General features: G+C 32.1%; 1 protein-coding gene across 4 annotated transcripts; it reads left to right on the plus strand.

The window, feature by feature from the left end:
• Window positions 1-2,061: 2,061 nt before the first annotated feature.
• LOC134262414 (oncoprotein-induced transcript 3 protein-like) lies at window positions 2,062-25,215 on the plus strand. 4 transcript variants are annotated; one of them, XM_062744806.1, is made up of 11 exons: window positions 2,062-2,130; window positions 3,601-3,676; window positions 7,260-7,322; window positions 9,253-9,374; window positions 9,499-9,575; window positions 12,301-12,330; window positions 12,502-12,693; window positions 22,858-23,022; window positions 23,117-23,227; window positions 24,745-24,847; window positions 24,948-25,215. In XM_062744806.1, exons 5-11 carry the CDS (start codon window positions 9,515-9,517, stop codon window positions 25,057-25,059), a joined length of 774 nt encoding a protein of 257 aa, XP_062600790.1. In that variant the 5' UTR covers window positions 2,062-2,130; window positions 3,601-3,676; window positions 7,260-7,322; window positions 9,253-9,374; window positions 9,499-9,514; the 3' UTR covers window positions 25,060-25,215. The 4 variants fall into 4 exon arrangements, with proteins under 4 accessions (XP_062600790.1, XP_062600793.1, XP_062600792.1 ...); XM_062744809.1 differs by having other exon boundaries at window positions 3,601-3,671; XM_062744808.1 differs by lacking the exon at window positions 7,260-7,322.
• Window positions 25,216-72,089: the final 46,874 nt, after the last annotated feature.

Genomic DNA, 72,089 nt, shown 5'->3' on the forward strand with positions numbered 1-72,089 from the left:
CACCCCAGCAACAGCACATGATCTCAAAATGGTCCACAAATTAAGACCAGACTCATTACACAGATATTTTAATTGCACTAGTAATAAGAAATGTTATATTTGTTCAGCAAAAATGAAATCGTTTAGCATATATGTTGTGACAATGTAAAATTTTATTATTTTTTTCCCTTTTATAACAACTTAAACGGTGATATTCTTAAAGGATTTTGAGCATAAATAAGACTTTATGTTTTTTCTGAATGTTGGATTCATAAAGATGTATAAGTTACAAATTCACACTAAATAATACCCCGCCTACCAAATGACTATAATCATGACAGAGTGCATGTTTTGTTCTTGGAATCGCTCATCATCAGAAGTTACATGTATACTCTCAGTAGGTCATATCATTTTCAAATACATTTGGTTAACGTTACCCATTTTTTAAACGTGATTTCACTTTCATGACTTAAAACTCATAAAATGCAAATTCTTATGAAAACAGTAGCACAATTTAGAAACTACTTGACATGTAAAAATAAATATTCACTTTCAAAACATTTCAATTTAAGTTTCCTTTCAGGATATTGAACTACACTAAATTTAACGCAGTTTGGGGTATACACTGTAGTACATTATATCAATTAATATTAAAATCCTGTGATCATAATATTTAGTTATACTTTACAAAAATAAAGGTATAGTTCAATTGGGTATGAATTTAAATTAATAACGGTTTTGCAAAAACGTATGACGTCATAGGAGGATGGAAATACCTTAAATCGTTGTATATGATAAGAAAATTGGAAGAGAGAAAAAAATAGCTTGATTAATTTATGCATTTCATATAAAACTGTTACATGCACGTCAAACGTACGAGTTTTTGTGAATAAGTAACCAAAATCATAAGGAAAAGTCTGACGCGAATAATATTAATCGTGAGATTTTTTGTGAATATATGTCTGTTGTAGATACTTAATAATAACTGGTCTCCCTAACACGTGTTTTAATAAGTAAAATAACACTTTGCATTTATGAAACCTTTCATCTATAAATATGAAAATGAGATTACGTTCAAAGCAAATTTCGAATCATAAATAAAAAAAAATTAAAATTAAAATAAAATAACAAGAAAACAAATTGATTTTTTCGAAAAAAAAAAAAAAAAAGGTAAATTTCCTTCCTTTCACTCATCCGAGCGCCAATCAACCGGTTTATTTGTCATGCATAATTAACATGCGAATTTATCAGCTATATGCTGGAGGTCATCCATAGAAAAATTATCAATTAAAATCTGCAAAATACAATGTAAAATATTGAGCATACATATCATGAATATACATCGTTTTATTAGTAAATCAAAATAAACGTGTTTGAAACTGGCTCGTTGATGACCACTTCACGTCTGACCAAAATCTTATATACTTTTACCTTACAACTACATTCTATTTTATTTTGCGAGTACAGAAATAGTGCAAACAATGCAACTTGTAGATTTTGATGTATATTACAAAAGTGAAGCGTTAAATTCATACCAAAAATATAGTGCGTTTACAATAAAATAGCATTGTAACCACGTTAACACCAGTAAAGTGATAAAAATCACAGATAATATGTTTCAAATTCTAGGGAACATAATTTCCAATAATTTTGATTAAAGTTTCAAATATTTATGTATATTTTCTGTTAAAATTCCAACGACCTATATTAAATGTCGGAAGAGCTAATATTGATATTTGTTGATTGTTCCTCTCTGTAGAGAATGGATACACTTTTTCTTAAATGAATATAACAATTATTGATATCACATGTACACGTAGGAATAGGAGGAATGGTAACTTTTAAAAAAATGGAAATGGCTGGAAGAAACCATTACTAAGTAGAGCTATTCAATTATTTCAGTAGCTTACAACTACGTTTATTTAAACATGGAAGGTGACAATGAATATTAATTGTGCGTAATTCAGACAGTACTTTTCTTTTTTAGGTATAGATTGTAAAGGGGAAAATCTTTCTTTTTTTAAAAAATGCCGACTTTCCGGGAATAAAAAAATACGTTATATTCCTTTTCGTCTATAGACATTCTCATTAATATTCATGACGTACCCAAGAGTTGCGACTTGTTCATGTGGATACATTTGTGAAGCCACGGTAAGTCGTTTTGAAATAATAGCTAACTTTTTGTGTGCTTTTTTAACATTGAAATATAAATGGAGGCATAAATATGTAATTAATAAAAGCAGATGAGGGATAAGAATAATCTAAAACTATATCTTTTAGTAAATGAGACCGAAGTACAACTTCAACTTGATTTGCTTGTAAACAAGACTTGAAAACGAAAGTAGCATATCATATGCGTCTGTGACAAGTCGCCATAAAATAATCGTATCTCCACTTAGCATCAATTTGATTTCAGACTTTTAATGATTAGTCTGTCGTTCATCGTCTTCGAGAATAAATACAAAATAATTTACCCTAGATTATGAAAAAAATTGAAAGTCCTTGGGCTTGCATTTTTAAACGAAATGTTTAATTCTAATTGAAAATGAACAGGTAACCTTGCTTCTAAAATATATTTATGGAAGCCTGACATGGCGGTACTCTGTTTGACATAAATGAGAACAAAAGTTTGAATGTTAATGGTCATTCATTTACAAGCAACCAAAATATATCAAGGGAGAGTATAATTGACTTTACCAAACTTAATACAATTATTCACACAAGACTAAAATATAAGTTCAGGGTTCTTATACTAGTTAGTTCCCTATGTATTTAAGTGACATAAACATATATCGTGTGTATTACCTTGTCACACTCTATTAAATTCAAATTTCAAGGACATTGTGCATGTCTAAAACCGTTACATAATTACATTGTAAGATTTTGTGTAACCTGCTGCGTGCATTTAACAGACAATGTTTTGTTATTTTAAATAAAATAAAATATTTTAAATTTTCTAAAATAAATTGAACGAAAGAGGTAAACATATTAGTAACATACGTTTTTTTAATCAATGCTATAGAGCAGACGAAATTTATTTGAATTGCAGCAATATAATCAATATATCCAGAATATTTACATCCAGGGTGTTTAAATTCAATACATCCGGCTTTTTTTCTTTGCATTGTATTTCATGCATTAACAATCCTATTTCCTATGCCTGTTTTCTGATGCACTGCATTAAAATTGAAGATTGCATAATAGTTCGTTTTAACTGTTAAATCAATATTTCTTTTTAAATCCAAGTCATCAATTTGCATTACTTGATGTAGGTTTATTTCATATTGTTTCTTCTTTGAAACACCCTCTGGATAAAATTATGCAAGTCTTTCATTATTCCAACTTATCATTACTTGACGTAAATTTTTCTTTTCGCGATGTCAACTTCTTTTTACAAGAAAAACGAATATCAACATTGTTTAGGCGAAATAAATAATTTCTTCCATTGTTTTAACAATGCTATCTTTGGGTAAAATTAGAATACTTTAACATTGTGCCAAACTTTATTAGCTGAACTAAGTGGTTATTTAAATTCATTTCATATTTCTTTTTTGCGTCAAAACTACTTTACGTAAAAATATGTTTTTTTGTGTATATTCTATATTTAAATCATTGCTTCAGGTCGGTGTGTTTACCTTTGTATATTAACGTGATGTGAATATATCCTTCTTCTACGCCAAAGGAATAACGATGTAAGGTAAATATTCATAACTTTATAATGTTTGAAATATTAATATTGTTTGAAAAGATCTTTTTACTATATCAACACTTCTTGAAATGATTAGATTCCAGTCAATGATAAGAATATATAGATGTGAAGTCTTATTACGTTAGTGCCAAATGTGAATAACATAAATTTAAAATATTTTTACATCTGATTGATTGAGAAACTTCATATAGAAACGTCACTGCATGCTGCTCATAAACAGAAGTAACAGTAATTTCTTAATTTTGGTGTTTTCTTTTCATACTTTTTTAATATTGTTATCCGATTACTGAGATATTATTTCGATTTTGGATATATACACATATACTTTTTATGTTAATATTTTTCAGCCCACAACGATTGAATGACACAATGACATAATTCCACCAAACTTATTTTAATTCTACGCTGGTCAAGGCTATTTCCATTGTGTGATATTATTTATTCCTGTTTGCAACAATTACACGGAAATAAAACATTATTTATTCATACCATCTTTTTTGTAATTAAAAACTTTCGGGAAAATAAAAAAGGGTTTTATGTAATAATAAGTAAAATTGTCAAGGGAACATGAAGTTTAGTCGTATAAAAATTGAATTTATATTGTAGATGTTGCATGGATAAAAAATACATATATACGAGGTTGAACCAAAAGTAATGTCACAACTTTGATAAAATTGCTATAAATCGACGTAAAGAATATAATAACACATCATGGGAGGTTTATTTATTTCAAATCAGACCTGAAAAACTCAAAGGAATATTATGTATACTTTACCAAATATCGGATTTGAAACAATGTGCGTTTATGGTAGTCACCGCACCTAAATATAACGTCACATGACGGATATGCATTGTCATACTTTTGAGCATTTCCCATTCGTTTCATTAAAAATATTCGTGATTCGCAAACATTTTCACCAATACAACTTTCTTTAAGAATCCTTGGTACCATTATACACTCACTCTTTTTTTTATAATTAAGCCCTCTATCCAAATTTTTTTAACAGCTGCAGCTCAAAACAAACTTAAAAATTCACATGTCACTATTATAACCAGTTAGAGTTTGGTCATAAGTTGTAAATTAATTCCTGAACTATATCCGTTTTAGAGGGTAAACGGGGAAGAAGGAATGTTGGCGAGTCTAACAAAGTAGTGGCGCTGTTGGGCCGTAATGAAACGTAAAAGGTATACGTTCCGTATTCCTTATGGTCTTCCAATATAAAGTCCAAGAATTGGTAAATCAGGTTTCCGAATTTATTAAAGACAAACATGAATTTTAACAATATCTTACGAGACTTAATCGAGTTGGATGTGGCCGGTAGAGCGTCGGGGCTCCAAACTGAAGAGATTAAAATGGACATAGATATTTGTAAGATTAAGAGTAAACAATACTAGTAATTGACTTTTCACACTAGCTGAGTTAATTGATGGACAGGTGTGTTTCTTTGATAGAATGAACATGAAAGAGGTTATAATTGGAATGTCTTACTCCTATTTCAAAGGGATTGAGATAAATAAGACACACTTTACTACAAATAAGCACTATTAAAAACAGATAAAGAATTTCACAGATAAACGTCCGAAATTAGTATAGAATATATAAAAAGTTATTTTAATTCAAAAATGTTAATTTTGCTCGGTAATACTATAAACACCTGTCTTTTTTGACAACGTCAGACACCGTTGAACGTTTCCGTCCGATCTCCTATCTTTCGGTCTTCTTGTCCTCTGCTGATCATTCAGTGACCAATCAGCCGCCCAAAATTGCTGAAATCATCTATTAAGATGTCTCTTATTTACATTCTTTATTCTATAAGTCTGATTAATTAACGTAACTGTCGCTTGTGATGATTCCCATATTTTGAAGCAAAAATGAATTCGTAGAGCCGGTTTTTCCCATTTCGACAATCCCTTTGTTCAATTCAACGGAGTAAACGACAATGTTTATGATCACAAATACCAATACCTTCGTTTAATTTTCAATTGACAAGAATTGTGTCTTTTAAAAAATTGGGAGATTAGGTGCTTTTTTTAGAATCTGTTTAATGTGTTTGGGTTTTTTTCATTCTAAGAAAAAATACACTTTAAAACGTGACATCCCTTTTTGACGCGGCGACACCCCCTATGCTTTATGCTTTAAACATCAATAAAATAAATTCAAATGACCATTATTAAATCAAAATTTCAATGTTTATTAGATTTATATTCGTGCATCTTTTGGTATATTTATGTGATGAAACTTTTTACCCACACACAGAGACGTAAGCGTAGTTATTGGCATTGGTCTTATAATAAACTTGTAATACATTATTTGATTCATTACTACCTTATGTTTATCCATAATTAGGTCTACAGCATATGCGCACCTGCACAAATGACCTTGAAGTAAACGCAAAATGAAATGCATTCTTTTTTGAACTGGAAATCAAGGAAAAATGATGCCAATAGGCCGGCTTTCATCAGTAAAATTCGTCCACTGACTTGTTTACATCTCTCATACTAAAGAGCTCAGAATATTTAGATTTAAAATGAGAATTAGTTTATAATTCATACATTTTTCATAGCCATGAATATAATACCAATTTTTAGTTCACCTGTGTCAAATACTTATGCGAGCTTCTCTGATCGAAATGTGTCATATTTTCTTCGTAGTCAAAGTTTTTTTAGTAAACTTATTTTATTTTCAACTTCTCAGCTAGAACTAATTATAATGCACAATATGGAGATAACCAATAGTATTCAAGATTTAAAAAAAATCCATTTATAAATAAATAATATTAATTTTGGAGCAGAGCAGGCATGGTCCTCTTACCCATTAGATTTGGAACAAAATGCCATACATGGAAGAGTAAGCATCCCTTGCGGACCCTTCACACCCGCCTTGCTCCTTGTCATGTTCGGGAATTAACGGGAAAATCTGTCGACAATTCATTGTGTAAATAAAGGCCTAACAATTTGTATGAAAACGTGTCATCATATATCTTAAAGGTAGATTGTTTTTGATTGAATATCATTGTATCCACCATAGAACATACGAAATGATGACTTGAAACGAGATTACTGACCTTGTTGCAGCAACTGGTTTGTCAGTTATTTACTTTTTTAAAGAAATTGTTTATACTTTTTACATGCTCTTGAGTATATCGACTTACATGTAACTGAGAGATTTATTTTCAAGCCCACTGACATATGTCGCATCGAAATAAGAATGGAAATAACCATTATTAATGAACAATACATCATCGTTATATCTTACTTGTAATGTCCAGTTGAAGGCCAAAGCAAGTGTTTTCTTCTTTTCACGTATAAGATTTTGAAAAAAATTCTGCTTCATATGAATAAAACATAGGTCTTCTCATAACGGGGTGCAATTAGTACCCATGGGTAATCCAATAGACTGTTGGAAAATCTGGTCTTCCAAAAATAATATAGATATTGTAAATCAAAAAATCAAGCATCCTTTTATTATCACTTTTTGTAAAAATTGTCACACGGGATTCTTTCGGTGATGGCTTTCTTTTAAAAGAATAGAATTATTAAGAATATGAAAAAATTTCAATTCATCTTTCAGAACGCCTCTCCAAAACCTCTTGACCAGAGAAATGTGGAAGCTTCAACATATACTGTTTTTCAGGTTCGTTCAAATCATGACCTCAGGACAAGACCACTATATGCGATCTATGATTTATATAGGAAATTTTCTCGAGATTCTCCCTTTCAGAAAAAAAAACGCTGTTAAGACATTATTTAAGAGAAATTTATATGGAAACATTCGCATGTAGTGTAGATGCAAAATTGTTCAATTCATGACCCAATGGGTGAGGACGGGTCCCAATGGAAGATTAAATTTTTGTTTATGTGTAGGAGAACTTTTTCTTCAAAAGTAGAAAACCAATAGTAGGATATATTATATACGGGGTAGTCGAAGTTAATTAGTTGTACCAACCACATTTTCTTTACATTTAAACCCGGATACTTAGCGTCTTAAGATATCTTAAATGTTTTTCTCAGCCCCGTCAAATTAGAAATAACAGGTTTTGATTGTATAGAAAAAGCTTTTCAAAAACTAACCAGAAGAACTGCAGAGCTGTGATTAGTCACCACAGGTAGAGAAAATTCAAATTAAGATAAAATTACTTTGAGGCATGTTGAGGACACAAAGGGCTTTAAACAAAAATATATCTTTTCGGCTTCTAACCAATAATTAATGAATAGAATTTTAAAAAAGAATTAAGACGAACTTAATATTATCAATTATGCTTCGAGAAAGACCGATGCCTAAAACATAGCTGAATTGTTAAAAGGAATCAGGAGAATGTTTTACTTCCAAAGTTTTGGTTACATTGCATATATTTACTGATTGATTGGATAAAAATAAAAAAAAAATATCTGAAAGTCTTTGTCAGAGTATATGAGTAATATAAGTTGATATAGATATTAAGAGATTGATATTTGAATGTAAATAGACGGCAAGAGTAGATGAATGATGCGACACCTAAGTCTTTACATTTTGAGACTTTTTGAGTAGATTGTAAGCACTATGTCGTATGTTAAATTGTTTAAGTAAATACATGTGATCCCTTTTCGATGTTCGTATCGGGGAATTTCTACATCGCTGCTATCATTTCAAATTTAAAAGGACGATATTAAATTAGCTTAAGATTATTGATAATACATCAGTTTGTAAGATATAATGCATAAGTAATATGATCATCTTGATCTTATGGAGGCCTAAATCATGGTATTTTTTTTCCTATTCGGCATTGGTATTAAATATTTAATTTTTATACCAAATACATGTATACTGACAGTTCTGTATAACTGTTTACTCGTTTAATGAATATATGTTTGGTTCCAAAACAATCATTTTTTTGTCATTCAAATATGTTTTTAATTTTGTCTTAATTTTCTTCAGAAAAAAAACTAAATTCTTAAGATTTTTTTTCAAATAAAATTTCTTATAAATAGTCTTCATTTAAGTTGGAAAACATTAGCAGGAAGAATTGCCAAATCCAATGGCATCTCTTCATAACATTGTTTACAAATTTAGCAAGATTGGAAATGGTCTACAAGTTCTGGATGAGCAGTTGAAAATTGTGAAAAGTTTAATACAAACACCATGAATGCGACAGAAGAAATAAACTTGTTCTTACATTGCATTAAATGCGTGTGTACATTACATGTAGCACATAAAATAAAAAACAAGCACATATTTAAATAAATCATACAGCTTTTTAATATTATTTTAGGAAAATCTCATGTTAGTTTCAATGCACTTTATTTAGATTCAATAATCAATATGCGATAAAGCAGTCACACAATAGTGTGTTTTGTTTTGAAACTTTAAAATGTCTGAATGAACGTATAAAGAATAACTTTATTCTTTGCTGTTTGGCATTTGATAGGGTTTTTAAAGGTAAAAATATAAACTAAATATGATAACTGCTTAAATTTTCTCTATACATTTTGCTTTACTGCTTTATATTCGTACAATTAAATTTCATTTGTTAACAAATAGATATGCACAACTGTGCTTAGTGTGATTTGCTATCTATTCTGTTTAGGGACTGCCTGTCTTTTGTGTAGGAAAACTGAGGTGAACATTTATTAGGAAAAAAATATACTGAAATAAACATTCATTAGTAAAGAGTGACATCAGAAAGGAAAATATAATGGCCAGAAATTGGTGAGTTAATAAATATTTTACTGCTATCACGATTTTTGATGTTCTGATATATATTAAAAAAAAATACATTGCCGTCTTTTTTCTATATATATAGTTTACATTGCCATCTTTTTTTTCTTTAAAGAGAGAAGACTGGAGACATGAATCAACAAAATATCTTAATTTGGATTATTTGTTGCCACATTGTTCACAGTATAGCTGGTATGTGGTGTATTGATTTTTTTTACGCATTTGGTTTCGGAATTCTTTATACGCAGTAGTTTTGTAACGTTCTTTCTCGCTTGATGTAAATAGCTTTAATTTGGAAATGTTTATACCATGCACTGTTAGTTACGAAGAGATTGGTGTTTGTTATTTCTGGTTTTTCCAAAGTAACCCAAGCATTTACCTTAAAAGTAGTATGAGTGTGAGTAACGGAAAATAAATGCTTTTAGTATCAGTGGATACACATATGTACAAAGAACTCTTGATTATAAAATAAATATAAAGAGTGTCCTCTAGTGATTGTCAAACTAAGGGAGGTAACTCGGTGTATTTTTTCTTTAAAAATCTAGTCCTTATATTGATTTACATAAACAAGACAAAGATGGCCAAAAATTATTAAAACGATTTTTTTTTTATTATTATTATTTTTATTTTTTAAACACAAATCATTTTAAATCTTTGTTACAGAATTGTGTATTTTTACATATACATGTAAGAGAGAGAGAGAGAGAAAGTTACAAAAAAAGTTGATTCCACCTGTTCTACTGAGTGTCAAAGTTTTCTTTTTCACCATTTTTAAATGATATATATTTTTATGTTTGGTACAATTGATCTAATTGTGATTTCGCCGAGGGGACATTCAGAAGTTCTTCGGTACATCTAGAAGTATAAATATAATATTTTAGCCATAAAATCATGATATTTGCCATTTTATTAATTTTTCCTTCAATGCTTAAAATAAAAAAAATTCTATAATACATAGTGTAAAAGACATTTGCTTTCATTAAAAGACACCACAAATCACTCTCATTTTATATCATGCTAATTTAATAAGCATTTGTATCTAAGGCTTGATTCAAGAAAATCTTATTTGTCTAAAACTGTTTTTTTTTCCTTTTATAGGGTACAAATGTCGATATTTATAAGGCTTTAATAAGACCTTTTCTAAGACTTCAAAAAACCTTGAATCTTATAAAGATGAATAAAATGAAAATTTTTGCATGGAAAAATTTTATTTTCAGGCTTCATTTTGATGCATTTTAAATTAAATATTAATTTTTAGAGTTATTCTTCCTGGCTGAGGATCGAATATCCTTAACAAAGTCTTTGTTACATACTACATTGTTCATTTCCTATTGGATAGGACACTTATATCGCCTTTCCCATAGCAAAACATGAACACCATCATTTTTTGATAATATTATATTGATATTGATATTTCTATATTATTGAAGGATACTGTAAAATCACATATTTTCGAGGGGTCAAATTTTCATGATTTTAAGAAAATATATTTGTTCATGGGGATTTGATTTCGTGGTTGAAGAATTTACCAATAGTAATATATGTGAAAAATTGCATTTCGTGGTGGACATAAATTCGTGGGTCTCTCCGAAAAAAGTCAGAAATATTTGTATAAATGTTGTTATTTTTAAACCTTTTCTTTTTTGCGTAGATGCTCAAGTAGCAGATTGAAATATTGAATTTGAATGTTTATGTCCAGTATCGATATAAAAACTATCAATGTATTTAAGTTTCTGCATGCCATTTTCAATCAACTGGAAGATGTTTTGTAGAGTATAAATGCTCTGAAAAAAATGAGAGAAATCCTTTCCTAATAAGGAAGATATGAAGCTTTGAAGTTAGCGTTTAGGAAAAAGTAGAATAATAGGAATTATCTTGTTCAACAAAATTAATAGACACTGAAGACCTTTATAGACTTTAAAAAAGGAATTTAATTTAGCCAACTTGGTCCGAAGGAACAAATTTAACCAAACTTATTTTTTACCGCAAGTCATTCCTTGAAAAAGGGAAAAAATGTCTCTTTAAAAAAAGGGGACATGCTCTCTTGAAAGGAGAGATGAAAGGCAAAGTCAAAAATTGGTGCGGAGTGGTCTAGCTTGAATGACCATGAAAAATCCATTGTACCAAACAACATAGAAGACATGCATGCAGTCTATGATAAACAAAGCCAAATGAACATACTGACTACCTTTTTTACAAGTTTGTCAATGCATTTATTTTTTTTCCATAAGGTAACAGATTCAAATAGCCTTATGCTTTATTATTAGATATTTTGGGCAGGGATTAAAGTGCCCCAGAAGTTAAATTGCTTTATGACATCAATAGTTACACAAAAGTGCATATTGTACATGTTTAATATTACTGACATTTTAAAAGTTTGACCTTCCTATGAATGTAAGTTATTGTGTAATATATACAACTACTTGAAATCAAATTTGAATTATCATATTATATCATGTTTAGTTTCGAAGAGGGATGGAATGGATGCATACTTATGAAAAAATGCAAAGTTTCGTGTTTCTATTTTTTAAAACCTCCAAAAGTAATGGTAATGCATTACTTTATTAAAGTAATGGTAATGTAATTCATTACTTTAAGAAAATGGAGTAAAAGAAATGGTTATTCTATGCCTAAGTTGTTAAAGTAATGGTAAAGTACATGTACATGTAATGCATTACTTTACCATGTAACTCGCCCCAAGCCTGATCTGACTTATACAAGATTATTAAATGTGTTACTGAATATAGGTTTTTAGGTATTTACTCTGAAATATACAGACATCATTCTTACAAGAAATATCTTTTTTCATAGAATTGATGCTTTCCTAAATATTAGAATTTTGCTTTATTTTATCATGATATGAAACGACCGAGTATTATTTCCATTGTTCTGTATTTTTTTATCCTTTCTATTATAGGAGACCTCTTCTGGTGCGATCGCGCTTCAGGTAAAATTCATTCTTACACATGTTTTTATTTTCCTTCACGTGTATTCGAAATAAAAGAATCCTTTACATTACATCCTTCACATCAATGTGCACTCATTTTCGACATTGAACGCATTCACAGGAAAGAAACATTTTATTGAAAATAAAATTGTATCGACGTTATATCCTTAGATCCATGTTTGGAAGCAAGTTCAACGTCAATGTATCAGGAATATTTGCGTTCTGAAAATTGTCCCCCTAAAAGTGAGCATTACTTATGTGATAGATACCTACAAATCCAATGGTATAAAACAGAAGAAGATTTACTTAGTCATTGTCCATCACTACATTCATGTGGAGCTGAATTTCCATTGTGGATGAATGGTATGTATTATTTGAAGCTTTTTATCTCGAATCTTTTTACATCGATGTATACAAAAACAATTTATTTATTAAAAAGATGTCTTTTACTCGTATTTTCTCATAAAAACATTATGTCTTTCTTTTTGTCCTCATTTATTTTTACTGAAGCCAAAAGCTGTTTTGCTTTAATTAATCGGTACAGGGTGTCAGATGAGAGAAAAACGTGAAAATTACAACCCGTGAAATTAATCCCCTATACAGTATGTGAGTTTTTTAGGGTGTGCAAAAATTCGCTTTTTTTTTCTCAAAGGTATGTAAATATCTTTTTTTGGTGGACACACAATCCCATGTCATTACAAAAGAAGAAAAAAATATCTTTAAGAGGAGTTTTCAGTATTTTTAGCTCACCTGAGCCGAAGGCTCAAGTGAGCTTTTCTGATCAAAATTTGTCCGTCGTCTGTCGTTGTCGTTGTCGTTGTTGGCGTCGTTGTCGTTGTCGTAATCTTTTCACATTTTCATCTTCTCAAGAACCACTGGGCCAATTTCAACCAAACTTGGCACAAAGTATCCCTGGGTAAAGGGGATTCAAGATTGTTCAAATGAAGGGCCACGCCCTCTTCCAAGGGGAGATAATTATGAATTAGTGAAAATTTATAGCATTTTAAAAAAATCTTCTTCTCAAGAACCACTGGGCCAGGAAAGATGAAACTTATGTGAAATCATCCTCAGGTAATGTAGATTCAAATTTGTTCAAATCATGACCCCCGGGGCTAGGGTGGGGCCAAAATGGCCGACCAAAGTTTTACATAGGAATATATAGGAAAAATCTTTAAAAATCTTCTTAAGAACAACTGGGCAAGGAAAGATGAAACTCATGTGGAATCATCCTCAGGTAGTGTAGATTCAAGTTTGTTCAAATCATGACCCCCGGGGCTAGGGTGGGGCCAAAATGGCCGACCAAAGTTTTACATAGGAATATATAGAAAAAATCTTTAGAAATCTTCTTCTCAAGAACCACTGGGCCAGGAAAGATGAAACTCATGTGGAATCATCCTCAGGTAGTGTAGATTCAAGTTTTTTTTTCGATCATGACCCACGGGGATAGGGTGGGGCCAAAATGGCCAACCAAAGTTTTACATAGGAATATATAGGAAAAATCTTTTAAAAATCTTCTTCTCAAGAACCACTGGAATTGGAAAAATGAAACTCATGTGGAATCATCCTCAGGTAGTGAGGATTCAAATTTGTTCAAATCAAGACCCCCAGGGCTAGGGTGGGGCCAAAATGGCCAACCAAAGTTTTACATAGGAATATATAGAAAAAACTTTTAAAATCTTCTTCTCAAGAACCTTTGGGTCAGGAAAGACGAAACTTATGTGGAATCATCCTCAGTTAGTGAAGATTCAAGCTTGTTCAAATCATGACCTCTGGGGCTATTTTTGGGCCCAAAATGGCTGACCAAATTTGTACATAAGGATATATAGGGAAACCTTTTAAAATCTTCTTTTCAAGTACTTCAAAGCCATGATTAGTGATATTTTTCTATTTATATGTAATCATCCTCCCCGGTTAACTTTCAGTTTTGATCTGATATGTGCTTTTTCCTAGTAGATGTGCTCAGGTGAGCGATGTGGCCCTTGGGCCTCTTGTTAATCTAAGTTCTATATCGATTTACACAAGAGTTTGATTAAAACTAATACCAGATAAACGATACATTTTTAAACAACATACAAATTAATGTTAACTTCTTTTATTCTTTCAGGGTCCGCCGTCATAAAACTTTGAGAATTCTCTAAGAAACTCTCAACTCAAGTCTTGAGAATTACTCAGCTGAGAACTTAAGAATAAAACAGAGTTTAAGGAATTTATTTTTCTCAACTTTTTTATGAGTCAGTGAATTTTGGATTTGGGAAAATTCTCAGACTTGAGAGCATTCTCAGACTTAAGTAGGTTTTATAACGGCGGACCCAGAGCTTAAACACATGGGTCCTTAATAAGCGATTAAAAAATTAGCAGACTTCTTCAAAACCTCTTAAACAAACCAAACTAGAGGTACTGTGAGCGATGAGCTCACTAAATGATACCCCCGCCTCCATATAGTTATAATGGCAAAGTCCATGTTTTGCTGTGGCCGTAAAACCCAAAATATGTGTCGGATCTAAACGTAGAATAGAAGGTGCACAATGGCAATATGTAATAAATATTCTGTGAAAGTTTCATCAAAGTTCATTCAGTGGTATGAGAGGAGTTGCGGATAAGAGATGGGTACCCCAAAGCGTAACAGACGGACGAACGGACGTACAGACGGACGGAATTAACGATTACTATATACCCCCCGCTTTTCAAGCGAGGGGTATAAAAAAGCACTCCGTGAAAAATTCCCGCTATACGGTATAGGTGTAAAAATATTTGTTTTCCATCGCGCAAGTATGTTTAGCCTACATCCAGATAGTCTACATGTCTGTGAAATATGCCGTCATAGTAAGCTATATGACATCGACTTTAGGGATCAATTTTCAATAACATCAAAATTTAAAGATTTATTTATGGCCCTAAAATAAATGGGAAAATGCAGTCTCGGTGGTTTTCTTTTAAGCAATTTTAAGCAATGATGAAAACAAACATGAAATGAAGCTAATTCACATCCATCAATAAAATGGCTAAACTCTAACATTATTCAAGCTAACCAAAGGTTGGTGATACCCAATAAACTAATAATTCAGTGTAATTCTTCATGATTCCCTAAAGAATGATGAAAAAATTGACATATAGATAATGTCTATACTGTGAAAAACAAAGTGTTCCTTCTATGAAAGATTTTTTTTATGCAGCAGGGATAATTGTTCAGCATTTGGTTGGATTTGTCAATACATCCCTTTATGTTGTGATCCTGAACAAGCACTAGCACCTTAGTCTTGTAGCCTGACTGTTTGTGTACAGTTTCTTGACAATTTTCAATAATACAGCTTTTATAGATACAAGATGGGGATATAATGGCTAGTCATTGCATTGTTATCTCTCCATTGTACGTACAATTTACACATAGGAAATGTCCTTGTGATGACACCTTTTCAAGCATTTCAATGTCTTTCAAGCAACAAGGTACAGCTTTTTTGTCAACAGTAGGCATAAGACAAATTTCCTCTGAAAGAGATCTTTTATTAAATCGTTAGTGGTACATAAAATGAGTTTATATACATGGTATAAATTTTGTACTCTTGAATGAGGAGTTTCTTACTCTATTCAATCACCACACATTATGTCGACCGTTGGTTCTGTTATTAAGTTCTGTTTTCTCCTTGCAAAGGTAAATTAATTCATAAGCAAAAATGGAATCGGCAAGTTGCTACGAAGATGCATTGGTTTGTCACACATAAGAAACTTTATTTGCAGCAATATTTTTATACAAGGTACATGATGACCAATATCTCCATTGTTTGGACATTCAATACGACATGTAGATCGGAATGCCCACGATTCTGAAATTGAAAATAAAGCAAACCATCCTACTAGATTTACAAATCAGCACAAACATAGACTATTAAAGATACAATTTGGCTCAACTCATTTAAATTGAATACACTTTCGATTCAGTGCCGGTGTAACGTTGAATATTGACCCGAGTTGAAAATTGACCCGGGGGTCATTTTTCAACGTTGAATATTGAACCGGGGTCATTTTTCAACGTTGAATATTGAGACTAAAAGTCGTTGAATTTATACCCGGGGTCATTTTTCAACAGCTTGATAATTTTTTTTCTTACACCTGATGACGTCAACAAGTTGAAAATTGACCCTGTTGAATATTGACCCCACCTCAAAGTTTGAACATTTTTTTAAGCTGGGAAGTTGTTTAACGGGATTTATTAGTATCACTTTATCAATACATTGTAATTCGTTTTCAATTTTTTCCCTTTTAAAGAATAATAGAAATAAACATACAGTATCACCCCGTGTATATATGTACATTTTGATCAGTGTACGGTTTCAGTTATCTTTGCAGGGGCGTAGCAACGGGGGGGGGGGCAGGGGGCTCCCCCCCTTTTTTTCTCAACCTTACCTTTACTATAGCAAATGTTAACTGTAAACCTGGTTGGACCCCCAGTTCCAGTGATGTGTCGATAATGAAGTATTAGAATTGGTACTGAAAGTAGTTGACACTGAAAAAAAGATAGCCTCTACCCCCCCCCCCACCCACCCCCCCCCCTTCCACCCACGAAATATAGGATTTTCGACTTTGGGCAACTTTCAACTCCCCTCCCCCTTTTTTTGCTTGTCAACTTTTCAGGTAAGTTAAAAAAAGTTTTCTCCGGCTGCCCCCCCCCCCCCCCCACTTTCAAAAATGACGCTACGCCACTGCTTCAAGAATGACATCTTTATTTTTGAAAATACTTTCCAAAATCCATGGCATCTATAAAAAATACTACAAAACAACGAATAGGTACGATGGCGTCTGCGTGCCATTTTAACAATGTAGAATTTTTTTTTTAAATCGTTTGAACTATATAAGAAAACGTTTGTGCAATTTAATAAATCGTTTGTACAATTTGTTTGTTAAATCATACGATTTATCAAAATAGTTTGTACGTTTTTTTATAAATCGTTTGAACAATTTAAAAAACCGTTTTTACGATTTAAGAAAACGTTTGTACGATTTATCAAAATAGTTTGTACAATTTAATAAATTGTACAAACTATTTAATAAATTGTACAAAGATTTAATAAACAAATTGTACAAACGATTTATCAAATTGTACAAACGATTTATCAAATTGTACAAACGATTTATTAAATCATACAAATGACTTATAAAATTGTACAAACGAATTATTAAATTGTACAAACGATTTATTAAATTATACAAACGACTGATTAAATTGTACATACAATTTATTAAATTGTACAAACGATTTATTAAATTGTACAAACAATTATTTAAATCGTACAAACCTTTTTTTTAAAATCGTTCAAACGATTTTTTTTTTAAATCTACATTTTTAAAATGGCACGAATACGCCGTCGTACGTTCCTATTCGATGTCATTAATATTTAAAACAATCGGTTGCTAGTCGCTAATTTTGTCATTCCTATTCGATAATTTTTAGCTTTTTTTAATCGATGATTAATTGGTTTATATGCAATAAAGTTGTTGTTCGAAAACATACTACCATCATTTCTATTCGAAAAAAAAAAATAGAATTCGTTACACTTCTCACCTTATAACATAATTTTATCTCTATGATCTCCTATGCGATGTTTTTTAATTCTTTTTCAATAATTGCCATGATTGCATTCTGGGAAATATGACAAATTAAACTAGAATTAGTTGTAAACTCAATTAATTAGGAATGTAAATTTTAACATTATTATCGAATATAAATCATTTTATCACATAGATTGACAAAACAAAATTTCAAAATATTGGAAATAAGGCAGAAGTTTTCTCTCTTCAAGACTTAGAGACTAGAGATCAGCATAAATTAAGCTGTTGCTATTTAATATTGAATAAATGTGTTTCGTTTTATACATTGATGGAGTAAATATAGAGGATTTAGTTATTCAGAATACAAATTTATTTAATTGATTATGTCTTGTATCAATTTTTGATAAAGATATCCAATATGTCTTAATATAAAGTACATGTTGATTCTAATTAAGACTTAAAGTCATTGATACATCTCACCAATTACGGAACATTAAAAGATATTAATACAAAATGTAGTAATTTTTTCAGAAATCAAGTCATTCTCTGTATTATCTTAATCATGTGATCAAGTTTGAGCCAATCAGAGAGCTTAGAATTAAAGGTGATATCACCTTTCCGTGCTAAATAGATGCTATCACCTATTTGAATAAGTGGTATCACCTATTCGAAAAGGTGATATTACCTATTTGAGTTTCTTACAACAGTCATTAATGAATGCTCCCTATAATATATATTATACTACACTGGAACCAAGAAAATTCGGACTACCCAGTTTCATACATTTTCTTCGATTTTTTTGTTGTATACATGATATATAAGTGAAATAAATTAATTTGTAAGCAAAAAAAAAACAAGATGTGTTTGTAAAACACTTATGCCCCCGTATGGCAACATAGCAAAGATTAGGCATTTCTTAAATTCTAATTTAATTAATTGGTACCAAACTTTGGGTATTCGCACTAGAAAAACAATTGTGAAATTTGAAAGTAAGCTAATGTTAAAAATACTTATGTAGAGCATGAAAGTCCTATCCCTAACCGTTCAGAAGTTATGGTCAGCGTTCAATTTTTTAAAAAGTAGGTCAAACTCCAAGATCAAGGTCAGAGTTATTGTTATCAAATGAAAGATCTTGTCATAAGGATAAAAAATGTAAAGTATGAAAGCACTAGCCCTAACTCTCTAAAATTTATGGTCAAGGTTTGCTTTTTTAAAGTAGGTCAATCTCAAAGGTCAAGGTCAAAGGGTCAAAGTTCTTGGTATCCAATGAAGGATCTTTTCACAAGGATTACATATATGAAGTTTGAAAGCCCTATCCCTTATTTACCGTTCAAAAGTTATGGCCAAGGTTAAAGTTTTTTCAAAAGGTCAAAGGGTCAAAGTTATTGTTATCAAATGAAAGATCTTGTCATAAGGATCAAATATGTAAAGTATGAAAACACTAGCCCTAAATCTTTAAAATTTTAGGATTACTTTATTTAAGTAGGTCAATCTCAAAGGTCAAGGTCAAAGGGTCAAAGTTCTTGGTATCCAATGAAGAATCTTCTCACAAGGATTACATATATGAAGTATGAAAGCCCTATGCCTTACCGGTCAAAATTTATGGCCAAGGTTAAAGTTTTTTCTCAAGTACTGAAATCTACAAGGTCAAGGTCAAAGGGTCAAGGTTGTTGGTATCCAGTGAAAGGTCTTTTAACAAACATTACATATTTGAAGTATAAATGTCCTGGTGTCTACTGTTCAAAAGATATGGCCAAAGTAATATTTCAAAATTTTCAAGTAAAAGTGGGTCAAACTCCAAGGTCAAGGTCAAAAGGTCAAAATTTGTGGTACCCAAAGAAAGGTCTTTTCACAAGGAATACACATATGAAATATGAAAGTCAAAGCTCTACTAAATCAAAAGTTATGGGCAAGGTTAAAGTTTTTGCGGACAAACAGACAAACAGAGAGACAGACAGACACGACAAAAACTATATACCCCCGAAACTTCGTTTACGGGGGCATAAAAACTACAGCTGTTCGACGGGAAAAGGTGATATCACCCAATTGAATAAGTGATATCACCTTTTCGAATTGGTGATATCACAAATTCAAATCAAATAAGTGATATCATCTATTGAAACAGGTGATATCACTTATTCAAATAGGGGATACTACTTCTTGCAGTAAATACCAAAACGGGGCCTCATACCTATGAATTTATTCACAGTAGTTAAAACCCAATCATAAATATGTGTTTTTATGCTGTTGAATTTTGAACCGGTTTCATGATCAAAATTCCACGACCCGGCTCAGTTTTCAACGGATTAGGGTCTAAATTCAACACCTTCGGTATCAATATTCAACGTTGAAAAATGACCCCCGGGTCAATTTTCAACCCGGGTCAAAATTCAACGTTACACCGCCTTATTCTTTTATATTGACCACTTTACATATTCATGTAAAACTGACCTTCCTTTGTGGCCTAACACTTTCCTGAGTGGCCATTATTTAAAAGCAATTTGAATTTAGTACTGGCTTGGGATACATGTATATTAATATAATTTATCATTTTGAGGAGGATTGTAAATGACATTTTTTTCTGCAGGTCAGAATCAAGTTTGTTCATATATTTTATTTGACCAATGGGGAATGGTCCGAATGGATGGGGTTCACAATCGGTAATCAAAGTTTCACATAGAAATATATGAGAAGAATCTCAAGATATTTTCTCCCCAAAACAATAAAGCAATGATTAGTCAAACATATTTTTATATTGAGGTATACTCATATTCAAATTCGTTCAAATAATGCCCCCCCCCCCCCCCCGCCCCCGGGTCGTGGTATAAAAGAGGTCCACAATAGACGATCAAAGTTTTAATTATGAATAATATATGAAAGCAAAAGCAATAAGAACATGATTATGTATAATGATATGGAAGCATCATCAGATAATGTAGATTCAAGCTTATTACTTTCAAATTATTTATGGCCCACAGCGAAAGGCGAGTCACAATAGAAGATGAAATTTTTACTTCTCAGTTACACTGTATGTTGCTTACATGCATTTTTGAAATTCTTTTTACTAGTAAATCTATCCTGGGTCACTTGTACAACGTAATGTCAAGGCTAGTAACGTCATTTGTGACAAGAGATTTTTTTTGTCTTTACTCGGAAGTATTGCTATCATATGTTGTTATTTAATGTTATTTTTAAAATTAATGATGTAAAAATTGATTTCTACAGTTTCTAGGTACAGATTCTAGATTCTGAATTTACAGATACTACAGTTTTCATTGCGGAAAAACACAATATCTTTATCATTTGTTAATTCATACTGAAACCTTGCATATACCTCAGGTTTTGTACATCAAGATTCTGTTGCTGAAACCTATGGTACACCATTAGTATTTCAACCTTATACGCAGATTGAAACCTTCCGTATACGTGAAGATAAGTTTGTTTCAGTTGTTGAAATAATTTGGATACATGCACACCTTCGGTTTCTGCACTGCAGAAACTTGATGAAACTTGAAGTTTCAGTACTGAAACTTTCCGACAACTTTTAGTAAGCTTAAGTTTCCACAGGGTTTCAGTAGTGTTTCAGCCATATGGAAACGGTATTTATCATCATGTTTTGTATAGGCAACATCAATTGGTTTAAATGATTTTTGTCACTTGTTAAAATTTTGATGAGATCACAATTGACTTCCCATAAGGTACACTGTGTAAGTGACCTCAGGCCTTTCTTAACATAGCCAAATTATAAGTACATAGGAAAAAATCTCTAAAAATCTTTCAAAGCTATATGTAGTTACAAATAACAGCCTTTCAAAAAGCTTGCCTGACTAATATCATCAATATCCATAGAGTCTATAAGCTTGATAAGTTATAAACAGTTGTATTTTTTTGTAGAAAGAAGGCCCATGGAGAGGAGGGGGGGGGGGGCATCGGATGCATAGTTTGCCAGTTCATCCTCTTAAAACGTTTTTTTGGTTTCGGTTTTATTACTTTAAATGCTGTAACTTTTAACTCCCTTCACAATATCACCGATATCTTTTTTTTTCCAAAGCTCGATCAAGATTCCGACAAAAAAGAACAGATTTAATATAACTCATGCAATTTTCATTTCCATTCAATAGAATAGTCCAGGAAAAGGGCGCCAAATTCACACGTGACATTTTGGCGCAAAATGATTGTGTCACCCCTTACCTAGAAGACAAATGGACTAATCCAGTAGAATATAAATGCAGAGAAAAGGTCAATACTTATTTCATGTCCGTATAGGAACTCGCATGAAATAAGTAGCTGCAAGCAAAAAAATTAAGGAAAAAAATGCATAAATATATTGTATCAGTAATATGGTTACTTTTCTGCTAACTATTGTTGTTGAAACGCAGGTAATAAAATCCGATGATAATCAGCATGCAAAATATTTTGATGGCTAACTGTGACCTCTTAGCTTTGCACCTAGGAAATATCGATCCTAAGTAGTTCCTGACGCCGTGACGTCAGGCAATAATAATTCATTAAAGCCTCTTCAGTTTGAGTCCATTCAAATTTGTACAAATTATACAAACTCCCCCCACCCACCCGGGGGAACCTCATCTCGGTGCCTTTCTGATTTCTGCTTTCCTCGAATGTTAAAGTCCTCGGATAAGTGATGGTCTCTTTTTTTAATTTATGACTGTTTTCTTTTTATTTATGACTGTTTTCTTTGTTTTTAAACATAAAAACTAAAAAACTCTATCGAAGAAAAAAATTATTCCTACAACCTGCATTTAAGGAGATTTAGTCATCGTTAAGTTAATGATATAAAAAAATTATTTATCAAGGGGATTGTTTTATTTATTTCATATATACATGTAATTTAAAGTATGATTATACAACGTAATTATACAATACTTACTAAAATAATATTTCGAAAGGTAAACCTCATGTTTTTTTATCAATAACGTCTAATTTCGTAAAGAAGTGCTTGTGATTAGATGTAAATGTTTACAGAGTCCCTACCAAGCGTCAGTGATGGAATTGTGGATCGAACAGTTTGTAAGCGAGGATTTGGAGATTGTTGTGTGAAAACATACGGCATAAAGATTAAGAACTGCACATCGTTTATGGCATATTGTCTTATACCTCCTGGTGGATGTACAGAGAGATACTGCTTTGGTAATCTACGATAGACTTCAAACTTGATTTTGAAAATAGCATACAAATGCAAACAAACGCATTTTCAGGAAAATGCATTGCTTTATTTTGAAAGGCGAAAACGGAACTTGTGAAGCTCCTCCTGAATCAATTACTACATCTATGGTGGGAACCATTACAGGTTTGACAAATCAAACAACAAGACATTACAGAAAAGAAGATGATAGTATGTATCTAAAAGCTTTCATTCTATAGTTTAACACCGGTAACGATAGTTAAATGGTAAGGCATTCGCATCCTGATGGAGGGGGCAGGGGGGGGGGGGCAGGCTTCGATTTTTGTTCGCCACGCCGCTTATAACCTTAAATGTAGACATAGTTATATAGTGATATTCCTTTGTCAAGTTCCCGGCATAAGAAATGAAAGTCAAACGTCTTTTCAATGATATTTTAAAAAGCGGTGTCCCGTCATATAAACAGTGACAAAGGATCAGTCTTTAAAGCGCCCTCTCTCCTATATCGCAAATTTCCTGTTTAAAAAATGAACCAAGTGGATAACAAAGGTAGCAACTATTCTTTCCTCAAATGTTCAAGACTTTAAAGCGAAAGTTGCAGATCTTTCTGATGAGACCTTAAAATCTGAGGTCCTTTGTAACGGTAGGTGTAGGTTATAAACGTTTCAATGCTCAGTGGCCATGGGTGCTAAAAATAAGTCCAATTGAAGTCATTCACCGGTAGATAGTGACGTCCATTTTTGAGTAAAGATTTCTTTAATAGTACGAGAATCATCATACAATCAATCAGTAAATCATAAATATTCTTGTAAACCTTTCAATGCCTTTCTATTTTGAATGTTAAGGTGACGTTATTTGATTACATTTTGTCCTGTTTATGTCTGTCAGTCCAATCGTCCATCTATTGAATTTTTTTTCATATTTTCGACTTCTTTGCAAGAACCACTGGATAAATGTCAACCAAACTTGTCACGAAGTACCTTTTTTCAAAATAGAGTCAAACCATTTTTAAAGAATAAACAAGAGTATTTAAAATTTTCTGACATCTTGTAAGGAACCATTGAGTCAGAATGATTAAACTCATCGAAAAGCTTAAATACATTGTGTAATTTTTAAATTATTCATTGACATTCATGGGTTGGATTGGATTAGATCTCTACATGAGACCAGTATTCTATATAGGAATTTAAAAAAAATTCTAGAATTTCATCTCTAATTACAGCTAATCATTGGGAAGCTTAGAAGCACGTTTGCGCATGTAAGGGACGTCGTGAATAGGTTTAGTAGGGGATAAGAGTTTCAAAAGGGGAGATTTTTTTAAGAATGACAAAATCATACTGATTTTAAATAACATGTAAGAAGCCATACATACATAACTGGTGTTGAATGATGTTTATTGTCATGAGAACCGGATTTTTGTAAGAATTCGTGCTAACATCAAGGATCCCAATTTTTCTTAATGCTTGCAGGAAAAAAAATGTCTCCCAAACAACATGCTGAATATATGTTGATTAGTTTCATAAATTTTGGTCCGCAATATGGAGTAATCTTATAATTTGGAATTAAAGATGCAAATTTAAAAATGAAATTCTGTTGATGAATAACAAATAGTCAAAAAGAATTTAAGAACAGTTGCGACAATGGGACTCGACTTTTTATTATAAATTTTAAAGACAGTTTTGATCTTTCATTTTCACAACCTTTGTATAATTTAATATATTGATCTTTAGATGAAAATGATCCAGAAGTTTTTATATGGATTGGCACCTTTTCTGGATTACTGGGTTCAGGTTCTGTAACAATAATTGTAGTCGTCATCAGGAAAAATAAAAAGTAAGTTTTAAATTCAAGGGAATGGTTATAAACATATATAATTTTTTAAGATCGTAGTATTTTGTTAAATTTAACTTAATTTTTTAATATTTTCTTTCAGGGACAACAAAGTGATAGATAAAGGAATAAAAAAGTCGACAATTGTAAATATTCATATTCCTGATACAAACTTTGACTCCAAAGAGGCAAAAATGGAGAAAACGCAAAGTTAAACTATAGAGTAACGCAGTTTTCCATTTTAACTGTTTTCTTGTTTTTTCATGAATAGTTGCTTGTGCTTGTATAATATGAATTTTAAACCATTTCATTTTTTTTATAAATACATCATTTTAAGTAGACAAAATCTTAAATTATAGTGATGCGACCTTATAATAAGATAATGACATAAAACATTATATTGTGCATATTTTTTTTGTTAACCTTTCGCATGTTAACCTAAGTTAAATGATTTTGAAAATTTAATGACAATCAGAATTTATGTTGGAATATGACACATTGCTAGTAGCTTAAGCAGAATGAATACATATTCATTTTATATTCTTCAGCTCAAACAATTTTCAATTTAAGAGAGCTTTTTATCCTTCTGATTCCGATCTTTTAGGGAACTTATTCTGAAAATACTAACGATATTTTAGGAAAATGTCTTTTAGGAGCAATAATCGTTTAAATAATGGGGATACCAGTATGATAAGTTAAGACAGGCAAAACTTTTCTGAACACAAAATGCAGAAATCTAACAAACAGCCAAGATATACTGAAAATAACAGAACTAAAAAAATCAGTGAAAAGAATATATATAAATGTACTATATGAAAGGCTCAAATGTCATTTTCCCATTTTCGAAGAATAAAAAAAAAATGATGAAGAGGAGCGAATTTGTTACACTACTGTCATGTTTTGTATGGATTGAATTTAATTCAGAGCAAAATTCCTTTAAAGGAAATTAAAGCCGCTTATCTTTTTCATGTAAAGACTTTTTCTTTCCATATAAACAGTATTCATTTCGCTTTTGAGTGGTTTAAACGGACCACAAAATCGCTTTTTGGTGATATTCTAAGCATTTGAAAGTCGTTCCTGTTTTTAGCTCTACTGGTCAGAGACCAGAAGAGCTTATGCGATGGTAATGCGTCCGTCGTCCGTCCGTCTGTCTGTCTGTCTGTCCGTCTGTCTGTCTGTAAACAATTTTTCAAAATGCTACTCCTCCTACAGTTTTGGTCTGATTTCAATATAACGTGGCACATATGTAGACTACACTAAGATACATAATTCTGTGTATCGGTTTTTGATTTTGATGAACGGTGTTGCCGTGGTTACTAAAAATAGAAATTTCTGTGAAATTCTTTCAAAATGCTACTCCTCCTACAGTTTTAGTCTGATTTCAATATAACTTGGCACACAAGTAGACTACACTAAGATACATAATTCTGTGTATCGGTTTTTGATTTCACTGAACGGTGTTGCCGTGGTTACCAGAAATAGAAATTTCTGTGAAATTCTTTCAAAATGCTACTCCTCCTACAGTTTTGGTCTGATTTCAATATAACTTGTCACACAAGTAGACTACACTAAGATACATAATTCTGTGTATCGGTTTTTGATTTTGATGAACGGTGTTGCCGTGGTTACTAAAAATAGAAATTTCTGTGAAATTCTTTCAAAATGCTACTCCTCCTACAGTTTTGGTCTGATTTCAATATAACTTGGCACACAAGTAGACTACACTAAGATACATAATTCTGTATACCGGTTTCTGATTTTGATGAACGGTGTTGCCGTGGTTACTAAAAATAGAAATTTCTGTGAAATTCTTTCAAAATGCTACTCCTCCTACAGTTTTGGTCTGATTTCAATATAACTTGTCACACAAGTAGACTACACTAAGATACATAATTCTGTGTATCGGTTTTTGATTTCGATAAACGGTGTTGCCTTGGTTACTAAAAATAGAAATTTCTGTTAAATACTCTCAAAATGCTACTCCAAATAACAGTTTTAGTCTGGTTATATATAATGTGGCATGCAAGTAGACTACACTAAGAACATAAAGAGACTTAATCAAGGATCATTATTCTATTTATTGCTGTTGAAAAGTTTCAATTTCTAACTGCTTAAGTACTGTAGAAGTGGAATACATTACGGTGTTTTTAATTTCACTATGTTCACGATTTAAGAATTTTCCGCGAACTTTAAACCATCGTGATTATTATTTCACTTCATTTCTAGCTAAAAACAGGCATAGCACCTGAATATTTATAAAAGGTTCACCGTGAAATTAAAACCACCGTGAAAGGTAACTTTCTAACAAACCGTGAAATTTTAGACACGTGAAATTAAAGACGTCTACAGTACTTTTCTCTTCCTTTGCTATAAGTACAAACCAGTAGAGCTTCAGTCTCGACAGAGACTTCTGGTTTTACTTAGCCGTCGCTAAGGTCTTGTGGTATTTCATTCAATTCGTGATTGGGAGATACTGGATTTGATTCTCTTTCCCGCCGCTAGGTAGTGATTGTTCATTTGTCAAGCATCCTCCACTAGAAATGAAAGAAACGTCATTTTGACGAGAAGTTGGGAAACTAAAGTTCCGTGTGAAGTCTATTAATGGTCTAAATCTTAAGTCTATTGGCGGTATATTTTGTTGTCTCTATATGAGTGAAACATTCTCGAATGGGGCGTAAAACTATATACAAACAATATACATGTACAAAGAGATCAGTTAATATAAACTCTATCTTTAGAATCTTTTTGGTGTCATCAGGAATTTGAAAAACATCCATCTCTCATGTTCCCTTTTTGAAATCCCTTATGAAGAGAATCATTTGGAGAATGTTCTTACATGATTCTAGCAAACCCAAAGGCCCAAGTGAGCTTTTCTGATCAAAGTTTGTCCGTTGTCCGTCGTCTGTCGTCGTTGTTGTTGTTGTTGTCCTTGTTATTGGCGTCGTTGTAAACTTTTCACATTTTCATCTTCTCTACCACCACTGGGCCGATTTCAACCAATCTTGCAACAAAATATCCTTGGGTGAAGGGGATTCAAGTTTGTTCAAATGAAAGGCCACGCCCTCTTCCAAGGGAAGATAATTATTAATAAGTGAAAAAATAATGGCATCTTTAAAAATCTCCTCGAGAACTACTGGGCCAGGAAAGATTTAACGCATGGGGAGGCAATCTCAGGTAGTGTAGATTCAAATTTGTTCAAATCACGATCCACTGAGGTTGGGCGGGGCCATAATGGCTGATCAAAGTTTACATAAGAATATTTAGGAGAAATCTTTTAAAAATTTCTTCTCCGGAACAATGGGGCCAGGAATAATAATCCTCATGTGGAAGTATCCCCAAGTAGTGTAGATTCAAGTTTCTTCAAATCCTGACACCTGGGGATAGAATGGGGCCACAATGGCTGATCAAAGTTTCACACAGGAATATAAACGAATTTTTTTAATGTTCTTCTCCAGAACTATTTGGCCAGGAAAGATGAAACTCACTGGAAGGCATTCTCAGGTAGTGTAGACTCAAATTTGTTCAAATATTAATCCGCTGGTGAAGGGCGGGCCACAATGGCTGATCAAATTTTACATAGGAATAAGTCGGAAAAATCTTTTTAAAATCTTCTTCTCAAGATCAGATTGGTGATGAAGTCATGAAGTCATCATTGGTGAAATTTATAAATGGAAACATCCTAAGTTATAGTTAATTCAATTTTTTTTCATACAATAACCCCTGGGAATAGGGTAGAGCCATAATTGGCATTCAAAGCTTTACATAGTAAAATACTGAAACATAAAAAAAAAATCTTCTTCCCAAGAACAGCAAAGCCATGACATGATTGGTGATATTAAATGGAAGCATCCTCAGGTAGTTTAGTTTCAAGATTGTTTAAATCAGAATTCTATGGGAGAAAGGTGGGGACACAATGTGGGATCAAATTCCACATAGAAAATGTAAATATTTTCAAAAAAAAATTTTGAGAACACAAAATCTTCGAAAAGTATTTTTTATATGGAACTAATGGAAGCATCCTCTGTTGGTTTCGATTCAGGCTTATTAAAATTATGACCCCCAGGGTTACGTTGTGGCGACAATGAGGGATCAAAGTTTTGCATTTTAATATATAGGAAAAAATCTTTGTTTTTTGGAACAGAAAATATTTTTTTAGTCAAATTGATATGTACGAATCTGCAAGTAGTGAAGATTTAAACTTATTCATATCATGTCCAGGAGGAGGGAGGTATTGAGGGGTCACATGGGGAGATTAAGTAATATATGTTGGTAAGAGAAATCTTTAAAAAAATCTTCTTTTCAAGCATGGCAAAGGTATACATGTATAATTTATAGATATTGTGACATTCTCAAGTAATAGACAATTTTATCCCTTCCCCTCCCCTAACATGTAAACTTTTCAATTATGAACTGATTTTTGTTTTTTTAAGTAGCCCATGTGCTCAGATAAACGATGTGGCCCTTGAGATACTCCTTGAGTGTTAGAAAAAAGTATTATATTTAAGGAATTTTTCTCTCTCAAAGTCACATTTTCTTTAGATTGTTTACATATGACACATTTAAAAAACCGGTTGATTCCTAAAACAGTTTATTATATCGGGTATTTGAGGAGCTTTTCTCTTACAAGTACTTGTATTTCTGCTGATCACAATTCTCCATTGAGTTTTAAAACTTGTGTATTTAAGGAATAATCTTTCACATAATGAATAACTGTTGATTCATTATAGAGCCTAACACAACAGAAATTTGAGGAAAGGTCCCCCTTTAATTATCATTAAATTATCATTTGTCTTATGATATAATTTTATTCTCTATAAAACATGTTTTATACAATTATGGAACGTCGCTCTCATTGATAAAAAATGCAGTACATATTCGTATTTATGTAAACACTGTATAACAATTTAAATAAAAAGTGATTTTGTCAATTCAGTTAGTGTTAATTTTATTTAATTATCATTTATTTATATATTATTTAGTCGTTCTTAATACAAGTATGTTCACTGCACAGTGTATACATGTACTGACACAGAGGGACATTGATGACTAACGATGCAATTGAAATGATTCTCGGAGAACCATTTGCAGAGATACGGAAAGAGTCTTCCGATTTATCTTCAATTACATAAAATAAAATTCCTCTTGACACTTTAAGCTGACATGGCACATTGGTCTTTAAAATCATTTAAGGTTCAACTTGATGTTAAAAGTTTTACAAGAAATGTACGATTTTATTTGTACTTGATTATACATCGTATGTTTGAACTTTTCAATTTCGTAACAAATTCCTTAGTCTGCACCTGATACTGAGCACGGGATGGCGATACTTATGAGTTGGTTTTTATTTCTCGCATTTCTACTATTAACTTTCTACTTTACTTTATTATGTGCCAGCATATATGTTAATCAAAAGCGTTCCAAAATTCGTAGTTTTTTTTATAATTTTCAGATGAAAGAAGTTTCTAAAGATTTTTTAATATATTTCGGTTTGAAATGCTCTTTCAAAATATGAGTCATGATATTGATTAGAAAAATTTAGAAAAAAAATTGAGCTCCAGTTGTAAGCTCCTATCAAAGATTTCTTTGATGTCATGTAATGTTTGTAAATGGTAGCTTTCGCCGGGCAATAGGTCCGACATGTAAAAAAGAAAACCTAGACACTTGGACAGAATGGAAGAAAGAAATCAGATATATATCCAATCGCACTTTGAGGGGCAATATCAAAACCATCTGTCGTTTTGAATAATTCAGAAGTGAATAAAGATGATTGCACGATTAATATGTACTGGTACCAGCTAACAAAGGAGTTAACGGAATTGTCTTTGTTTGTAAAGCTCATTATTTTAATAAGCTTCAGATCTGTAGCTCGCTGGTTTCAGACAACCAGAGAGCTAGTATCACCCATTGAAAAAATGTGTATATTTACAAAAAGTGCGCTGTTTCACGATTTATTTCTCCATATGTTTATGTTGCCATCTCAAAAGTTCACTAACCGTGTGTTCCTAGCATATTTTACTAGCAGCTTTTACTACTTCCATAGCAAAACATTCCCATAAACATTGTTTATAGACTTTTTTGGCCTGAAATTAAGACCGTTGAAAATTTTGCCTACCTATTCTGACATATTAGGTGGCGGGATAATTCGGTCCAATGCGCTTCGTGAATGACTTGTACATGCATTTTCGTGTGGAAGTAGAAAAAGAATATGTAAGAAACATGCGGTTAGTAAGAAACGCATATTGTTTTACTCGTCAAAGAAATTTTTAAAATGTACATAAAACAACATTTTTTTTATATCATTGAATACCTGTGACCTAGTATTTAAAGGGCAACATGGGTTTTTTTTAATCCAAGTGTTGAATTATCTCCCTTGATTAAACATGCTTATGAAAGAAGTTTTTTTCTTGATTTCTTCTAAATCGGATGTCTATTTTCGTTGATATTTTGGATTCAGAGTAACTTTTAACACTTCTATTAAACCCATATTTAAGATTTGATTTCAATGTTGATACTGCAATGCCAAGCCGAAACAAAGATGAACACAACCAGGCTAACGATGATGCTAAACCGAGCTATGCAACAGGAAGTTGCAACTGTATTTGGAATAAATCAATGGGCTTTGCAACCGTTAAACTAACGTCTGAAGACCACTATCTGGCCATCCGCAGTAACCACCCACTAGCATTGAGACGTCGCACAGTACATATTGTTGTGACCCTTGAATTTGAGGGCGATGAAAATGACATCAACTTGACTTTTCAATTAGCAACATTGATTTTTATCATAACACACTCAAAAATCGCTTAAATAAAATAAGTTTTAAACTGAAAACATAGATTTTTATATTATATACGTTTCTTTTTTTTGTTGAGTATAGTTTGAAATTTACGTTAAGATAAATCGAGAAACAGCGCACTTTTTGCACAATAAAAACTGTATACACTATTTTCAATGGGTGGTTCTGTATTTTGTAGGTCGTCCATCTCAATTTTGGACCAGCAACCTACAGACCTGCAGTTCTATTCTAATTGTTTTTTTTTTAGAGGAACTTGATTTTATTCTGCAAGTGGTCATCCATTTTAGATCCTAGTTCCGTTTCTAAGAAGCGAATTCTTCAAAGACTATAAAATATCATAAAATACCGCTACAGATACAAATAGATATCAGTGTAAAATATTTTTGACATTCCAAACATCATATTGAATTTGAATTACTTTACCTTTTTACCAAATCTCATTCTTTAGTACTTGTTCATCGTATCGCAAGCAGACAATACCTGAGACAATTAAGGGTCGCTGAAAAGACGAATAATGACCCTCATAAAAAAATGAATGAAAATCATAATTCAACTGTAGAAAAAGTTTCATCCCCCCAAAAAATTACCCTACCTTAAGAAAAATAACTTCCGTAGAATAATGACCCCTTATGGGTAAAAGTTGAAGTTCTTAGTGGGCTAAAAAAATCAATCATTCATTCAAGTGACCTAGTGGCTTAAATGCTCACCTGAGCTAAATTGAGAATAAATTTATGATATGTTGATCTCATAACATAATGTCAATGTGATAAGTCAGAATCTAAAGGAGTGAAAGATTTATCGAGCCCAAAAGCCAGGTGAACATTGTTTTTTTTAATGATGGAGAATCATACTGACGAAAAGCAGCAATAATTGTTTTATTATATGATTCAGCGACTAAACTGATACACACTGATTAGCACACGTATCAAGTTTCTTGTTTACAATTGATTGCTCACGTCCTAGCCAAACACAGTGAGAGAATTGGATTTAACATTAGCATAACAGGTACTAATTTTCCATTTAAAAGGTATTAAGGTGCAATTTAGGTAATAAATACTGTAGATTCCTAATTAAACGCGAGGAATTAATTTCCGCGAAATTCGTCAAAAGCATCACTCACTAAAAATATTTCTCGCTTTTATTTGTATAATGCTGAAATCTTTGTTGAATCTATTGATGCACCGTCCATTCGTGAAATATAATTCTCGCGATTAGACGTTTAACAGCCAGTTGGCGATAAAAAGCTCTCGCAAAAAATTACGAATTACAGTATCAACCATAGCATTTAAAGGGGAAATGTGGAATAAAAGATGCAAAAAGACAAGTCACTTTAGAAACATTTTTGATGAACCCCTCAAAATGTTTATTAATGTAAGGGGGATTTCCTTTACTCCACTGTATCAAAAAGTTGGGATAGAGCATCAAGACTTGCAATGAACATTTTCAAGCAAAAAGATAAAAGAATATGTTAATGAAAATGGAATTGGGAAGACACCCCATCCCATCCCTGATTCTACGCTCCTGAATTTTTTTTGCATTTTGTCTTCTAAAGTAGGACCGGTCACGGTAGCCTAGTGGTAGAGCGTTCGCTTCGTGATCGGGAGGCCCGGGTTCGATTCTCGATCGCGGCGCCGTGTCATACCTAAGACGTTAACATAGGTAGTGACTGTTTCTTCGCCAAGCGCTCGGCACTAGAAGTGAAAGTCACGGGTCTTTCTGATATGACATTAAAAAAGTAGGTTCCGTGTCACGGTAGGCGTTGGCACGATATAGAACCCTCACTGCTCAATAACTATGAGTGCCGAATATAGGTCTAAATTTGAAGCCCTTCATCGACAAACGGTGGCGTCTCCATATGAGTGTAAAATTCTCGAGTGGGACGTTAAACAATATACAATCAATCAAATCTATCTAAAGTAGGAGAGTTCTTTTTTTGTATTAAAACAGGTGTGGTTACAAGACTTTCAATGAACATTTAAAACTAGAAATTGCTAAAATTTTACATTCAGAGAAAGTGGGGAGGGGGCAATCTCTCCCCTTTCTCTCATTCTTTGTATATGAATATTATGTTTTCACTTGAGTGGAATTTGGATTCAGGTGGAAAAAAAACTTTTCAAAATCGTTTTTAATCTATTTTTAGTTCAATGTAGGAAAAAAAATCCTTATTTTTACCTTGAAGGTCAATAAAATGGCCTGTCTTAAAGGATAAATCGAACCAACCTTCAACAATATTAACAGTAGGGAATTATTACTAACTTACAAATAGCGCAAATTGAATTATATCATTAATGGACATGCACATTGAATATTTTCACTATTTTCTTAAATTGACAAACAATATGACATTTTCAGTGCACATTAATATGTTCCAATTCTCGTGATTAAGCAGCTCTCAAAATTCACATCTTTCATTTATATGCATATTACTTAATTTTTTTTTATTTGATTACTATGATAATTAAGATTTAACTCCTTGTCTTTCATAGCTTGCATGCACATATATTTTCTTAATTTAGCCACTAGTGAAATTCAGATCCTTGACTTTTATTATCTTTCATATGCAAAATAAACGTGGTATATTAACTGTTTACAAGATCTTTCTGAACTTGGATTAACTCAATTTCTCAGTCCCATGATTCAAATTCATAAACATGCATTTCACATTGATTTTATCAATGGCACCCGACCTAATATTTTTGTTTGTTTGTTTGTTTGTTTGTTTGTTTGTTTGTTTTTGTTTGTTTGTTTGTTTTGTTTGTTTGTTTTTGTTTTGTTTTTGTTTTGAGTTTTTTTTTTTGGTTTTTTTTTATTGCGTTTTTACTGTCTTCATTACTGTTAATTTACGGCAACTCATAGCAAGACACAGCTAAAAATGGTAAAGGAAAGCACTTTTCAGTGTAGCACCGACAATTAGTGAGATAAGAATCATATAGGTATGTTAAGTGTGTACGAGGGCCGTTCAAAAATTACGCGGACTGTGCTATTATTTACTCTTATAGACGTCAAATAGTTATGAAATTTCACAGAAATATGTATCTTAAAGATTCCAATAAATTTTGAGCAAAAATTTTGTATTTTAAAAACTTTTTACTAAAATTATCGGAATGTTGATATCGCTGAGGGAGAGATATGGAGCAAGACAAAAAAGAACTGGGTACAGTATGTATAACGTGGCGGCCCTGTCTGTAAATTTGATTAAAGTTTTTTACAAACATGCCCACGATATGTCCTTTCCAAATAATTTTATTTTTTGGAATAATCTCTTACCGTTTTTCCGCCAGAGGTTTGGGAAAATGGTGCATTTTCTTCAATAATTACAACTTTTGACGTAACGACGTCATCACGACGTTACTGATTTTAACGTTACGTGAGATGAAAACTGTAAATTCTCTTAATCGAGAACTATTTAATACTTAATCCTGCAAATATTCCAGTAAACTATTTTGAACTATCTTTCAATTCATCATACATTGTAGTCCGAAAAATCTTACGTTTTTCTGGCTTTTTTACGATTTTTTACGATTTTGATATTTTACATGCCAGGAAAACGTCAGAACCGGCGCCATTACGAAAACTGGGAAACCGCCGCCTCCTACCGGAGGCGGCATTCAGTATTTTCGATACTTGTAAACCGAATTAAATGCTGAATTCATATTTTATCAATAGTACTACACCTTTAGTACTCACCAACATCGTTTTTATGTACTATTTATGAAATAATATAATCCGATGAACACATTTTATGACGTATTGTCAATTAATAATGATAATTTCCATTCCTACGTCGACACGATTTATCCTGGTGAGCTTGAAATAAAAGATAACACAGAGTCCGACACTTCTGCTTCATACTTGGATATTTTACTTGAAAAAGACACTAATGGTAATCTAACAACCAAGCTATATGATAAACGTGATGACTTTAACTTTTCTATCGTCAACTTCCCTTACTTATGCAGCAATATACCTTCATCACCTGCATACGGAGTATTTATATCTCAGTTGATTCGATACGCAAGAGCATGCTCTACGTATGAACAATTTCTTAAACGAGGTAAATTATTGACAAGCAAGTTGATGAAACAAGAATATCAACAGTCTCGTTTAAAGTCATCATTTCGTAAATTCTATGGTCGATACAATGACCTTGCCAGCAAATACAATTTATCATTGAATAAAATGCTGACTGACGTTTTTCATACCAATTGTTAGTCCATTATTTATACACTGAACTGACCACGGATTTTTCCGTTATTTCCTGATTATGACAACGAGCACACGGCGGGTGTGACCGATCGGCAGGGGATGCTCACTCCTCCATGGTACCTGACCCCACCTCTGATGTTTCGGAGGTCCGTGTTTGCTCTGCTCTTATTTTGTATATTTGTTTAATGGACGTTGAGATTGAATACTGTTCGTTATTTCCATATCCTTCTCATCTGACTGTTGAGATGTTGATAAATTGTGATTTCGGCATCTAATTCGGTTCCCAAATATAGAAAATCAACTTCGAGTGTAGACGGTGAAATTCCCGGCTTTCGTAATGGCGCCGGTTCTGACGTTTTCCTGGCATGTAAAATATAAAAATCGTAAAAAAGCCAGAAAAACGTCAGATTTTTCGGACTACATACCTTGTTGATAGTTTGAAATAGTTGAATAATTTTCAGAAATACATGGATATAATTTTTGACAAACGATTGTATCAAACACGCTAATCTACGAAACTTTATTCATCCAGATGAAATGAGGTGAGTACTTAAAAAATTTAACGTATAGTTTATGTAGTTGATACCGCCTGATTTTCAAGCGGGAGGTAAAAAAAACACGAATTTCCGGAAAGGGATCCCAGAATTTAGTAGTACAATGTAGTAGTACTGTCAAACAAGCATGATTTTCTAGACTTGTAGAAAAAATTATTATACTAGTACTATATTGAAATGTTATGTGTATGATTTACATAGTTTACCTCAGTTATAGAAGTCTGTGCGTTTTGTTTTCTAAGGAATGCGCAGTCACTTGCATCGATGTCGGATGTAAACGATCGACCAATGGTGAAAGTCGAGAGGATTTCAACAAAAAATACGAAAGGACTGTCTGTAGTTTGAAATTAAATTCATAATATAAACTTGTTCATTTGTCGTCATAATTGTACATCTTGATAATCAGTACCCCCCACCCCCCACTTCTATATATTTTTCTTTTTAAATGAAGCAAATGCAAATAATCGAAATGCAGAATAAAAAAAAAACACTTAATCTAAAAATATCAAATATTAGTTCAGGTCTCTTTTCTTTTTTAACCTTTTCATAAGCTACATATTGAGATACTTTTGCAGTTACAGGTAAGTTATTAATATACGGAAACTAATGTTTTGTGTCGTGTGTGCACCGTCACTACGGCGTGCATTTTTTTTACGGTTAGGTTTTTAGTTCCCGAATAACCATTAGAAAGCCAGATTTGGTTTCTAACACAATAAATTTCTTTCTTGAAAGTTGTTTTAATGAAAAATTATTTTAAAATATACCTCACAAACAGCTGACATGTATTACGGCATTTTCATGACTAAACATCTGATGAGACAAAACCTGCTTAAACAAAGACATTTTTATATTGATTATGCTTTACAATACCTCCGAAATGTAAATGATTATAGATATTTGATAGATTTCAGTGACAATTATAATTTCAATTCCAAACCTGTCGCACTTCCTTTAAAAAGATTTACTTTCTGGTGTCTTCGCAATGTTTTACGTCATTTGTTCTTGCAGGAACGAATAATCATCACAGACGGAAATTAACATCTTTAAAATTCTGATCTGATGGGTACCATTTTCAATAGGTTAATATGGACTGGACACCACTCCCCATCTTCCCAGCCCTTCTGTCATTTGTATCAATATTGATATCCTATGACATATTTAATGTATTATTTCATGGATAATTTGGTTGAAATTCTTTTAAATCCTAACAATATTTTGTCTGATACATTCGCTAAAAACACAGATAATGTTTAAAAAGCAATTTAATGACTGACAAGTTTATTTTTAAAAAAAGATTGGTGAGCTAGCGCCTTAGCAATTTTCAAACACAAAAAGGATAGTCCGTGTTCAACTGATTGATTTTGCTGAATATTTTAATTTTTTCTTCGAGACTGAAGTCTGATCAAGTTATAATTGTTTTGTGAAGTGTGTTTTGTAGACACATAGGTAAAGAAACGAGGGGGACGGGGGGGGGGGGGGGGTGTTGACCCGTTGGTGCAACGGAACGTTTATGATCTTTACTGGGGAGGGGGAGATTCTATATAATATGGTGAAGATGCAGATTGAGGCATTGTATGAGGTGGTTTAAGAAAAGAATTTCGTGGCAACCTAGCAAAGAAAATAAAGGGGAGTTAAAAGGAATGTAGAAATAACTGTAACTGTATGTTGTATAAAGAAATCCAGTGAGTTCCGAATGTGAAGAAGCCACGATTAGTGAAGAAGCTTGGTCCTTTGTCAAGAACTGTTAAGTGTTAAAGAGCCATGCACACTTAACGGATTTATTCGTTATTTTCAGTGCAAATTCTTGTTTCTGAATTGACCAATCATATATTAGAGTCTATCTTTGGTTGTGCTTAGACCTTAAAAAACCTCCCAAGGTTGTCCTTGTTTAGAACAATCAGATAATGACTAGGGCTTTTTCGTCAAAAATGAAATTTTCAAATACAAATCTATGTAGTTATCTTTAAACTGTAACCTACACAATAACACAAGAAATAAACATACTATTCATTCATTGAGTTCGAGGGCAACATGCGTTTTGTCGGACCCAAGAACCAAACTGTCTGCCTGAGGCCGATCGAGAACTCTGTCAATAAATGTTTTGTTATACCTTTCATTTTATTAACACTGCGACATTTAAGTCCGGACACGACAAAGTCCGGACTTTTAGGTACCCTTTCGAAAAGACCTACATTAGATTTTTTTCTATATTTTGGTGGGATTTTTTATTCTGACCTCATCATCAATCTCAACTTCCACATTGTAGTAGTTTTCTCATAAACCTCTGTCAAAACCTAAAATCCCATGGGAGAATGGCGGGATTTTTCATCCCACCAAAAATCCCACCAAAATCCCATGGGAGAAAAAGTACTGTGGGATAATTTCTCCCACATGGGAAAAAAAATCCCACGGTTGTTGCAAAAATGGGATTATTTCTCCCACAGGACAAAATATCCCACTAATTGATGTCAATATAGGATTTATCCCATATTTTTGGTATGTGATGGGAGAAATTATCCCACCAACCTATTAAATATATAACAAATCTGAAATTAACCACAATAAGTAAACTTAAGCACCGTTAAGAGTGGTGTTTTATTTCTAGCGCCGAAGAATGTAACATGCAGTATACATGTAGTATTCTCAAAATATATTTTTTTTTCATTATCATTTTTTGTTATTTACCCCCCAATAAGGCATATTGTCTTGCTACTGATGATTTGTCTGTCCACCATCAGTTGCCATTCATTTTCTTTGCAGTGTTTGTACACATTGAAATGATATTTGTTATATCTATCATATGAATATCTAGGTCTACGCAGGTTATCTATGTTACAATATATTTCTTTAACTTCTCTGAATGATTATGATTATAATGACAGCTGCTAACATAATTAATTAACATGATTAATGAATCCAAGATATGAACTTCATAATTCTGACAGTACTTTTTACATGTCTTTCAATTAAAAATGTGTCAAAGTCACAGATTTGTACTTCTGTTATTGTGTTTGATACAGTCATATTTCATTATTTGTTCACATGTAACATGTAACATGCTCCTTCCTAACACTTCTTTCTGATAATAAAATGTATTTCTTTTTATTTACGCCTGTTTGGTGTCTGTTGAAAGGTGAATTTACCCAAGGCTCATATACAGCTATACTATCTGTACCTGTTGATATAACTTTGACCATTTACTGATTTATATACTCACTTGTTAGTTGCTTCACTTTGTGTTGAGATGATAATGGACTAATTCAAGCATGTTAAACCAATATCTCAAAGAAATGAATATGAATGAGACTAAATTGATTTAAATGTACGTGAATTAATCCTTAAAATTTAGTCTTTAAATCAATTATTGACTAAAATCTGATCAAATCACCAAATTTTTCTTTCCGAGTTCTTGCATCTCTGTTGCGACAATTCATCAAATGATGTATTATTTTACTACGATTGCCAAGCGCAGTTGAGATCTCAGATGATTTACAGTCAACTCGTACACAAACCAAGTCGTACTTAAGGTTTAAAAAAATTGAGGAGTCAACTCCTCTACAAAGGTTTTTCTTTATGCCTCTGATTTTTCCTATACCATTATGCGCAGATTGTCTTTGTTTTCCCGGTGTAATTAAATCTGAGGCATCAACTCCTACATATTTTAATATTGTAAAGGTAATATATTATATATTTTAGACAACTAATTAATTTGATTAATAAACATCACTGCAACAAGATATACATGTATGTAAAATTTTACATTTTAACAGTAGTCTTCTTTTTGTAAGTGCAAGTAATATATGTGGATATAAATGTAACTTGATATAATGCAGATAAGAAAGTTATCTTAAATATTTCAACAACAACAACAAAAATAATATTCCAAATTGGCTTAATATGATTGAGAAAAAAAAAGAAAATAAAGAAATGGTCATTTAAAGGCAGAGAATTTTTACCGGGTGGTATTTTTATTCCAGGTGAGGAAGGGGCTAATTTTGTACAGGTGTGATTGCCTTGGAGCTAGCAGCTAGTCTACCTGCATGAATGGATACACAGTGAAATACCCTAAGGTGTCATTAACTAATTATACCTGTGATAGGGATTTTAAAACAACTTTGAATAAGTAGTAGAAAGGCTTCTCAAGTACTAAAGTATTGAATTATATATTTTTTAATTTTAATTTAACACCCCTATCCTTTAAAAAAAATTATTATATCATATACTATAAACTGCCTTTATGAGAACTGACACCATTATGACTCTTAGAGCATTACATAATTATGGATTCTCCCCATGAAAATTTCAGTCCTTTAATATTTAAAAATTATGATTTCAGATTTCGAAAGTTCATGCTTTTATAAGAAAAAAAAAATCCCATACTTGCCAAATTTCATTCAAAAAATGAAAAAGTTATGACCATTTAAGAGAACTGAACACACCGGTACGACTGACTGCATATAGCTTTGTTATGGATTCTCCCTATGTAAATTTCAGATCTTTTACAATTTATCATGTAAGATTTACATAGTTTATGCCATTGCAAGAAATATAAAACCAATTATAGACTTGCCAAATTTCAGTGAAAAAGGAAAAAGTTTTGACCATTTAAGAAAACTGAACACACCGGTACGACTGACTCCATTATTATAGCCTGGTGATGGATTCTCCCTATGTAAATTTCAGTTCTCTTACCGCTTATCATGCAAGATTTAGAAAATTTATGCCATTGCAAAAAATATAAAACAAAACTTGCCAAATTTCATTGAAAAATGAAAAAGTTATGACCATTTAAGAGAACACACCAGAGTACACCTGACTGACTGCATATAGCTTTGTTATGGATTCTCCCTATGTAAATTTCAGTTCTCTTACAATTCATCATGTAAGATTTACAAAGTTCATGTCATTGTAAGAAAAATAAAACCATACTTGCCAAATTTCAGTAAAAAAGGAAAAAGTGTTGACCATTTAAGAGAACTGAACACACCGGTATGACTGCATGACTGCATATAGCCTGGTGATGGATTCTCCCTATGTAAATTTCAGATCTCTTACAATTTATCATGTAAGATTTACAAAGTTCATGCCATTGTAAGAAAAATAAAACCATACTCGCCAAATTTCATTGAAAAATGAAAAAGTTATTACCATTTAAGAGAACACACCCTGGTACGACTGACTGAATTTAGCCTGGTGATGGATTCTCCCTTTGTAAATTTCAGTTCTCTTACAATTTATCATGTAAGATTTATAAAGTTTATGCCATTCTAAGATAAATAAAACCATACTTGCCAAATTTCATTGAAAAATGAAAAAGTTATTACCATTTAAGAGAACACACCCTGGTACGACTGACTGAATTTAGCCTGGTGATGGATTCTCCCTTTGTAAATTTCAGTTCTCTTACAATTTATCATGTAAGATTTATAAAGTTTAAGCCATTTTAAGAAATATAAAACTATACTTACCAAATTTCAGTGAAAAAGGAAAAAGTTTTGGCCATTTAAGGGAACTGAACACACCGGTATGACTGCATGACTGCATATAGCCTGGTGATTGATTCTCCCTATGTAAATTTCAGTTCTCTTACGCTTATCTTGCAAGATTTGCAAAATTGATGCCATTTGCAAGAAAAATAAAACCAAACTTGCCAAATTTCAGTGAAAAATGAAAAAGTTATTTCCATTTAAGAGAACACACCCTGGTACGACTGACTGAATTTAGCCTGGTGATGGATTCTCGATCCCTTTGTAAATTTCAGTTCTCTTACAATTTATCATGTAAGATTTACAAAGTTCATGCCATTGTAAGAAAAATAAAACCATACTTGCCAAATTTCATTGAAAAATGAAAAAGTTATCACCATTTAAGAGAACACACCCGGTACGACTGATTGAATATAGCCTGGTGATGGATTCTCCCTTTGTAAATTTCAGTTCTCTTACAATTTATCATGTAAGATTTATAAAGTTTAAGCCATTTTATGAAATATAAAACTATACTTACCAAATTTCAGTGAAAAAGGAAAAAGTTTTGGCCATTTAAGAGAACTGAACACACAGGTATGACTGCATATAGCCTGGTGATGGAATATATATCCTGGTAAATGTGTAAATTTCAGTTCTCTAATAATTTATCATGTAAGATTTACAAAGTTCATGCCATATTGCAAGAAAAATAAAACCATACTTGCCAAATTTCATTGAAAAATGAAAAAGTTATCACCATTTAAGAAAACACACCCCTGGTAGACTGATTGAATATAGCCTGGTGATGGATTCTCCCTTTGTAAATTTCAGTTCTCTTACAATTTATCATGTAAGATTTACAAAGTTTATGCCATTTTAAGAAAAATAAAACCATACTTGCCAAATTTCATTGAAAAATGAAAAAGTTATTACCATTTAAGAGAACACACCCTGGTACGACTGACTGAATATAGCCTGGTGATGGATTCTCCCTTTGTAAATTTCAGATCTCTTACAATTTATCATGTAAGATTTATAAAGTTTATGCCATTTTAAGAAATATAAAACTATACTTACCAAATTTCAGTGAAAAAGGATAAAGTTTAGGCCATATAAGGGAACTGAACACACCGGTATGACTGCATGACTGCATATAGCCTGGTGATGGATTCTCCCTATGTAAATTTCAGTTCTCTTACAATTTATCATGTAAGATTTAAAATTTATGCCATTTCAAGAAAAATAAAACTATACTTGCCAAATTTCAGTGAAAAATGAAAAGTTATTTCCATTTAAGAGAACACACCCTGGTACGACTGACTGAATTAGCCTGGTGATGGATTCTCGATCCCTTTGTAAATTTCAGTTCTCTTACAATTTATCATGTAAGATTTACAAAGTTCATGCCATTGTAAGAAAAATAAAACCATACTTGCCAAATTTCATTGAAAAATGAAAAAGTTATCACCATTTAAGAGAACACACCCCGGTACGACTGATTGAATATAGCCTGGTGATGGATTCTCCCTTTGTAAATTTCAGTTCTCTTACAATTTATCATGTAAGATTTATAAAGTTTAAGCCATTTTAAGAAATATAAAACTATACTTACCAAATTTCAGTGAAAAAGGAAAAAGTTTTGGCCATTTAAGAGAACTGAACACACAGGTATGACTGCATATAGCCTGGTATGACTGACTGAATATATATAGCCTGGTAAATGTGTAAATTTTAGTTCTCTAACAATTTATCATGTAAGATTTACAAAGTTCATGCCATTGCAAGAAAAATAAAACCATACTCGCCAAATTTCATTGAAAAATGAAAAAGTAATCACCATTTAAGAAAACACACCCCGGTACGACTGATTGAATATAACCTGGTGATGGATTCTCCCTTTGTAAATTTCAGTTCTCTTACAATTTATCATGTAAGATTTATAAAGTTTATGCCATTTTAAGATAAATAAAACCATACTTGCCAAATTTCATTGAAAAATGAAAAAGTTATTACCATTTAAGAGAACACACCCTGGTACGACTGACTGAATTTAGCCTGGTGATGGATTCTCCCTTTGTAAATTTCAGATCTCTTACAATTTATCATGTAAGATTTATAAAGTTTAAGCCATTTTAAGAAATATAAAACTATACTTACCAAATTTCAGTGAAAAAGGAAAAAGTTTTGGCCATTTAAGGGAACTGAACACACCGGTATGACTGCATGACTGCATATAGCCTGGTGATTGATTCTCCCTATGTAAATTTCAGTTCTCTTACCGCTTATCTTGCAAGATTTGCAAAATTGATGCCATTGCAAGAAAAATAAAACCAAACTTGCCAAATTTCAGTGAAAAATGAAAAAGTTATTACCATTTAAGAGAACACACCCTGGTACGACTGACTGAATTTAGCCTGGTGATGGATTCTCCCTTTGTAAATTTCAGATCTCTTACAATTTATCATGTAAGATTTATAAAGTTTAAGCCATTTTAAGAAATATAAAACTATACTTACCAAATTTCAGTGAAAAAGGAAAAAGTTTTGGCCATTTAAGAGAACTGAACACACAGGTATGACTGCATGACTGCATATAGCCTGGTATGACTGACTGAATATATATAGCCTGGTAAATGTGTAAATTTCAGTTCTCTAACAATTTATCATGTAAGATTTACAAAGTTCATGCCATTGCAAGAAAAATAAAACCATACTTGCCAAATTTCATTGAAAAATGAAAAATGAAAAAGTTATTACCATTTAAGAGTAGATTTCAGTTCTCTTACAATTTATCATGTAAGATTTATAAAGTTTATGCCATTTTAAGATAAATAAAACTATACTTATCAAATTTCAGTGAAAAAGGAAAAAGTTTTGGCCATTTAAGGTAACTGCACAAACACACCGGTATGACTGCATGACTCAGCATATAGCCTGGTGATGGATTCTCCCCATGTAAATTTCAGATCTCTTACAATTTATCATGTAAGATTTAGAGAGTTTATACCATTGTAAGAAATATAAAACCATACTTGCCAAATTTCATTGTGAGAGGGAAAAGTTATGACCATTTAAGAGAATACACCATTGACTGTGTATAATCTAATGATGGATTCTCCAAATATAAGAAGATATTGAAAAATATATTATACATGTATGAATTCTTAGTTATCATGGTTATTGAAATAAGTTGCAACAGATTTTTGAATGAGTCTTACATCAGGGACATAAATACCAGATATTACTAGGTCTCTGCTCACATCCAAATATGTTGAATTTTTCACTTAAAAGATATAATTTTCATGACTGTTTCCATTGGTAATTATACTTGTCAATATAATTATCAATTAATAAAATTTCAAAAAATAGTATCTATTAATAATGATAATTAATATTTTATGTATGTTCATCAATCAACACTTTGAAATGTGCTCTTTACTTGGAAAACTTTTGAAAATAATTTTGAGAGTAGTTACTCTGAAACAAGATACCAGGGTATGTACATACACAATTGGATTAAATAAACAGGAAACGGCACGTGTAATGATCAGTCATGCAGTGTGGAGATGAATTCTGGAATATATGTGTATATCATCGTATAGACTTAAACTCTGAAAGGTATGAGAACCTTCCTTCGGGCAAAATTTCAATATATTTACAAAGGTGTGAAATTTAAGGTGTGAAATTCACTGATTTCAGGTTGATTGCTCTTGTACAAAGTTAAAAAGATTTTTTAGAATTAATTAATTGAAAATCCATCTGCAAATCATCTCTTTCATAACAACACTTATAATTAAAAGGGATTTTAATTAAGACTGCTTTTCAAGATTCAACACTCCTGCAATTAAATCAATTGGGTACTGCTTTGCATGTAAGCATTCAGTGGTCAGACTATCAATGGCTTCCCCTCTCTCTCTTTTTCTCTCTCTTGACACAGTATAAAATTATTGCATAAGCGGTATGAGAGAGAGAGAAAACATCGCACACGACCGGGAATTTAAAAAGTTTTGATTTGGGTCATTTTAATGAAAATTGTCTGTCGGTCGGGAAAAAGCAACTAAACACTTTATTTGAAAAGATGACATCATTGTTATTTTTTAATCATTCTAGAAAGATCAAGTAAAATGCATACTGAAATAATCAGGCCTCTGAAAGCCTTTTCTGTTTTCTTTTTGGATGGGATGGGGTTTAATATAAATTCTAAAATTTTGTTCCATAATATTCGCAGCGTAATTGAAACTTCGGGGGTCTCTTTAGTTGTTGTTGTTGTTTACTGAATTACTAGAATTATAAGGAATATTATTTTTGCTTTCCGTTATTTGGCGACTGTAGATGGTGTACTGTGTACTTTTGTGTACTTTGCTCTTCTTTACTTTCAATATCAATTAATCCAATTACACTATTACTGATAACTGAAATTTTTAGTAATTGTGTATTCTGAAATTCCCATCGCGACGTAGATAATTCAATTTGAAGATTAAACTGTGCTTTTGAAGGACTTGAATTAAACAAGCATTATAACATTTTTTTGTCTCTTTCTCTCTCTCTTTTTAAAGCAGTATAACCTGAAAACAAGAGGAGAAACACACATACACATTTGAAATATTACATTCCTTATAAACCAAGAGTTCCCCGGGGACAGCTTTACTTACTTAAGATAATTTAAATCAATAATCTATAAATTGTTATTTTTCTATAATAAACTTTCAAAGAAAAAGTTATCGTCTTACGTATTGTAAAATAAAAAAATACATTAGCTATTATTGTTTAGTTTAAAAAATGATTCTAGGTAATGAAATGATCATATGTATAAATTTTCAAATCTTCATCTTCGATCCTAGAAAGGGACATAACTCTGCAAAGCGGATCTTATAGTATAAGAAGACTAGATCGGATATGAGACATTTTGAAAGCAAGAATTAAAACATTTATTTTGTGTATCATTTATTTTCCCATAAACTTTTAGACAACCTTTAATAGGTTTTTTTCCGTAAATGGCAAAAGACCTTACTTCGAAAATTAATATTGACCACGTATTAACTTAAACTGAACGTGAATTTTTTTATGTTATTTTTCATCCGAGTTGGAATTCACGGAAATTTTATCAAAATTATTGGTTTTATTTATTTTCATAATCTCACATTATGTTTGATTAATATTACAGCAACTATAGAGTTTGGAGTTAAACCTTTTCATCCTTCTTTTGCTAACTCCCGAGAAAAAATATCTACACGCTCCAGATGTAGATTTTCCACTACCATCACTTATTCTTTTTTACTTCTGAACAAACTGACATTTTTTTAATCATTGGCGTCGGAAGCAAATTGAAAGTGGGGGGGGGGGGGGGGGGGGGCTAAGTGTAAGAAAATTTTTTTGTACCTCCAAAAAAACCTGACAAGAAAAAAAAAAAAAAAAGGAAATGTCTATTTCCCAAAAACAAAAATCCTATTTCTTGGAGGGGGAACCATATATAATTTTAAAAGTCTGTACCATGAAATTTTCTTCCAAACACCAACACTTTTACCAATTTTAACCTATACTAAGACATATCTATGGAAAGTGTGGGGGGGGGGGGGGGGGCTAACACTTACGAAGATATGTTCAATGTCTATACTACATATGTAAGTATATATTGGGAAAAAAAGTGGGAAGGGGGGGGGCTAAGCCCCCCCCCCCCCCCCCCCCCCCAGAAACCCGGTATCCGACGCCTATGTTAATGCTGAACAAACTGACATTTGAAATAAAATATGTTCAGAGTTCAAAGTTTTATAAGGAAAAAAAGATGTTTAATAAATCATTATATTCCTTCAAAAGCAGATCTTAATAAGAATATTTTAAAACTTTAAATGAAAAAAAAAATTAACAAATTAATTGTTAATAAAAAAAATTTAAAAAAAAATTAAACACGCTTGCAATCTTCCTGAGATGAGGTAGAAATGATGAACCATATATAATTTTAAAATCTGAAATAAACATTTTGAAACTTGTACATGTAGACAGTGCTCGAAGACGGGACTAGACGCCTATTGTTATGCAATAAATAAGAAATGGCAGGTGTCAGTATGTAGGTGTGGATCCGAATCCTGTAATATACACATGTGCGTGTATGTGTACCCCTCGGAATACAGCCCTGAGGGTGAATCTTACAATAGATTTTCAATCCTCTGTGTATAGAGTGGTTCGACCATGCTCTGTGCGCCGATTGAATAATGTGCCTCCTCGATCTATCATACCTAGTACGCGATGTCCATGCATTTGCAATGTGGAATAAAAATAAAATTAAAATTATAAAATAAAATGTATAAAATTTATTTTATTGTATAGCAATATAGCATGTTGTTATACCATCTGGCACAACTGTCAACACAAAACTTTTATTAATTGATAGTTAATTCTTTCAATTAAAAAAAAAACATGGAAATGAAAAATAAATCAACTGATGATTCAGGCACGTGGCATCGTTTTTAAAAGGGGGAGCCAGACGATTTTTTTTAATTATTATTTTAAATTATTTGGCCTGGAGAAGTTGATAAGCACAAATTAAAAAAAAAAAAACATTGCCCAAATACGCAAGTTTCTATATTCGGAAATGCTATTTTGAGGGGGGGGGGGCAACTTTTTCTTATGCCGACTTCTTACTGTACCATTTTGGGGTATAATATACTGCATTTTCTTTATATTACTTTACCATAGTATTAACTTGGTAGAGGAGGGGGGATTTAGCTGTATCTCAATGAATATTTTTTATAGAAAACTGAGTAATGTTGGTATCTTACATATCCTTGTAACAGTAAATTAATTATGAGAAAAAAAATTAATTAGAACAAGACCAGATTGAGCAGTTAATATACAGTTGATATAAGTAGATTTGAAAATTCCAATTAGAAAAATAATAAATCTACTGCAGTTGGGTTATCATCTTTTCGGCCTTTTAGTGAACACTAGGTCAAAGTCAATTCGGCCTTTTAGTCCACACTTTGTCAAAATCAAATGAGCGCTTTGTAAGAAGACCACCGTCATGATGATGGAAGTAAGAAGTTTTAAAACTAAACTTTATTTTAACAAGGGTTAATTCACGCAGGTTTTTAAATCAGTTTGATTGATTTAGCGTGTGTGAATTACTCCATTAACATCATCCCCAAAAGTTCCATTGGAATTCTGCTGTCAGCATGGTCAGTGTCTGAAGAAATGAATATGTGTACGAGACTGGAGTGATGTAAGTATATAAGGTCCAGTACTGGGCCTGTATATTACTCAGCTGTTACTAGCCCATTACACTGTGCATGCTATGAATTTGATTGGGGTTATTTCTTGCAAAATGGAATCAAGTCTCTATGTGGTAGACAGGTAGATATTACCACAGAGAGACTGAAGATTTTTTGGGATGTAAACATGGTCATTTTTTTTTTATAACGTTTATTAGTTTTTTGTCTTACCCAAGGGAGGAGGAATATGTTTTGGCATGGATAGCTTTTTCCCACAAGTTGCAACTTTGTCTGCTAGGATGTCACATATCAGTTAGATTTTAATGTCACATTGTGCCTTAAGGTTAAACAAGTTCAAGTTCAGTGTATTTTTATGGATACTAATAAAAGTTTGGTCTGACATTTTGAATAAATTAAAAAATGAAGCCCTAAATGGGGGGAGGGGGATTTATGTTCTTTTATGGGTACTCACAAGGGTGGATCTGATCAACTGCTGCAGTGGTATAGATGTAAAATCTCTATCTTTCTTGGCCGAGGCTATCCGCACGACGGTCGTGCCGATTAGAAATCTTAACTGCACGACAATAAGAAGAGAGATAACTCCTCTAAAATACCCACAACTTATTGTGCAACGCTGTTTTGCTATAAAAATGGCAGTTATGGCAAGTCATCATAAAAATAATGAGGCATTTTAAAAAAATTGGCTTTAAATTGAACCGAGATTATTCGCAAGACGGATTTAAATTATCTTCATTACAGTGTAGAACTGAACTCATCATATTTTTGAAATAATTTAAAAAATGATAATATATATATTATATAGCGTTATGTCGACTCGAATATCTCAAGACTTATGTGTAAATTTGGTTACCTTGCAATTTATAGCATAGCTTATATTTTACAACTAACTCTACTTGGTTTGGCTTTTTTGTTGTTGTTTAATTGTTAATACTTAATTAAGAATATTTATAGGATACATTGTAAATATACTTTTTACATATAAGTATTATTATTTATATATAGTACAGAAAGAAAAACTAAAAAAAACTGTAATGAAGTTAATCTAAACCCATTTTCTCAACAGCTTCGTTAGCTCAGTGAAATGAGCATCAGTGAAAGTTCGGCCGATTCCGTAAGATCACCCGGGGGAATTTTCGAGAATTGTGCAATATCCAAAATTATGACAAATGGAAAGATTTGAATAATAATAATAATTCTAGTTCTGATGATAAACAAAAGTGTATTACGGTTCTAATCTCCTATCACAGTCAATTGATGTTTTAAACATTTCTTTTAATAAATGAAAAATTCCCCATGCTGCAGCCATAATAATAACATTGAAATATGCAGATTTTTTTTTTTACTTTACGATATAAGAAAGTTGAAAAACGTCCAGTGGTTGTATATTATATTTATCACAAAGAAATATCTTTCCCATAAATATGTAAAGAAAGAGCGTGATATTGAGAAAAAATATTTAATCAACATATTATGTAGAAATAACTCTTTTACTTTTTAAAAGGATTGTCTCAAAAATAACTCGAACTCTTAAAACATTTTGACTTCATTAGTAGTCTTAAAGCGAAACCGTTCATGTGTACATGTTAAATAACAACAACAAACAACAGGCATGTAGCACAATTTGTATATAGCTGCAGATCTGGTCTGAAAAGGAAATTGGATGAATGACCCGAGAGGTACAATGCCACACATAAAAAAAGGACCCCCCCCCAATATACTCCTTGATGTTTTTTTTCTTCATTTTACAATTTATATTAATTACACATCATTACATATTTATTACACTGTCTTTTCATGTTTTCAATGCGAAAAATTGAGTTAGAAAACTTTGACCGTTTCCATACTGGACTCCTCTATACATAATAAGATAGAGGGGTTTTCGTTTGTGAACGTGGGCGTGGGGGGACCCAGAATTTTTTTTTTTACTTACCTGAAGAAGTTGTCAAGCAAAAAAAAAAAAAAAGAAAATCCTATTAAAGCCAATCTTTATTTAACATTAACATTATCACATTATTTTTATGACGACTTGCCATTTCACGCCATTTAACTGCCATTTCTAAAGCAAAACAGCGTGCACAATAAGTTGTGGGTATTTTAGAGGAGTTATCTCTCTTTTTATTGTCGTGCGGTACTAATCGGCACGACCGTCGTGCGAATAACGAATATAATCGGCACGACCGTCGTGCGGATAACGAATATAATCGGCACGACCGTCGTGCGGATAGACACTTCCATCTTTCTTTTTAAAAAAATGTGAACCAAAAATTATAACGTCAAAATCAAAGAACCAATCATATGATATTTATGGAAGTACCTTATGGAATCATAATTTTTTTTTTCTGTATCATGTGAATTATTCATATTTGGTGAAATGTTGTTATAAAAGCCATGATAGCATATACGACATATTTTGTGAAATATGAAAGACCTATCATATGTCATTAAAATGTAATGTAGCACCACTTTTTTGAATTAGGTCAAACATGAAGGTAAATATTAAGGTGTCAGATATAGCATGCACAGAAATATCATGTCACAGATAATGCACATGTAAAATATGAAACCCTATCTCTTTTAAATCAAAAGTCAAAAGGATTTTTGAAAAGTAGGTCATACTTCAAGGTCAAGGTACCATGGTCAAAAATCATTATTAGTTAAAAACATAGTTACATGTACTAGTTCATTATGAAAGGAATTACCACAGGGAATGCATGTATAATCTGAACATGTCGAAAGCCCTATCTCATCTCATTCAAAAGTTATGACCAAGGTTTTAAGTTTTTGTGACAGATGAGCAGACCAACAGACTTACAGATGACATATGATTAGATTCAATTATTAATTATCATGAAATCTTGCATTTGATAAAAAGGATGACAAAAATCAATAGAACCACTAACCACTAAAAGGGATTGACTGACCTTGACATGATGTTGCACATACCCGGTAGATGCTTTTTATAAAAATTTAGGTCTTCTTTTAAATAATTAACAATAATTTATATTTAGGAAGTTTAAGTAGCTGACAGAATAAAAAATATATCAAGTTTGACATACATTTAGATCTATTTCAATGCAAAAGCAATATCGATCAATATCGCCTGACTGCATTATGCAGAATGAAAATTCAGTTCTCTAAAGGTCATACGCAACATACCGGTAGTTTGAACTTTATTAGGATCTTCCCTGGAGTTTCAGAGTTTCACTTAATGAAGGACCTGGGTACAATACTTTGAATGTCTTATATGGATTTGTACACCTCTTCTAAAACTATGTTTGATGAAAAAGAAATCTGGAAATTATGTTCTGTAATTATGCCCCCGGATCGAAAGATCGGGGGTATATTGTTTTTGTCCTGCCTGTCTGTCTGTCTGTCTGTTTGTCCCCCAACTTTAACCTAGCCCATAACTATTGAGTGGTAGGGGCTATGGCTTTCATAATTCATAGGTGTGTTACTTGTGACATAACCTTTCTTTGGGTACCACCAAATTTGACCTCTTGACCTTGACCTTGGAGTTTGACCTACTTTTATTAGTCCCCTACCGGTGGGGGGGGGGGCTATAGGTTTCCTCTGCGTCCGTCCGTCCGTCTGTCTAGCTGTCTGTCCCCGTCAGTCTGTCCCACTTGGTTTTCCACACTTTTTTTTCTAAATGCTTGCAGATATTGAGCTGAATTTTGGTATGTGAGTGTGTCTTAATGAGTTACAGATCAAGTTTGAATTTTGCTTTGCTTCATTGATTTTTGACAGAATTAGGGCATTTTGAATATTTTTTCATAATCGCTTAATTGAGATCAGATTCTAACTGCGCTAACTTCCGATTGTCGACAAAAATATGAAGCGAGGAAAGGACGGTGGAGAAATGAGTTGAATTTTCGTCTTAATGTGGATTATTTTATTAGTTTTAAGGCATTTACAACTTGAAAATCTTTCAGTTTTACCTTGGACATGACTTTTGCATATTATAAAATGACATCCAGAAGAAAAAGGGGAACCCGGTAGGGGACATGTATTGCTTATGCAATACTCTCAGAATGCTTGTTCTATTTGTTATCAACTTTAACTTTAGCCATAACTTTTGAACAGATCAAGATAGAGACTTCATATATAAAATGCATAGACTCCACTAATTAAGCACTTTCAACTGACACCAAGGACAATGACCTTTTGACCCTGACTGTGACCTATATGCTAAAATTAGATTTTTCGAACTTTCGGTATAACTTTTAAACAATAGGAGATAGAGACTTGATATATATTTGGTATGCCTACTTCACTAGTTAAGTGCTTTCAAACGACACCGAGGTCAATGACCTTGTGATCTTGACTGTAACCTTTATGCTAAGAATAGATTTTTCAAACTTTGTTGCTGTGGGGGCACAGTGTTTCACAAACACATCTTGTTTTTGTATATTTCTTTGAATAATGCAAACATTTTCACAATTTGATATTTTTTCAAAACCCCTAGTAACACTAAATTAGAAACATAAAAATTATTGTTCACTTCCAACATATAAATTCTAACATTAATTATATAGTGAACATAATGTATGTAAAAACTTAATTGATTTGTTATCCAATGTAGTTTAAAAAGTCAAGCTGATGGATGTGATCATGGTGATAGGGATACATTTCAAAAACTGGTGGTAAATAAAGCACCGTAGTATTAAGCTTTGAATGCATTGATAAAAATGTCTTATTTCATCATATTCATTACATGTACCTGGGTTTTTTTTTTTGCGGGTAGGTGGTTATTTCAGTTAGGTTAATAAAGAGAAACATACGAGATGTAATTAAATTTCATTCTTATATATTCATTCATAAAGATGATGAAGATACCCAACATAATGATTAAAAGATAAAGAGAATAAATCAGATTGGTGATCAATATCCGAAAGACAGGATGGTGGATCTAAAGGTAATGGGTTCCAATATTTTCCTTTGTTTATTGCATGGTTTTGAATTTCACATTCACCCCAGACAAATCAAAATGAGTTATTTGTAGGTTGATCTAATTAAGAGGCTTTATCTTTTTGATTATGGCTATTTGATTTCAAACAGTTTGCTTATAAGTCATGTGATATCATGGTCCAAAGTTATGAGTGGTGGATCCAAGGGGAGTTGATATTGAATTTTTAATTACTTATCATGCTTATTGTAGATCATCATAACATATACTAATAATTATTGCGCATTTATTTAAACATTTAAGTAACCTTTCTTTGTGTGATAAGTGATGGACCAAAGGCATGTATATTTCACCAGTAATTGTTTTGATAGTTGAGGTGGATCCAAGGGGGTGGATAGATATATTTTTAAATACATGTATTAAATTTTGTAATGTGTCAAAGGAATCAATAATGATCATGTGATGTTTAAGGTTAATTGATTTTAAACATTTAACTTATATATCATGTGTGATCAAAATCTAAACTTATAAGTGGTGGATCCAAGGGGGTGGATATTAATCTTTTTTAAATATTTGTGGTGGGTGCAGGATCAAAGAATATTAATGATCAATTATGGTGGTTAATTTATATCAGCATTTAGCTTATATGTCATGTTTGATCATGATCTTTATTTTAAAGTGATGGGTCCAAGGGGGAGTGGATACCGTATAAGTAGAAATTTTAGCGAGGATTTCATTTTGGCATTATAAGTGAGGGTGTGAAAATCGCTATAATTGAATATCACTAAAAATTAATTGCGTTTTATTTGTAATAGCTTCTTTAATGTGCACTTAAAAATCGCTTAAATAACATCTCGCTACAAATAGATTACCAGTTTTTAAGGACAAATTGCTAAATTTGTGTCTCGCTAAAATTTCTACTTATACGGTATTTATGTTATATAGTAGTTGTGGTTGATCCAAGGGGAGTGGATATTAATTTTAAATACATGTATTTGTGATGGGTAAAAGGATATTAATGATTATAGGCTTATAGCTAATTGATTTCAAACATTAAGATTATATGTCATGTATGATCAAGATCTAAACTTATAAGTGGTGGATCCATGGGGAGTGGATATTAATTTTATTTTTTTTTTTAAATATTTGTTGTGGATCAAAGGATATAAATGATTATGGCTAACTGATTTCAACATTAAGCTTATATGCCATGTGTGATCATGGTCTTAACTTACATTAGTGGTGGATCCTTGAGGAGTAAATATTTTATTTTAAAATATTTGTGGTGGATCAAAGGATTTTTTTATTATAGTTTTTTAAAAAAGAAGAATTGCTGTCCATCCAAGTGTTTACAGAAGATTCCCACTAATGCAGTTTTTTTCCATCAGGAAGCAGTTTTGGAAACTGGTCATTACTCAACAGAATCAGGAGATTTCAGTATTGTATGCAAACAAAGATAAGACAGTGTCACTCGTACAAATTTAAGTCCCCTTTCGGTTGATTGTACTTTTTCATAACAAATAAAAATCAGTATCTCAAACACTCCTCTTCTCTTGGCAAGTCATTTGGTTGAGTTTTCTCTGGCAATAGGATTTGTTTATGACCCTCACTTTAATTAAAATGACTCTACAAAAGCAGTTAAACAATGGATATATAGCAGTCAATTTTGCATTGTTATGCCTCTAGATCTGCCTCATAAAAAATAATTTGAATTTGTATATGATTGAAGATAAAATGCATCATAAAGTATATTCAGACATTGCATTCTTATCCCATTATTCCCATATCTGCTTATTTATTTATCCCATGGGATTAAAAATACCCAGTATTATGTACTTTGCAGGATTTTTAATCCTAAGAAGGGCAAATATGGGATTTTTAATCCTTTGTCGCCTATTATGGGAGAAAAAATCCCATGGGAGAAAAAATCCCCCAAAGATTTTTTTCTCCCATGGGATTTTGGTGGGATTTTTGGTGGGATGAAAAATCCCGCCATTCTCCCATGGGATTTTAGGTTTTGACAGAGGTTTATGAGAAAACTACTACAATGTGGAAGTTGAGATTGACATGATGAGGTCAGAATAAAAAATCCCACCAAAATATAGAAAAAAATCTAATGTAGGTCTTTTCGAAAGGGTACCTAAAAGTCCGGACTTTGTCGTGTCCGGACTTAAATGTCGCAGTGTTTTATTATGTTGTGATAAAAATACCCCGATAATGGCCTTGAAGTTACGTCATTTTTTACATCATCAAAGGGGAACAACCAGAAATTTATGATTTTGCGATTTTTAGAGTTATCGTTCTTAAAATTCGACTTCAACGGAACGGGGCAGACTTTGGTGAATAAAGTCAAAGATTGATAATTTTACATAAATTTTAAAGAAATTTCACTTCAATGTTCGTATAATTCTTTTTAGAGCTGGTTTTTACTAGTATGTTCATTTCTCCGTACATCGGACACAAATTAACCATGCATCGGACACTTTCCGATGCAAAGGTAAGCACTACCATTTTCATACAGAACCAAGCTGATAGCTGTTTTTTGCGAAAAAGGAAAATAAAAACTCTATATTTTCAGTCAAAATACAAGTTATCGAGGTATGACGTCTGGAATTTGACTCAATTTATTTCTACAAACCAGAGTATGATAAACCATGAAAAAAGGCGCGAATTACCGCATTATAAGCATTTTAAAGCATTTTTAAGGCTGCGTGAGGTCTCTTGAATCGTTCTACATTTGTGCATCGATATTGTCAATTAAATTTAAGCAGAGGGTTAATTCTTAGATAAAAGATAAAAATATATCCATATCAAGGATTTTAAAGCACTTTAATAAAGGTATGATATTTTTCCGGTCAAAATACCGTCTGTCCGATGCATGGTAAACAATGTCCGATCCATGGTGAATTTTGAGTTATTCTTAAAAACTCGATTTTTGAGGATATTTTCTAAATAAAGGGCATATAATTGTGTCCCAAATTGATATTTTAATCACAAACTAAATGTTAAACTCCATTTTGATAATTTTCCGTCGGTAGCGATATCGTTAGAACTTGTTGAAGTGCAAGGGTATCCGATGCATGGTGAATTCACCCTATGTTAAAATTGCCTTCACTTGTCTGTGTAAAGGAAGATATTAATCTATATTTGCATATCCACTGCTCTCTCGTTTTATGAACCTGCAAGGCTTCAACTGCGTTCATAGGACTATAGACGCAACTGCTCTTGCTATGAGTGCAATTGCTCTATCACACTCGTGTAGAACAATCTCTACTACACTTATGAAACGTTTTGAGAAGTATATATATGAAATGTTTCGTAAGAGGAATAAAAATAAGTTTTTAATAATATTCTTTGAAAAAAAAGGAAGCTACTTATATTTTAAATTGGTAATTGATATCTTTAAAAATTCATTTTCGGTCAATGTATTTAATTGTATAATAAAACTTTTTAAAATTGTAGAGAATTGCCATATTTTTATTTTTTCGTATCATGCATATTTGTACAAAGAACGATAACTCTTCACACTTGGGTAATAACATTCAGAAAGAGAAAATTGATTTCAGCTATTAAAAATATAAATAGAAAAACAAAAAAAATCATAGAAAAGCATTCTGGAGTAATAATCATTAAAAAAAAGCATTGAATTTCTCATTTTTCATCATAGTGTTAAATTATTGATTTTTGTCAGAGGGTTTTAATAACGTTGATCAATGACGTCACACTTGCATCAAAACAAAAATGTGATGATGGCGCTGCTTGTATCCAGATAACTGTGTTTGAGAGGGAATATTACTTTATAAATTGTTTGTGATTTATTATAGAAAAGGAGCATTGATCAGGTTTACTTTTAAAGCCGTATGTTTTTCTTTACTGAAGACAAGACGCTGCGTCCTTATGTAAGTCAGGATTTCCTCTGATATTCTTGAAAAAAAAATCAAAGAATGCAAATATAAGTAATAAACAACGATTATTCAGTGAACATGGCATTATGAATAGCAATAGCTCTGCTGGCATATTTTCCATGATGCGCTAGCGCGCATCATGGAATATGCCAGCAGAGCAATTGCTATTCATAACGCCATGTTAACTGAATAACGTTGTTTATTTCTTAAATATTCAAACACAAATAAATAGTTGATAGCATCATGTTTCTTTTTAAAATTACATAGAAATTGCCGAAAACACTCACAAATTTTAACTGTAGCAATACAAAATTTGTCAAAATAATATTATTTCATTATCTAAACTCGATCCTTATAAATGTCTGAAGCAGCGTTGAAGCCTCACGGGGGTTTGGAGCACAATCCTGGTAGGGTCCGGGGAACGAACATCTGCTATGATATGTGCCCCCTTCCTTTAACTTAGAAAACCAATCGTCACCTTGCAGGAATTTTAGAATACATTGCCATGGCGGGAAAATAATATTTCGGAATATTTGATACCATACCATCTACTGATAAGTTTGTGTTTAATGTTGGTAACAAAAAAATTAACTACATGCTTGTTTTACAAAATGCAAGTAAATTTTTAAAAATTAAACGGCGGATTGGGGGGGGGGGGGGCGCAACGGCCCTGGATCCGCTTTTGAATTGCATGTTTTATTTAAACCTGTCTTGAAAGCACTGATGTCAACATTCAGCATGATAAATATATAATCTAAATCACACTTTAGAACAGATGCATGATTATTTTCAATAAAACGTTAAAAAAAAATTTCTTCTTGAACACAAAATCAATATCACGTCCAATATGAAGGAGACGCTCGTTTTAATAAGTACATTTATAAATGTAAACTTATGTCGTTTGACTGTTTTTCACTATAAATATTGATTGAAAATTTATCATATTATTATTTTATTAGGGAAGACTGAAGAATTTGGTTATTCAGTAAAGTCGGCTCATTGTGACGTCATGTTTTTAATGTATTGCGTCATTGATTTCCATACAATGTCCCTTGATAAATTATATGAAGAAAAGTTTAAGTGGTTTTCATAACATTCAGATACAGATTTAAACAATAAATTTCCGTAAAAGTATAGCTTAGATGATATCACATTCATATTCAGACTTCAACATTTAATTTTTTTAAAAGTATGTATTTTAATGAAGGAAAAGTCACATCTATAAACAAACGAAGTATTTTCAAGTTATTTTTTCTCTTGCATATTAGTTACCGAAGTATACTTGTTTCTTCTGCAAAGTTTGGCATATGTACTCGGATGTGGCCACATCAAAATTCGGACTTGAAGAGGAGCAAAACGTCCAAAATAGGCGATTTCCGGGATATTTGACCGGTTTTGAATGTTATATACACAAAAGGTCACGTGAGTTGAAGAAAATTGATACCAATTTTTCACAAAGGGGAACTCTAACAATAAATTGACACAGTTAAGAAAATGTTATCATGTGTTTAATTTTTGCCGATTTTACAGGGCCGCCTCGTTATACATACCGTACCCAGTTCTTTAAAGCAAAAGCATGCGGAATCCAAAATTTAACTCATTTATTTTCTATAATTCGCAACATTTTTCGACAATTTTCTCAAATGTATCTTTAAATTGTTCTATTATTATGTATTTAGATTTCTGACGTGATATTTGAAGTACTAAAAGAAATATAGTGATTTTTCTCTTATGCGATTCCCGTGAAAACGACTGACTGTGAAAATGACGTCTCTTGAATTGAAGGCGCACCACACTTTTGTTAAATTATGTGTAATGCTCGAGGTATCGCCAACATAGATCCAAAATATGCATAAATAAAACATGTAGTAAACTAGGGCATTCGTGATATCTGTCCAAAAATAGTTATTTGATATTTTAGACTGTTAGACCTCAGTAAAAATACTATGTACGTGAGAACGGGAAGAAGATTTTCGACGAAAACTTTATCCGGACTGTTAAGAACATGATTGAGAGTCACTAATATTACAATATATCTCATAAATACCTGGAGTTTTTGGTTTTATAACAAAAACGAATATTCTTTACTTGTTTAATCGATTTATAAGCTTGACAAGAAATGGTGTTTGGATGTTGAGTAGATAAGGTAAATCAAACTGCACAGGTACTCTAGGGAATATTTTGAGAAAATGAGAGATCAATCACATACTTTTTATAATGCCTGTGACGTCGAAGATTTTGCTGCTCCGTGACTTAATGATATGTCCTGAAAAATCACTCAAAATTGATACCAATTTACAACATTTTTATGTGAAATTTTGAAGACCATATAAGTAAAGATTCTTTTATATTATGTGTGACATTTTGCCCGATTATGTTGTCAAATATTTTTTCTGTGCAACAAGTCCGCGTAATTTTTGAACGGCCTCGTATTTAAAGATTGCTGTTATACAGATCTAAATTATAGAAATCAAGAGTTTTCAACAGTGGTTTCATACATATTTATGTTTTTTTCTTTCTCGGTTATTGTCTCTATATTTTAGATCAATCGGAGAAAAAATTGGGATTAAAAAACCCGTTGCAGAAGAAATCTAAGAACCATTTAACATGTTTAAATCAGTTATATGATTTTCAATACATCAAGGTCATACAATGGTGAAAACTACAAAAACATTATCATTATACATCAGTATAACACTCACGCATAGTATACATACGATCAGATCATATCAACCAATTAGGGATGGCAATCGATTGCAGAATTGCTAATCGGTTAACCGCAAAACGTTCCGACCGATTAACCGGTTAGTCGTATCAAGATATACATTTTGAAAGAACTATATGCGGTATATTGCAAATGTTTGCCCCCACAAAAGTCAAATTTTGAAAACTTCCTGAAATGTGCTGAATTCAATAAATTGTACGAGAAATATAAGTTAACAGAAAATGTTATAGTTCCAGAGCAGTGTATTCACAATTTCTGTTTTTATGACGTCACAAACTAGTCCGATTTTATGTCCTTTTTCAGAAAGAGGACAAAATGGACAAAATTTCAACAATTTAAGCTTTAGAATTTATAGAGCGCATGTGTGTTCAGGAACAATATTGACATATTTCATTGATATTATCATTCTACACATTATATCAAAATATTAATCCTGAACACACATGCGCTCGGTGACTTTTATTCAAAATATCGACGAAATATGTACATTTTTCTGCAAAATTCATAAAAAACTGAAATTTACGTCATATTTGTGACGTCATTACGTACATATGACGTCATTACTTATGAAATTATTCAGTGCTTTGAAGTCAGCATATACTCCCCTGTTTAAGGACTTAATTAAATATTACTCCATCAAAGTTTGATTTTGGGGGGCAAATGTTGGTTAATACCGCATATAGTTCTTTCCTTTTCATATACACAAAAAGGCTAAAAAGACGTTAGAAGTTACATTCTGTTCATTATGTGATCGGGGAATTTTATGTACATAAGAGAACATTTTATTTCAAATTCAATAGACAAGAAAATTGAGAAAACAATGAATCTTGGTTGAGAAATCAGACAGGAATAATTTTCCAACACAGATGTTCAAGAAGTTAATTCTGTGTTGTCACCATAATCAGAACTATTCTATGTCTGAACTCTCACTTTATTTACAATTTACAAAGTTCTTTACAACGTTCTTTTTAATAACATAATTTGATAGATAGAGGCAAAATATAATTTAGATATACATGTACTTTAATTAAAAGTGCTTAAAACTGTGATGTTTTTAATATCATTAAAAAACATTGGACTATCTGGAACGCATTCCAAAATCAAAACAGAAAATCTTTTTTCTGTTTTAAGCATTTTGCCCTTAGGTATTGACAAAACTCAACAAATAACACAGTTTACAAGATATTTATTAGTGCGAATATCAAAAGTTTAATGAACGCAAACCATCGTTCACATAGCTAGATTTTACGGAGTAAATTTCCTCCCAAAACTATCACTGAAACAGTTTTCACTACCACATTACAATTTGAAAAAGGCAAAAATCTACAGGGTAAATTTCCTCTCAAAAATGACACTGATACAGTTAACATACAGTAGGCAATTCAAAAGCGACTATCTTTGATATAACAAGATTTCACGGAGTAAATTTCCTTCCAAAGAATATCACTGATACAGTATTCCTTACAACAATTACAATTTAGAAATAGCAAAAATCTACAGAGTAAATTTCCTCTCTAAATTCATATTGGTGCATTGTACATTCATTATTTCAAAGCCCAAGCAACCATCGTTCATAGCTAGATTTTACGGAGTAAACTTCCTCCCAAAGACTATCACTGAAACAGTTTTCACTACCACATTACAAATAGAAGAAGGCAAAAATCTACAGAGTAAATTTCCTCTCAAAAATGACATTGATACAGTGTAATAGACAGCTACATTTTAGGGGGTAAGTTTTCTCCCAAAGAATGTCATTGATACATGTACAGTGTTCTCTACTAACATTACAGTTTGAAAAAAGCAAAAATCTACAGGGTAAATTTCCTCTCAAAATGACAATGAAACAGTGTAATAGACAGCAACATTTTACAGGGTAAATTTCCTCCCAAAGAATGTCACTGATGCAGTGTTAACTACTAACATTGCAGTTTGGTTATAACAAAAAATCTACAGAGTAAACTTCCTCTCTAAATTCACATTGGTGCATTGTGCATTCAGTATTTCAATGCCAAAGCAACCATCATTTACATAGCTAGATTTTACGGAGTAAATTTCCTCCCAAAGAATATCACTGATACAGTGTGCACCACTACAATTACAATTTGAAAATAGCAAAAATCTACAGGGTAAATTTCCTCTCTAAATTCAAACTGGTTCATAGCACATTCAGTATTTTTAAGCCAAAGCAACGTTCGTTTACACAGCTAGATTTTACGGAGTAAATTTCCTCCCAAAGACTATCACTGATATAGTGTTCACAACTACATTACAATTTGTAAATAGCAAAAATCTAGAGAGTAAATTTCCTCTCAAAATGACATTCATACAGTAGTCAATTCAGTAGTCAATTCAGAAGCGGCTATCCTTTATATAACAAAACTTTACGGAGTAAATTTCCTCCCAAAGACTATCACTGATACAGTGTTCACTACTAACATAACAGTTTGGTCATAACAAAAATCTACAGAGTAAATTTACTCTCTAAATTCACGTCGGTGCATTGTACAGTCAGTATTTCAAAGCCAAACAAACCATCGTTTACATAGCTAGATTTTACGGAGTAAATTTCCTCCCAAAGAATATCACTGATACATTGTTCACCACTACATTTCAAAATAGAAAAAAAAACTACAGAGTAAATTTCCTCTCAAAATGCACGTCAGTGCATTGTACATTCTGTATTTCAAAGCCAAAGCAACCATCGTTTACACAACTAGATTTAACGGAGTAAATTTTCTCCCAAAGAGAATCACTGATATAGTGTTCACAACTACATTGCAATTTGTAAATAGCAAAAATCTAGAGAGTAAATTTCCTCTCAAAATGACATTCATACAGTAATACAGTAGTCAATTCAGAAGCGACTATCCTTTATATAACAAAACTTTATGGAGTAAATTTCCTCCCAAAGACTATCACTGATACAGTGTTCACTACTAACATAACAGTTTGGTCATAACAAAAATCTACAGAGTAAATTTACTCTCTAAATTCACGTCGGTGCATTGTACAGTCAGTATTTCAAAGCCAAACAAACCATCGTTTACATAGCTAGATTTTACGGAGTAAATTTCCTCCCAAAGAATATCACTGATACATTGTTCACCACTACATTTCAAAATAGAAAAAAAAACTACAGAGTAAAGAACTATATGCGGTATTAACCAACATTTGCCCCCCAAAACCAAACTTTGATGGAGTAATATTTAATTAAGTCCTTAAACAGGGGAGTATATGCCGACTTCAAAACACTGAATAATTTCATAAGTAATGACGTCATATGTACGTAATGACGTCACAAATATGACGTAAATTTCAGTTTTTTATGAATTTTGCAGAAAAATGTACATATTTCGTCGATATTTTAAATAAAAGTCACCGAGCGCATGTGTGTTCAGGATTAATATTTTGATATAATGTGTAGAATGATAATATCAATGAAATATGTCAATATTGTTCCTGAACACACATGCGCTCTATAAATTCTAAAGCTTAAATTGTTGAAATTTTGTCCATTTTGTCCTCTTTCTGAAAAAGGATATAAAATCGGACTAGTTTGTGACGTCATAAAAACAGAAATTGTGAATACACTGCTCTGGAACTATAATATTTTCTGTTAACTTATATTTCTCGTGCAATTTATTGAATTCAGCACATTTCAGGAAGTTTTCAAAATTTGACTTTTGTGGGGGCAAACATATGCAATATACCGCATATAGTTCTTTCCTCTCAAAATGCACGTCAGTGCATTGTACATTCTGTATTTCAAAGCCAAAGCAACCATCGTTTACACAACTAGATTTAACGGAGTAAATTTCCTCCCAAAGAGAATCACTGATATAGTGTTCACAACTACATTGCAATTGAAAATACCAAAAATCTAGAAAGTAAATTTTCTCTCATATTGATATTCATACAGTAAACATACAGTAGTCAATTCAAAAGCAAATAGCCTTTATATAACAAAACTTTACAGGTTAAATTTCCTCCCAAAGAATTTCACTGATACAGTGTTCACTACTAACATAACAGTTTGGTAACAAAAATATACAGAGTAAATTTCCTCTCTAAATTCACATTGGTGCAATGTACATTCAGCATTTGAAAGCCAACGCAACCATCGTTTACATAGCTTGTAGATTTTACGGAGTAAATTTCCTCCCAAAGAATATCACTCATACAGTGTTTACTACCACACTTAAAATTTGAAATTAGCAAAAATCTACAGAGTAAGTGTCCTATCAAACATGACATTGATACAGTGTATACTGGGTCCTTTCGACAGTTTAACTTTAAGGAGTACCCCCCCCCCCCCCCCAAGTATAGCACTGATACACATGTACAGTTTTCAACATATCTGTGAAACGTTAACATTTTCAAGTTAACAAAATCTACAGAGTAAATTTCCTCTCAAAAATGACATTGGTGCATTGTACATTCAATATTTGAAAGCCAAAGCAACCATCGTTTACATAGCTTGTAGATTTGACCATGTTTACGGAGTTAATTTCCTCCCAAAGAATATCAGTGATACAGTGCTACCTACTAACATTTACAGTTTCAAAATAGCAAAAGTCTACAGGGTAAATTTTTTCTCTAAATTCACATTGGTTCATTGCACATTCAGTATTTTAAAGCCAGAGCAACCATCTTTAACATACTAGATTTTACAGTCATTATTCGCAGTAAGAAAATAAACATTATATATAGAAAACAGCAGAACATCAGAGGGTTAATTTCCTACAGGATATTTTTTTTTCTAAATTCACATTGGTTCATTGCACATTCAGTATTTCAAAGCCAGAGCAATCATCTTTAACATACTAGATTTTACAGTCATTATTCGCAGTAAGAAAATAAACATCATATATAGAAAACAGCAGAACATCAGAGGGTTAATTTCCTAAAAATAAATTGATACAATATACACTTTTTACAGGAAAAAAACATACATGTTACATATTCTTGAAAAAAGACTTTCGAGGGACATTTTTATCTCAATATACTAATGATGTAATACATTATTTTTAAATCTATAAATAAACAACATATAATCCATACATTTGACTGATTTCAAGCGGTATTCAACGAGCGGAGGGGGTTCAATGCGCATGCAGTAGCATGTTGACGTCACAAACAATATGTCAAAGAACGTTGAAAATTGTATTGTCCAGTCTATATCCGAGAAGGAAAAAATGGAGAAGGAGGCAAGTCCCTCTCTTGATTATTGTCGAACAATTTGATTTCAAACACATCCATCACATTTACTTTCTTTGACCGAAGCTCCACTTCTATACTTTCTTTATGGCTGATGGCATTGAACACTAGCTGAATGCATTTCCAACATGTCCAAAGGAAATCTGGCCGCCATATTCTGAAAAAATCCATAGTTGACCTATTGATAAAATTTTTAGACTCGTAAATCATCTCATATAATTGTTTTTAAACTTTCATTTTTTTAAAACCCATGGGCATTTATTTCTTCAGGCATGCCGGGTTACATGTTGTGCACCACAGTCGAGCGATGGTGCTTGCACAATTTTTGTAAAATCGAAAAATAGTCTTTCCGTTGGTTTTTCGTATGGAAATTTCATTAATCTAAAGAACACGTACATATACCCCCAGTCTACACACACATTTAGACAAACTAAGACAAGATAAATTTTATTTGTGGATGATGTCAATTTTCTCATATAAAATAAGATCATATACTATTGCATTAATCACGATTTTGCATTCAGATTAGTTCAGACGGGACATATGCAATTAAGACACTAACTACTAACGCCTTAAATTAAGTTTTAAAGGGGAGTTCAGAGAGATAAATGAAAGCAACTACCTTGACCAAGGATCGAAATCCTCTTGAACTGTAGTTAAGGGTAGAATTCATTTGAAGACACTACCTTAATTACACTTATCGTAACATATACATAATTATATAATTGTAAATATACCTTTTTCATGTTTATTGTTCAATGTTTGGTCTTGGTTTCAATATTTCTCCATTCATCACTTTTATATCCAGTCGTCACTTAAACCACTCCTGAAATAATTGCGTTCACAAATTGAGGGGCAGTCTAACTTGGTTTTCTTTCCCTAACTTGTATAGTGTTCTCTGTGACTTTGAAGTGGATAACCCACTGGGCACAATGCAAATATCCGATGCCGCCAATTTCAAAACTGCCATACACACAAATCATTATGTAGGATATAAAACGGGAAACGGAAAAATAAACTGTTTTAACACAGAACGTAAAAACAAATCCATCGTTTTCAAGATAAATGAATTAGGTTGTTGTGAGAGAAAATTGAGATGGTCTGCTTCTCATCATTTCTCCATTTTCTTTTCCGCTGTATGAATCCCCGCTGTTACACTTGTTATCAACCCTTTGTATTGGATAGAGCTGCGGCCATGTCATAATAATCTGACGTAAATTAAGCTGTAATTTCTTTATATTTATATTCTGCTGCGAGTGCATTATCATTATCTACTCGTGTCGTAGTATTTATCATTTTTTGTAAATATGCGGTTTCAAAGATCATGAAGATGTGAAAAAAAGTCACGGACAATTATTCCTTTTCGATGATATATCTACACTACCACAATGATTAAAAAAGAGAAAAATAAGCTTACTAAAAAAAAACTTTTATTGACAACAGAACTCCAATATTGTAATTGATTTGCTTTCTTTATGCCAGTGTCTTTTGATCCTATTGTAATTTATTATTTACAGATTATTGGATGTCAGACTGCCAAAATTGTGAAGAATGATAGCAAAAATTTTAAATATATATTATTCTATGTAGCGTAATTACAGTTACACAATCGTCTATTTCTTCTTTTTTCATTTAAACATGCCTTTTTTTAACTTTTAACACTAATACTGTACATTGTATAATTTGTTTATTTACAAATTAAAAGAAATATACATGTATAAAAAAGATTTTAACTACAGGGGAACTTGGATAAGGCCGAGATTGCCTTTTCTTTTACGCTGGCTGATATCGAGTTTTTTTTATTAAGTTGAATTCCCGAGTGTTTTAGCATTACTCTCTTTGAAATATTTAATAATTAAAAAACGCACAGATAGACTAAATTATTTTTGAGAAATTAAAAGAAAAAAAACTGTTTTTAGCAAAACTTTTCGACAACAGATCTTACATGTCTTGTCGAAAGGGTTCGGGAGAATTGCTATTATTAGGAACATGAAGTTGCCCAAAAAAAAGACATTCTATCTTAAATCAAAATATAGTGTCTACAAAATTACTTTCTTTATTCCATGTTATGTGAAACAATCCCACACAGTTAAGTACATATGGTTATCAGATCTTCCACCCATTAGTTCTCGATTAGGAGCAATATGTGCTCAGCATGTATTCTTTAGGTCTATGGAGGTATCACGTTGCCCATCCTGTAGAAGTCGATCGCCATTACTTTCAGTCACTCAATTAAATGAAAAAATACACTTTATTGCCTAGATATCAAAAAAAAAATTATGCTTAAATAAAAGAATGCATTTTTTTTAATTTCAAAAAATTATGTACATATAAATTTGAATTTTTAAGTCCAGAACAAAATTTTATCAGTATTGCTTTTTCCTTATTAGTTATTTTATTTTTGTTATATATTTTTAAAAGTTGATTTTAGCAATATAGATAAGATATCCTTTCTAAGAAAGGAAACATGCCAAGAAAACCTTAGCATTCTATCGGGGGAGCGAACTCAATAAAAGCCGAATTAACGTTAATCTGTGAAACTTCCCCGAGAAATCTTGGCGAGTCAATTAATGTCTTAAGTTAACTGGGTTTAAAACAAAAATACAAAACTAATTATTAGGAAGCCTTTGCACCCATTCTTTTTTTCGGGGGGGGGGGGGGTCATATTAATCATTTACTGTAAAAAAAAAAGTAAATTAAATAAAAAAAAAGTTATAAAAATTATTAATTGTAGTAAACTAAATCGTTAGTAGAAATAAGCTGTCTTTCAATTTTTTATTTACTTATTTCCATATAATTTTATTTCCCTTAGTATAAATTAACTTCGGGTACGATGAACTTGTAATTCTGGAAGTACTGCGCGTCGAATTATGGGGAATAGGGTACGAAATTCCCGGAAGTCGGCATCATTTCCTGATTAAACAAGAGGGAGGAGGAGTACTAATTGGGTAGAGGTTTCACACCGGTAATTGACCAATCAAAATGAACTTAGTCAAATATAGGTCCATACATATCAAATTGATTTTCCTTTCTTTTGAGACGTTTTTCTATTCTCCACCAAGCCATTTTTACAACTTTGGTACCTGTGTCTAGTAAATTTTAGGTACTTTATGAACAAATAAAGGTTTTTGAAAGGACCTTTTTTCCGGGCATGGGAGGCTACTACCTGTGATGCACTCGGAATGTTTATAAACACATTTAAAAACGCGTGGATTTGAGGTAGCTCTGTTTGCAAATGGAAAAAGAAAATGCCGTGTAGGTACCGTTTTGTGTGTAAGGATGTGTCCGCTATTGTGACAGGTAATGTTTAACATCTCCTGCTAAATATTTTTTTCAAGTAAACAATTACCTGATTCTTTTTTTACGATTTTTTTTGTGAAAACATTTACCGCTGTGATACCTAGACACGACCTGATTGGCTATGTTAATATTTTCATTTTAATGTAAAAATATCACTGATAGAAATAAATGGAGGAATGTATCAAGTTTATTTTTCTTTAATCAAAAAAGCTGAAAACCTAGGATCCACCCTCCTGAAATCGAAATCTGCTGCCGTAAACTGTCTTGCCAGCGTTTGGGGAATGTGGGTGATTTGCATCAATTACATTTTTATTGACTTCATCGGTGCGCGTCAATCGGACAAGATTTCTTTGCATGTAAATATTAACTGTTCATATTTTTGTTATATCCTGAAAGATAAACATTTTCAATAATGTATTAATTAATATACTATCACATAAAATAATTATACATGCATATGCGATACATGTAGTAGTAGAGTATATGTAAAACATGTAAATAGTAAAATGGAATAAACTTCAATGGATTTACATTATTGACAATTTCTCAGAGGTCAGCTTGCGCTTTCAGGTTTGAAAGATAATATATCTAGATGCTTATAAAATTTAAGAATAACAGTCTTAGTATCAGTTGTATAACACCCAATACACCATTATCGAATACAAGTCGTAAATAATAAATTACAATTTGGAATAGAAAATACAGGCATATAAAAAGGAAGGCGATACATATTTTTTCTATTTTAAATGATTTACATTATTTGAGTTTTAAAATTAAAAGTTCAAAACATGTTTTATCAGTATTGCTTTTGCGTTAGCTTTTTCTAAAGTCTATTTTTCTCTTTTTTTGACCTCATGGTGTTATCGTCGATAGATCAACCAAAAAGAATAAAAGTCCATTATTTTTATCACATCTGCACACACTGTTGCATGAGAAGATTACAGTACCGACCGAACACAACCTAACACCAGAGCGAACCCGGAGCGGACCCCGGGTTCGCTCGGGGTCCGCTTTGGGTTCGCTTTCAGAAATTTTGGGACCTCTCCGGGTCCGCTTTGGATGCGCTCCGGGTTCGCTCCGCGTTAGCTCGGGGTCAGCTCTGGGTCCGCTAGAGCGAACCCGGCGTTCGCTTCCTGGGACCGCTTTACGCACTGATGCGTGAAGAGGACCCCCGCTTTAATCTCACCGCCTGTAAGCCCCGCCCCTTGTATATTCCAATAGAGTAATGGTATTGTGGATCGATCATTGTTGTTTATGCGACGATGAGGACATGTACACTGTACATGTAAACAATGATATAATGGAGAACATTGATAAATTTTCTAAAATTCAACTGTACTTTCGACGTAGATTAACATGTACATAAATGATTGATTTCCTTGATTTTTCGATCCCGAGAAATTCAAACTAATTTAACGGCGGGTTATAAGGCATTTATTTTTCTTTAGTTATAACGAGAAAATATAAATGAGGAGGAAGAAAAGAATGTTGAATTGATTTTCAGTGTATTGAATGGTGTACAAGTGAAACTGACGAAAAAAATCTAAACTATATAACTTTTAAATTCACGCTTTATATAGTTTTAAAATACATTATATTTTGTTATTCCTTACGTTTTGCTAAATCGTAGTTTAAATGTTTGCTTAACACGTGAATTATGATATCGCATTTATAAATTACATGTAACGTTTTGTACATCTGATATATTTAGATTTATTTTATAGTAGTTACATATTAAAAGTTCGTAATAAATATTCACTGGACATTTTCCTAAAAAAAAAAAAGTACACTGCATATTAAATCTTTTTCACGGTCAGAATTTTGGTGCGAGTATGATTTTTATCAGAATAAAGGAAAAGGCAAACAATAATTGTTCTCCCGACCCGATAAGAATGTATTAATATATGCCCCCCTATTTCACACTCACTTTATCTTTTAAATATTCTAATTATTTAATTATTTTATTTATGATTTCTCAATTAACGTGTTACATTAAATTATTCAAAATTTACATCAAAATTACTGATCTTCTTAATCTTCTTCGGCATGAAAAAAATGCGTGTATATGAAAATTTACCTTCTGGATGCACAGATGAAGTCATTCCGCCCTAATGGTATTAACAAACTGAATGACTTCACCAGAATGAACGTGAATGAGACCCAATTCCTGATGATACTTAACAAGATTTTTTTTCAATATCGTGTAACTCTACAGTTAGTTTGCCTTACCAACTCTCGAACAAACCACATACTATGTATTACTTACGCCTTTATTAATTATTTTTTCCCAATATTTATTCCTAAAACATTTCAAAATTCATAATAGATCACAATTCATGTGTTAAAATATCCCTTCTATATTATATTTCTCTGATTATTCTTTGTCAAGTATAGTTACGCCATTTTGAGAGAATGAAACAATGTACGATTTACTAAATGTCGTGATTAATTAGCGAAATTAATCCGTTCAATTATGTAAATCGCACTTCACCTGAGTTATGATGTCTCTCTCTCTCTCTCTCTCTCTCTCTCTCTCTCTCTCTCTCTCTCTCTCTCGTCTTGATGTTTCCTGTATCTATTTATATTTAAATATTGGGCACGTTAATATTCCTGAACTGTTAGTATCTTGAAATTATGACATTTTACAATTATTGTCGAAGACCAACTATGTTACTTTTCTCCTCTTTTTGTCAGTAAAAATTTTAATATCAATTGTTTTTCATTTTTATGCATTGACTGACATATTTACCTAATTTATTTACCAAATGGACTTTAAATACTGGTATGAAAAACTAAAGAAAATAAAAACGTATATAGTCATGTATACTTCTACGTGGAAAAATTAAAACAAATAATTAATTAGTTGCTTTAATAAAATAAGAAAATAGATATATAAATATAAAATAATACAACCCGTAGAACTAAAATAAATAAAGATTAAGT

The sequence above is a fragment of the Saccostrea cucullata genome, unplaced genomic scaffold (genome assembly GCF_032062105.1).
Source record: "Saccostrea cucullata isolate Sc308-1 unplaced genomic scaffold, CSIRO_AGI_Scuc_v1 ctg1491, whole genome shotgun sequence".
In the NCBI taxonomy this organism is placed as follows: Eukaryota; Metazoa; Mollusca; class Bivalvia; order Ostreida; family Ostreidae; genus Saccostrea; species Saccostrea cuccullata.

What these genes read in the sequence shown, in the direction of transcription:
- LOC134262414 (XM_062744806.1), top strand. Translation starts at nt 9,515, where the DNA reads ATGAATCAACAAAATATCTTAATTTGGATTATTTGTTGCCACATTGTT. An exon ending in CATTGTTCACAGTATAGCTG is followed by an intron (nt 9,576 to 12,300) that starts GTATGTGGTGTA and finishes TTTCTATTATAG; the next exon opens with GAGACCTCTTCTGGTGCGAT. An exon ending in GTCATCAGGAAAAATAAAAA is followed by an intron (nt 24,848 to 24,947) that starts GTAAGTTTTAAA and finishes ATTTTCTTTCAG; the next exon opens with GGACAACAAAGTGATAGATA.